This window comes from Rutidosis leptorrhynchoides, chromosome 8 (genome assembly GCF_046630445.1).
Source record: "Rutidosis leptorrhynchoides isolate AG116_Rl617_1_P2 chromosome 8, CSIRO_AGI_Rlap_v1, whole genome shotgun sequence".
Taxonomy (NCBI): Eukaryota; Viridiplantae; Streptophyta; class Magnoliopsida; order Asterales; family Asteraceae; genus Rutidosis; species Rutidosis leptorrhynchoides.
The window spans coordinates 113,340,908-113,412,996 of NC_092340.1; the positions used below are offsets into that span (position 1 = coordinate 113,340,908).

The window sequence follows — 72,089 nt, forward strand, 5'->3', positions numbered from 1 at the left end:
TCATCATCAAACCATAAACCCACAGTAATCGGGTTTACTTGCACAATACATACAACAAAACCCCCAATTTCATGAGAAATGGGGTTTATAACCCTAACTAGCTCAAACCCTAAACATGAACAAGAATCTTAAACAATTAAATTCGGAGTTAGAACTTACCAACACTACCAAAATGTAGCTATGAATGAGGTGAATAACTTTAACTCTTGAGACCCGACCCGAATCACTCTTCTTCTTCTCCAAACTAAGCTTTCTCTCTGTAAACCTTGTTTCTCTCTCTCTTGGGTTGGAGTGTAAGTGAGAATGGAAGGATGAAATGAAATGAGGATAAGATAAGGTTTTCTCCAGATTTGTAGCCTCAAAACCGGCCCCAAGACAAAATACCCAAAATGCCCCTTTCTACTTTTTAATTAAAAACGAGGGACATCCACCAGGTAGGAGCCGCGGTGCGGCCCTATAGAGGCGCGGCGCGCCTCTTATTGTAAAACTGAGACAACAATTTTTTCAGGTACTGAAATTGTCTAAGTCTGATTCTCATGCAAAATCTGAAAAAGCATAAGTGTTAGGCTCACTTTCAGTGGCACTTTCTGATACACACATTTACTGACACTTTCAGGGACATTTTTTGATGCACAAAATTCAGGATCTTACATTAGTTTTGATACATGAAACACATCATGTATTCCTGCGAGTTGTTGAGGTAGTTATAGTCGATAAGCTATGGGTCTAACACGTTCGATGATCTTATATGACCCTACATATCTCAGGCTTAGTTTTCCTCATTTGCCAAACATTTCACACCTTTCCAAGGAGACACCTTTAGCATGACCATGTCACCTACTTCATTCCAACAGATCAGTGATCTACACTTTCTCCTAAAAAGTGCTTCGAATGGTGCAACGTTGATGCTCGAGTGATAACTGTTGCTGTAAGAGAATTCAGCTAGTGGTAATAATCGATCTCATCCTTTACCAAAATCAATCAAACATTCCCGCAACATGTCTTCCAATGTTTGTATCATTTTTTCACTTTGTCCATCTGTTTGCAGATGATATGCGGTACTCATATCTAGTTGCGTTGCCAAAGCTTCTTTCAAAGATTTCAAAAATCTTGATGTAAATCAGATATCATAATCAGATATATTTAAGATAGGCACTCCATACCTTGACACTACTTCGTTTAAGTATACATGCGCAAGTTTCTCCATATTTTTGGTTTCTCTAATTAGTAAGGAATGAGCAGACTTGGTTAGGAGATCAACTATCACCTCAATGGTATCATAACCGTTCACAGTCTTTGGTAAATTCGTAATGAAATCCATGGTAATACGTTCCCACTTTCACTTGGGAATCTCCGGTTGTTGCAATAATCCTGATGGTCTTTGATGCTCGGATTTGACTTTAGAAGAAGTCAAACATGCTCAAACATAAGTAGCAATATCCGCCTTCATCCCAGGCCATCAATATAACATTTTCAAGTCATGATACATCTTGTTGGCACCTAGGTGAATGGAAAATATTGTCATATGTGGTTCATCAAGCACCAGCTTTCTTAATCCTCCAACTTTTGATACCCAAATTCGACTGGTAAAATATTGGGTTCCATCGCCTTTAACTTCGAATTGCTTATCCAATCCCTTGATAGATTCATCTCTCACATTCTCTTCTTTTAGTGCTTCGAGTTGTGCATCTCGCATTCATGAAGTGAGGTTCGTATGAACTACCATGTTTAGTGCTCATACTCGTAGTGGTTTAACCATTTCTTTTCAACTTACGGCTTCGGCAACTACATTCGCATTTCCGGGGTGATAACGGATTTCAAAGTCATAATCATTTAATAGCTCAACCCAATGTCGTTGCCTCATGCTGAGTTTCTTTTGGTTCAAGATATGGTGTAGGCTCTTGTGATCAGTGTATATCGTTCATTTCGTTACATACAAGTAGTGTCTCCACATTTTAAGTGCAAAGACAACAGATCTAAGTCCTTAAGTGTGTAGTTTTGCTCATAAATCTTCAATTGGCGTGATGCATATGCAATGACGTTTTGTCGTTGCATCAAAACACAACCAAATCCTTCGCTTGAGGCATCACAATACATGATGAAGTCATCATTCCCTTCAAGCAATGATAGAATAGGTGTGGAGGTTAACTTTTTCTTCAACGATTGAAAAGCAGTTTCTTGCTCATTGGACCACACGTGCTTCTTGCCTTTGTGAGTTAGTGTAGTCAATGGTCGAGCAATTCTTTAGAAGTCTTCAATAAATACTTGTGTCAGTGTTTTTTGCACTTCCCAATTCTTAACAGCAATATCTTCATCGGCTCCACTTGAATTCCTTGATTATGAACAAAGTGATCAAGAAATTTCACTTTCGATAGCCAAAACTCACACTTAGAGAATTTAGAATACAATTTCTCTTTCTCCATTAAATTCAGTAGCAACCTGAAATGTTGTCCATGCTCTTCTCTATTCTTCGAGTACAATAGGATGTCATCTATGAATACGATAACAAACGTGTTTAGGTAGGGTTTACATACTCTATTCATGAGATCCATGAACACGGCAGGTGCATTTCTTAAACCGAATGGCATCACTAGAAACTCGTAATGACCATAACAATTTCTAAACGCGATCTTTGAAATATCTTCTTTCTTTACCCTCAATTAATGATATCCAGACCTTAAGTCAATCTTTCAATACACAGAAGATCCTTGAAGTTGGTCGATCAATATGTCATCAATTCTTAGTAACGGGTATCTATTCTTGATTGTCAACTTGTTCAACTCTCTATAGTCAATACACATGCATAGAGATCCATCCTTCTTCTTCACAAAAAAAAATTAGAGCTCCCCACAGTGATGAGTTTGGTCGAATAAACCCTCTATCCAATAATTCTTGCAGTTGATTTGACAACTCCTTCAGTTCAGATGGTGTTAATCCATAAGGTGATTTATCAACAAGTGCAGCTCCATGTATTAAGTTGATTTTGAATTCCACAGATCAATGAGGTGGAAGACCATGAAGTTCTTCGGGAAAAATATTTGGGAAATCTTTAACAATCGGTACATCGGCAATTCGTTTCTCTCTGGGTTCAATCTTTTTCACATTGGCTAGGATATCATGATATCCTTTCTTCAAGTACTTTCGTGCCTTCATGCATGAAATCAGGTTCAACTTTGTGTCAGTTCTGTCTCCATAAACCATCATCGTTTCCCCATTATCTAAGGGTATTCGAATGGCTTTCTCGGCATACACGAGTTCTGATTTATTATTAGACAACCAGTACATCCCAACGACTACGTCAAAGCTTCCTAGTTCTATAGGCATAAGGTCCACAAAAATGGTTTTCCTTCTAAGTGCAACGTACAATATTTTATAGATCTTATCAGTTTTCATAAGGTTACCGTTTACTAGTTTTATACAATACTTAGTAGCTAAGGGTTTATGGGTCTTGTCAATCATGCAACTAAATTCTATAGACACAAAGCTTCTATTGGCACCAAAGTCAAATAGTACAGAAACAATATGATTATTGTGGAGAAACGTACCGGTGACTAATTCAGGGTCCTCACGAGCTTCATGAGCATTACTGTTGAAAGCTCTTCCTTGTGCTTTCTCATTAGTCTTCTTATTAGGACAATTGTTCCTAAAATTCCCCTTTTGTCCACATTCATAACAAACCCTGGACGTAGCAGCAACATGATTCTTTGTCCAACAGTTCTTTGTCTAGTGCCTCACCTTCTCGCACTTATCACACAGTACCGTACAATTTCCCGCATGATAACGCTCACACTTTTGACAATAAAGAAGCTTTCCCTTATAGCCTTTAGTAGATTCACCAGCAGAACCTTTAGTAACATCTTGCCTTTTGTATGGATGTTGATTTGAGTTTCCATCCCACTTTCTCTTCCCATCAGTGGTCTTTGCTTTAACAGTAGTACTCTTCTTCTCACGTTGAGTGATTTGATCCATGAGATTTCTTGCCATACGAATAGCCTCATGTATGGTCCTTGGGTTTGAAGAAGTGACATTTCCTTGAATGTCATCATATAATCCATAGATGTAGCGCTAAATCCTCTTCTACTTGGGAGTAACCATGGTAGGACACATGAGAGAAAGTTCTAGGAATTGGGTGTTGTAGCTTGTGATATCGGTACCCACCATTTTCAGATTCCAGAATTTAGTTTCCATCTTTTGGATTTCATTACGAGGACAGTATTCCTTGGTCATAAGACCTTTGAGTTCTTCTCATGAAGTGGCATATGCATCATCTATGTCTCGAGCTTGTCAAAATGTATTCCACCAAGTTAGAGCTCCTTCTAGCAGAGTACAAGTAGCATATTGTCACTTGATCAGCTACCACACAATTACTCATGCGAAAGACAGACTCCATCTTTTCAAACCAACGAGTGAGGCAAATGGGTCCTTTAGTCCTTTTGAAATTTAGTGGCTTTCACGCCATGAACTCCTTATATGTACAGTTGTTCCTGATACCCGAACCTCCAGGAGCAGCAACTAATGCCGCAGTGACTTGTTCACTAATCATCCTATTTAACTCAGCAACAGTGTAGGTAAGTGGTCTTTCGGACATTGTTCTTCAAAACAAATGGTTTAAAGGAAGTTAATATCATGGTATAAATAGTGATTGCAATATGACATAGTACTTAATCAACATAACTATTGAAAAAAATTAATGTAATAAGTTTCCGCCTATACTACAGAAAAGACATTTTAATATAAGAATATTAGTCGAAAATAATAGTAAATCATTGTCGTTTTTACACTCTAAATTAATGAAAAAAACCATTAATTAATAAACAAATCATAAGTTGACGTAAAGTTTTTAAAATGTAGAATTTTCTTCGTACTTCAATCTTCATCGGTCCAAACTTAAAAGTCAAAATAATGTTACACATTGATCTACAGGATTTAGTGTTTTAACAACTTGACCAATTTCCATAAAGATGATCAAAAATAAAAATATAAAATACTAAATGATGCGGGTGCGGTTAATTCGGTACCCGTACCTATTATTTTCATAACCGACCCACAAATTTCAGTTAATTCAAAAGTGTTAACCAAGTTATCCATTCAGTTTGGTTAATTCGATGTGGCTTTATTGGTTAATATGGTTACAGTTCGGTAAATGCGATTTTATGCGCACCCCTAGTATTATGCATTCAAGAGATAAATCAAGTTCATCATTAGAATATTATAACTAGAATGCATTGCCCGTGTGTAAGACTCGTTTATTTGTTGTATACATAAGTGTAGTTAATGTACTTGAAGTGGAGTTTTGGTTGTACATATTAAAACGAATGCAGAAAAATTGGTCTGGGCGTTTGGCGAGCCGCGCCATTGTTCTGTGATAGATTCCTTTTTAATTAGATATTTTGAGGGCTTTTTGGTAATTACACATGGGAGCCCGAATTAAAGGCTCTAGATCAGTTTTAGAGCCTCATTAACTCCATTTTCATCTACTTCACCTCTTCCAAATTAATTTAGTGAGAGAAAGGGTTTTCTAGAGTGAGAGAACTCAAATCAAGGAAGAAGAAGCCGATTTCGGGTCTAAGTGCGAGCTTTAAAGTTGTTCATCTATCCTCTAGCTACGTTTTGATTGTAGTGGTATGCTCTAATCTTGATTTCCTAATTTAATTTTTGTGAAAGGGTTAGTGTTAGGGTTAATGGTGAACTTAAAACCCACTTTGTTAGTAAATTGGGTGTTTTGGGTGAATTTGGGTCAGGTAGACCTAAAGATGATTAACTAGGGTTTTTCAAAGTATTAATTGATGTTTATGAGCTTAATTTAGTTATAAATTACTAGCACACCTAGAGATAAGTATATGGGCGTTGTGTGGGTTGGTGGATGACCCGAAATGGGTGTGTTGACCTTAATTTGGTCAAATGGGTCAAAATGGACGTAAGTTAGTTAATGTTGTTGTGCAATGCATAGACCTTGTGTTGAAATGCGTTTTAAACCTAACTTGGCTAATGATTGGGGTTTTGGGGATGTTAACCCAAATATTAGGGTTAAGGGTGTAAATGGGTCGAAATTGCACCATGGGTCAAGATAACACTAGAATGGAGTTTTAGTTGGTTGACCAACTTGAGTTTGTGATTGATATTATGTATAATGTAATAGGTACGTTACATTGAAGATTTTCGAGCTTGATTATCTCTCATCAAGACTTTGAGGTGAGTGGAAAATCTATATATGTATGTATAGGATTTATGTGCCGTATTAATGGTGTCACATAGCCGTTTTGTGACTGTAGTTATGAGACATAGCCGTTTTGTCCACGTTTTATATTTATGCACATAGCCGTGTTTGTGCATATAGTGGCGAGTAATAGCCGTGTTTTACTCCCACATTTGTATCCGAGTTATTGTGCACATAGCCGTGTTTGTGTACATGATTGTGAGTAATAGCCGTGTTTTACTCACACGTTGATCAAGTGATGCCATAGCCGTTTTTGGGAACACTTGGGGGTGATGCCATAGTCGTTTTTGGAACACCTCGGGGGTTAGCATACCATAGCCGTTTTTGGGAGCTAACGGTTGTTATGAACATCGATGACTTGTTTCGCGAAGTCATTCCCTTGCGAAGATATTGGTTAACCATGGTTTATAGTTGTTGACGTTAGCATTTAATTATTATTATGAATATTATGCTATTGATGTTGCTAGTTGTACGAACTGACGATACTAGCTTGTTTATTGAGATGTTATGCGTTTGTATGCGTTATATGATATCGTGGATGCGAGTAGGTAAGTTTTATATGCATGTATATATTTATTCTACTCACTAAGCGTTAGCTTACCCTCTCGTTGTTTACCATTTTATAGGTTCCGGTGTGAATAAGGGTAAGGGCATACGGTTGGATTAGAAATCCCGCTTGTTAGGGGACGCCTTTTGGATGTGTTAGCTTTTGGAGTTTGACCATGACTTGGGTAGTTTAATCCCAAACACCATGCTCATCGTGTCGTTTGGTACTTAAACTTTTTGGTGGTCGAAACTCACGTTATGTATTAAACTCGTAAAACGGCCAAAGTGGGCCCCGCTTTGTAAAACTTATTTTATGTTTGAATTGTGTTAGTTTTACATGTTTGAATATGTTGTTAAAAGCATTTTGTCTAATTATGTCGGGAAGTGGCCGATCTTTTTCGCGTTTCATGACTTTTGGAACAGACCAGTTTGGCGCGCCGCGCGGCCATATGGCGCGCCGCGCCATATGCTGTTCCAGCAATTTTTTTTATTTGTTATTTTTACGCGGGTTGTTCGTGGTTTGGTTTGGGGTGTTACACCGTGCGTTGCACATTGTTTTATAAAACCTTTTATTAATACACTTTGACACCCTAACGAGCAACAAAACCCGGTCAGAGGTAGTATTTTAGGTTATCGTCCCAAGAGAGCGTAGATGCGTTATAAGTTGTTTTATTCTTTAGTTTAATTCTTATTAAAGAATTAAAGATATATTTTTATGTCTTTTATGGGATAGATTTATCTCTTAGGAAAGAGATGATTTTTAAGATAAACAGAATAATAAAATAAAGCAGGAAATTTAAAATGCAAAATAAATAGATAAAAGTAAAAGTAATTACATGAACAACCAACTCATAAGGGAATCATATTAGGCAAGTTTCGTAACTCAGATTAACACAAAGCAGAATAACAATCATAGACCAATTATTATTCCTTAATAGGCTAAGCTAAGTGTCACATATCATTCAACAAGTAGGACTTAAAGCATATGCTAGATATGTGATGTGCATAACTAACATCTTAATTCTTCATGTTCAATTCAATTACATGATACATATTAATCTTGTGATGAGGATCAATATGCAAATAGACTGACAAATTATATAAGCTATTAAACACCAAGTAGATCAACTCAAGTTACTAGCTGAAAGTCAATTTCTACTAAGTTCTCATGCAATCATTAATTAAACAAATTCAAACAAAGGTTCTTCGATTAAGCCTAACAAAATCAAACTTTATTATATAAGCGTAATTCCAATTAAACAAGTTTATCACCATTAAGCTTTTTAACCTAGTTGCATGCAATTCAATTTAACAAGTTTGATGGACTACATCTAAACAAGTAGCATGAATCGAATAATAGATTGTCAGATTAAGTACTATTCAACCCTAAAATCATGTTATTTAATCATTAAGCATGGCAAACAAGTGTATTTAAGCAAAACAGATTCGAAATAGTTCAAATATTATTACAGAAACTCGACCATACAGATCTAGAAAAGAACCAAAAATTGTACGGATAAAGCACACGAAGCCGGCGGCTTCCTCCCAACCAAGCCGGCGGCTTGGGGTTGTGAGGTCGGCGGCTTCATCTGATTCCCATATGAAGTTCAGTTTTCTTCCACGTAACCACTATGAACATTTAGTTCATAGCAGAAGACGAACAGGAACAATAAGAATAAATAAAATAGATTAAATAATAAACTAAGGATAGAATCATACCTTAAAAAGGTAGATGCAAGAAACTTGAATTAAAAACTTGAATGATTCTTGTTTACAATGAATAAATCTAATCTAAGGGTTTAGAGAAAACCCTAAAAAGAAAAACGAACTAAACAGAATTATTGAATTTCTGAAACTGCATATGAAAACTGAGACCAGACTCTTCTATTTATAATGTTCAGAATCGGTGGCCAAGCCGGCGACTTCAATGGGAAGCCGGCGGCTTGCCTTAGGTCGGTGACTCCTTCTTCAAGTTTAACTTAATCCGCAAGCTCAAATCTTTAACCGTCATAACTAAGCCGGCGGCTTCAGGGAAGGCCGGCGACTTCAAAGATCCGTCAAATCCTGTTGATTTTGTTTCCATTTTTACTTGAACTTGGTCGACAAGTTGAGAAACCGTGTCCATTAAGCTGGCGGCTTCAGCATGAAGCCGGCGGCTTCCTTTGCTTTTTACTTGATCAACAAGTTCTTTCAATTTTACAGAGATTCTGGAACATTCTGGCGTATTCAGCTCCAAGCCGGCGGCTTCAGTGAATCCATGCCGGCGGCTTCCTTAGCCTTTCTGCAATTTTCTCTATTTTTGATCCTATTTGATACATAACTTTGATAAAATCATTAGAAATACATTTTTCCCATTTTTAATCATTTTAGCGTGTTTTGGGACTAAAATGACTCTAAAATAAGATAACTCCTCAAAATGTTATTAAAAACTGTATAATTTAGGAGTTATCAGTTACACATTGATCTACAAGATTTAGTGTTTTAACAACTTGACCAATTTCCATAAAGATGATCATAAATAAAAATATAAAACACTAAATGATGCGGGTGCGGTTAATTCGGTGCCCGTACCTATTATTTTCATAACCGACCCACAAAGTTCAGTTAATTCAAAAGTGTTAACCAAGTTATCCATTCAGTTTGGTTAATTCGATGTGGCTTTATTGGTTAATATGGTTACAGTTCGGTTAATGCGATTTTATGCGCACCCCTAGTATTATGCATTCAAGAGATAAATCAAGTTCATCATTAGTATATTATAACTAGAATGCATTGCCTATGCGTTGCACATTGTATATTACGATTATTGGATGTTATTTGAGTCAGTTGAACAAATGTATAGTTATGAGGGAATTAATGACGTGTTGCATTTCATTATTGAGGCTCGTGTTATCATACATGTGATCATATGTTTGTCCCATATAATAAACGAATCGTCTAATAAAATACATGATATATAAGAAATTTGAAATATCTTGAATATAAAAATACAATTATTATACAATATAATAATCACATTATAAACATTATAAAGGGAATCTTCGAATGAATCCATCCAACATAGAGCCAACCACGTGTCTTCATGGCTAGTCTACGTTTTACATTTTTTTTCAAATCGGTATTTCTTCAGTAGCTACAAAAACAAACATACATGCATTATATATATATATATATATATATATATATATATATATATATATATATATATATATATATATATATATATATATATATATATATATATATATATATATATAGCTATGTTTTTACATATTATAAAATCTTTTGTGTGAAACAACAATTTTATTGTTTGTCCTACTATGCACCCACGTTTATATATACCAATTAATTGTGAAAATGGTTTACTTCAGTTGTATTAAAATAATTAATGAGAGACTTTTGATGATTCCTATATTTAAGTATAAGTTGAAGATTTATTCATATAAACACATAAAATGATGTAAGTGATGAATGATAACAACTTAATGAGAAACTCAAAAGTTATAATTAATTATTACATATATATTCAAAAATATATATATATATATATATATATATATATATATATATATATATATATATATATATTAAATAATGTTTTAAATCATAAATAATATATAGATTACATATAATTACCTCATGATACGTAACTTGAATATCCATCTTTTAGTAATATGGTGTAATATTCCCATTATATGATTGCTATTGATAAGTGGATATGACATACAAATTTATGGACTACAAAAAAAATTACAATATACAACAACAACAACAACAACAACAACAACAACAACAACAATACCCAATCCCGCATATGCGGGGTATAGGGGAGGTGAGATGTAGACAATCCTTCCTCTACCCTAGAATAGAAGTGACGTCGTTTATCTAACCATGAGTCGAGAAAAAATTCTCCACCCACAGGAAGAAAAATTCATCCCTCTCTCTATTCCAAAGTAGAGAGATTGCTTTCGTGAGGACCTCTGGCCTAAATAAAGTTTAAAAAAAATCAAAATACAAAATAAATCAGAAATACCAAAAAAATAAAAAAAAATAAAAGATAAATAAATAAATAAATAAATAAATAAATAATAAAAATAAAATAAAATAAAATAAAATAAAATTTCATGGAAATGGTAGAATCAAATTTCCATGGGTTTTAAAGTCTGCCTGAAAATCAATTTAGGCTCTATGAGGCAGTCAAGTCGCCAATAAGTAGACGCTTGTAATTGCCTCAATTAATCGAGCCGAAAGGCATTGAATGCAGAAAACAAAAGGCATGTCAGGTGGAAGTTGTTGCGCAAGCAGAGAGCCAACCACCCGTAAAAAACCAAACACCACTCATGCACCTTTACGGTAAACATCTCCGAAACCACACAACTAAAAGAAAACCAACCAAGCTCAAGAGCAAAGAGGGTCGTCCTCAACCATAATGGTCCCAGGATGCCCCGAACGATGCGAGGATATACATAAACAAATAAACATACATAGATACACGAATATATAAATATACACATACATACATACATACATACATACATACATACATACATACATACATACATACATACATACATACATACATACATACATACATACATACATACATACATACGTGATTAATTCAATGTTATATATATATATATATATATATATACATATACATATTCGAATATATATTACATATATTTACCTCATGATACATATATAACTTTAATATCCATTTTTTAGTAATAATATGATGTGATCTTCTCATTGTATGATAGCTATTGAAAAGTGGAGATGACATACATATTTATAGGCTAGGAAAAAAATAAGTTACTTTAGTAAGAAGATGAAAGGTTCGTATATTTATTGTTCATTTTTTATTTATGATTTATTTATGATTTATTTTACTACTATTTATTTATTTATTTATCATTTAATTGATATTAAATAAATAATAATTAATACATATTATATGTAAGTTACTAATATTGATTTAATCTGGTTCATAAAAATAATATTAAATCTTAAATTCATTTTATATATATATATATATATATATATATATATATATATATATATATATATATATATATATATATATATATATATATATATATATATATATATATTATTTTATTTTATTTCATTTATTTAATCTAATTTAATAGTAATTCTATTTAATACATTAACATGATTAAATAAGCATATTTTTATGACTCTTGAAGTCAATTTTTAGTTATATATATATATATATATATATATATATATATATATATATATATATATATATATATATATTAATATGGGTTCTTTATATACTTTAATCTATCTTTCGATGTAGGTTATATACTCACAAAATACTAGATGTAGGTTATATGTTCAAAAAATACTAGTATATGCTATAAAATTATTGTTTAAGTGTCATTACCAACATATATAAGTTTTGACCTAATAAATTTTTGTCAAGCTTGTGTGGTGATAACTTGACATATACGTGACATTTTGGTGAAATTTTATTGGTGAAAAATAAAGTTAATGAAATTTTCTATAACTTTGTGTAATACTATAATCAATTGTAATGAAGGAAATAAGTAATTTTACTATAAAATTTAGATATTTAAAGTTAAAAATTTAACACTATATTTTAATAAAGTTATAAATTTTTATCATTTATTTTAAACAAATCAATTTTGTTCTTTATTTCTCTTATATATAGTCATTCATAAAATGTTATATAAAATTAATAAAATATCACCTAATTAGCCTTGTCGTTCAACTAGTAATCGGTCATACTTTATTTATATTAACACATATGTTGAAAGTTTATGACATACAATAGTATTTTTTTTTTTTTTTTTTTTGAAGCATATAATAAAATCGAAATAAAACTTAAAGTATATAATTAATTTGTAGCTTTAACACTTGAAATATTGATTCAACCAAGTGATATTTTTCAATTAAGTTTTTAGGCAATAATATGTAATTGCACTAATATACATGTCATCACAATAGACATTATCCTTAAAAAATTCTACAATAGTGAGAGTGATTTATGTTTAATTGTTTTGTTTATATGTATCATGACCTTTTTTTAACGAAAATACAAGAACTTTTACAAAGAGAAAAAACTTTCTCAAAAAAGATGAAACCCTTATAAACATACAAACGCGAATAACTACCGAGTTAAACAAACTATCAACCAAAACGAAAGCTTGCAACACTAAATAAAATCCAAACAAAGGCTAACACACGACAATCTAAGCTAAACCAACATAAGCAAATATAAGAGGGCAACCAACCATAAAACCAGCATAAAAATAGAACCATCTATATCAAACAAAAAAGCAAACAACATGAAACCTTCAAGCCCGACTTCAAATATACTTGACGAACGCTCTGAATTTTTCCTGCAAAATTGCATTAGAGGTGTGGACCAAGGTATCAAGATGGTGAAAACTGCCTATTCCTTCAAGCTGGAATATTGATGGACGTTTTCCAGCCAATAACACAATTATCAATTCGAGTTTAGGGCAAAAAATTTGACAGATTATCGAATGGTCATGCGCTTATTTTATTTAGAAAAATAGGAACACTAAGGCCTTTAAAGATAAAGATTGGTGTGCTCCATTAATACTAAATGAACTGCAAATTCGATGTTACGAGTGGATATCACATAGGCAAAAGAAATCGAAGATTGACTGGTACCAGTGGCTAACTGATCTTATGGCATATACAGTATATCTTAACATAGATGGATTGTGGTAGTTCAATTTTGTATATCTTAACCTTTTGTTGTAGCTCATATGATAGTGATCTGCCTCTCTTAGAGAGAGGTCAGGAGTTCGACTCCCGTGAGCTACAACATTGCACTAAATATTGCCCTTTTACTTTTGAATTCACCCAAGGGTGCCTTCCGCACATCGTGTTGCGGGGGCAGTGAGGGAAGGAGGTTTTGTTTGCCCTCTTAGATGTAGTTGTTGTTTTGTTCTATTTTTAATGGTAACTTGCTTGCTTTTCAAAACAAAATAATAATAATTAATAAATAAAATAATAATAATACTCCTAATAGATACTCCTAATACATTGAGTTACCTAAGCCGGTGTATGTCATGATGAAATGCAATAGCAAACACGAGATCTTCATCCAATGATACCACGCATCATGTTAATGAATCACTCAATCCATTTATTGGGAACTACTCCTTTAATAGAATCGCAAAAGTCGAAACATAGATTTTTATAGTATTATTTGCTACTTCTATTTTGCATTTTTAGTTGGTAGATAAATAAAACTTAAGAGGCCCAATGTAGATGTAAGGCCCGGTAATACTGCTTTAAAATCATGGAAACTGATAAATCCTTTTGGCCCGCTCAAAATATCACGTTCTTTCCTTTTTATTGCTGTTGTTGGAAGTTGGAACATAGGCTTTTGATAGAATATTGTTTACCATAATTTGTGGCACAAATATATTATATTCTTTAACAAAACAAACAAGACTACAAGAGTATAATAGTACCAATATTTCATGATGAGATTGGCCCAATTAAGAAAGTAATTAAAGATGTGCACCAAGCACGGTTTTGGAAACTTGAGGTACGAAGATTCTATTTGTACCGTTGGAACTTAGTAGCAATGTAGCATGAATCACAATCATTACGAAATTATAATAAAACTGTCAATTTATTTGTATTCAAGCATTCAAATGAAACTTGTCCTTTGATGAACCATCTTGTTAAGTTACGTGTAAAGCTCCCAACAAATATATCTAGGTACATTTTAGAATCATACTATCCATCCATATATATTGTTATCGCTCATGACTATATGGATCTCTTTATGCAGTGGAGAAACTTTTGAGTGATGATCGATACAATCTCAATTTTTTATTCATACACTACCAAATGTGCTCTAAAGCATTATAAGGTACAATACTATAATACACATATAGTTGTGTATGGTTAATAAAATCTGGTATACGCATCACCTACCATATATATTATAAATTTAAATCGTCATCGTAAACATCAATAGGGACCGTAGTTTTATGTTTTCTAATCATAGTTAGTTGCCAAGGCCGGCCTTTCTTAGAGCAGCGAGGAGTGGCCGTCTGTCCTAAAATCTGATAATCGGTGTTCCTCCGAAGTTACAATTGAAAATTTGCTTTTTCCCCATAATCTACTCTAAATCGACCCCAATATCATTTGTTTTTTGTTTAACCTCCCGAAAATAATAGTTTAAACTCCACCACTAATCATAATTTCGGATTGAAGTAGTTTGGTTACTCTAAAGTCAGGCATATATACCTTAATCCTTTTGTCGGTCGGGCTTACAAAATTGGCTTAGTAAATTAAAATCTCTTAGTGCATAAATTTGCTTTATGGGCGTACCTAGAAACATGTTCATTTTTACATGTTTTGTTTTCGTTGAATTTAACTAGTTTTCGGGTTAGCCGCGCGTTGCGGCGGCATAAATTTTTATCATTTAAAAAAATAATAATAATAAATAAATCTGCTCTAAGTATTGAAACTGCAACCACATGAAGCATAGTAGCACCATTAACCACCCAAACAACAATTCACTAATGTTAAATACTTTGAAGTAAGAGTATATATGCAGTAAAATTCGTATATTTTTGTTAAAAAAAAAAATTTTAAGACTCAGCCATGGATCAAACTTGAAACCCTTGTTGAAAATTGACGGAACAAACCATTCAACTATAACTGCATTTCAAACTCATCTTCCAACTATTAATATATAATTATTCAAAAGAATTTTTAAAAGGTAAAATTAAGTCAAAATCGTGTCACTGTTCATTATTTTCCTATTGAATATATAGATAATAATAATTTTCCTATTGAATATATAGATAATATAATATAATTTGTGGACATTCATTTAGATGTCGACCATGGTATTACTTTCGTCTATCAAAAATCAAATTGTAGGAATTTTCAAAAGGAATCCAAGGATTTAATGATTTATTGCCATCAAATCTTTCGACAGGGCCCGTTAACGCACCAACTTTTCTTAATAAGACAATCTTTATTGTCTTACTTTTTAATTTTAAGTAACGATTTAAAAATTAAATATTACGAGTCGTTCTAATTTAATAGTTCACAGACATAACACACGTTTAATAAATATCACATCACAGTTTTACCCTTTACATTTTATCTGTTTTTTTTAACATGCATAAATTAATAGTATAAGAGAACTTTACCTCATTATTATTGTTATCTATTTATGGAAAGAGACAATTAATCTAGTAAATCGCAATATAAAATAACAGAAATATTAATTTAACACGGAGGGAGTGATATTTATATTGATACTATTCTATTGAATGGCAACAAAACTCCAGCCATCTAGGTATAGTTTTCAATAGTGGCGATTTCAGGATCATAAAGAGTAGAGTTTTCAAGGTATTTCAAAACTTGTACAGAATTCGAATCTGAATAATTGATAAACCGTAATGTCTTTCGGTACCATTATTTAAATATACTAGTTAATTAAAAATCTGCACTATCTTAACACTTTAACTTACATTTAGTGGGTCGATCATATTCATTTTAATAAGTTTACTTTAGAAAAAATTTCTCTGTTGGTGCATTATTGATTATCTGCACAAGCAAAGTATGTACCTTTCTTGAGCTGATGAAATTGGAATATTGTATTTTTTTCGTGTAATAATTCCTAAAGTGTTGACAAACTATTTTCATTTTAATGATAATATATATCTTTCAAACTATGTATTGAAAAACCCAAATGTATTCAAATTCAAAATAAAATTTAAAGTTAAATCTTACTACACTAATTATACATGTTAAGGTATTAAAATTCGTAACTCTTATTAATCGATATTACGGTCAATATGAGAGAGATAAATCACATAGTATTATTTATTCTAAATTAATATTCAATTTCTTTAAATAAATAAAGATAAAAAGTTTATTTATATATATCTTTAATATATAAATATGATATAATGTGAAGAAAAAAAAAGAGTTAAACTTGTAAAGTAAATAAAAAACAATATAATAATTGTATAATAATAATATTTACTAAATTACATGTTTTTTTGTCTTTATTACTTATTAAATTGAAATAGAATGATTAATGTATATGAAAGTCCAATAAATCTAATTACTTAATTTTACAAATAAAAAAAACAACAATCTTTTTGTTGTTCATTACCAACAATTAAGATGAAGGTGGTGGTTGTGTGGGTTGATTGTAAGGGTAAGGAATTGGGGAAAGCAAAAACAGTGAGGGGGTTTGCAAAGTAGAAAAGCAAAGTTAAAGATGCTCAAAGTGACGTGGCCATGTATCACAAAAGAGATAGTCGGTGCTACATGCATCCCACGTGAATTTCCAAAACAAAGTTTTTTAAATCACTAACCAATCAATCAATTAATTACAATACTCAAATAATACTTAATTCGTTTACAAGAATGAGAAAATTAACATTAACATACTCTGTTTATTTTAAGTTTACAAATATTGTCTGCAATAACGCATCCCAGGTAGCCCACGTTTCGACCTCTAACCTTATATATTCAATAATTGTATCATGAATAACAGTCGGAATTATTTTATTTTATGAATAACATTTTTACTGTTTGAACAAAAACTACAATTACATTAGAGTGCTTCTCAATTGACAGACCTTCCTCCCAGACCTTCCTTCCAGAACTAGCTGTTACATCAGCACTTTTTTATCAGGACTAAACACTCATAATAGTAACATACTTCTTCAAATAGATTGAGACTAGTATATTAATTAATTATTGTGTGTTCAAATTTTGAAACACTATGTACAAGTCAAGAAACCATGTTCATCCGTCCAGAAATATTTTACAAAGAGACGAGCAGAGGAACGAGATGGACGGCGACACCCTGGGCTAGCCGCTGCCAACGGCACCTAGGAGGGCGGTTGGCTGGGCGTGGTGCAGGACAGCATCGTTGGAAGCTCTCTTACATAAAGAGTTTTTAGCTAACGTATTATCCGTGTCATTTAGTTAAAGGATGCAGCCTTACCATTACTCCGTACATAAACAACAATGAAGTAGATTTTTTTTTTTTTTTTTTTTTTTGAATTTTTACTGTTCTATTAAAAAACAGAAGTTTGTAAATGGCTCAATATTAATTACACATTTACGACCTTACCAAAAACTCATTTGCTTCCTTATTTAAATAAGTGAGCTTCTCAATTTCACAATAAGACTAGACCTATCGCGGCGTCAGTCCGTGGGCGTCAGTCCGTGGGCGTCAGTCCAGTTGGCATTAAACTAACGAAAACTGACGAGTTTATTGCAGCGTCAGTCCTTGAGGCGTCATTCACTCACTTGACCCAAAAAAATTTCCGTCAATTTTTTTTAACCAATCAAATGATTTTCCAATTTTAATTAATATATATTATTTATAATTAATTTATTTTTTCTACCCCATTTCCAATCAGATTTTACTACATCACCCTATCTAATATCTAACACAAAGAACTGACACACTCGGTTATAAAATGTCAGAAACTGACATTGCCAAATCACAGTCGGATCGCACTTTTTAGCCAAAAAGTGTCAAAACCGCCTGTGACGTCACAGTCACGGTTGGAAATGATCTAATCATCAACTTCTTGAATTCATTCAATAAATTCCGTGCAGTAATTTTCAACCCCCATCCGTTTGGTAAAATTTTTAGTTAATATCATTCCCTGATTCATATGCAAACGTTATTCTAAAGAATATGTCTCGGGTTCAATTACATTACATTACTCATACATAACTGTATAACGTTGTTTGTACCAACCCACACATCACTAGATTTACTAATCACTTTTCTGTGGTTATCTTTTTTCCTCTAAATAAAATAATAATAAATTAAAAAGAAAAGGTGCAACTCTTGCTGACGTCATTCAATCACCCAAAAAAGGTCCTAAACCAATCTTCCCCCATTTGGAGAGAAAGAGATAGCATCTAGATCTTGCAGACCTGAGAAGCTTCACAAATCCCCTTGATTATTCTCTCCCATTATCACACACAATTACACACACTCACACACACACACACATACAATTTGTTTATCTTAATCTTGATTCTTGATGAAACAAGAAAAGAAAACAGAAACAAACCCAGATAACATGAACTGGGTGATGAAACAAACTACACAAATAATACAATCCAAATCCACATTACACACAACAACACTATGAAACTCCTTTTTATCCTATCTTTTTTAACTTTACTTTCAGCCCATCCCACTAGAAGAATTCTCCACCAGCCACTTTTTCCGGTCAGTTCACAACCACCACCATCACCACCACCAGTCACCACCACCACCCCTGATGACCACCCTTTCTTCAATGAAAACCCAAGTGGTCAAACATCAGATCAAACCCAAACCCAATTACAACCACCACCATTTGTTGGAGCCGATACGGGTCCCAACAACAACAATAATAACAATAACAACCCGGTTTCGCACCCAATTGCATCACAACCACCAACAAAACCAGGTAAGAAAATAGCTGTTGCTATTTCAGTTGGGTTAGTTACTTTAGGCATGTTGTCAGCATTAGCATTTTATGTCTACAAACATAAGTCTAAACACCATGGTGAGTCACAAAAGCTTGTTAATGGACGGAATTCGCAACGGAATAACGACGATAACAGTCCACCGTCAAGTTTTCTTTACATTGGAACTGTTGAACCATCAAGATCTGTTACTGAAACAACCAATGGACCACAAAATGTTTCACCTTATCATAAATTGGGATCGATTAAAGCATCCGAACGGTATAGACCGAGCCCTGATCTTCAACCACTTCCACCGTTAAGTAAACCGCAACCACCAGCGATTATTTCGCCACCCGTGACATCATCTTCTTCAGATGATGATGAAGAAAGTAATGATTTTTATACACCTCATGGATCGAACGCAAGTACTGAAGATGGGTATTCGAATCCCAGATCAAAACAGAGTCGTTTGGTTAATAATAATGATCGTAGTTTGGTGACCCAACAAAGAAAAGAAGCTCGGTCGATTAGTCCTGTGGCCCATTCGAAAAGAACTTCACCAAGGTCAAGACTTTCGGTTTCGTCTTCTGCAGATATAAAACCTGATACCGCCCCTATGCAGCAACCACCAGCTCCACCACCACGGCCGCCCCTAGCTCCGGCGGCGATGGAATACTGTCAGCCATTGGCGATAACATATGGTCCCAGAAGGACTAAATTTGCAGCTGCACCACCACCTCCACCGGATATGACACGTTTGCATTCAGTAAATAATCAGTCACAACAAAAGCCAAAATTGGCTCCGCCACCACCACCACCTCCACCACCACCGCCTCCACCGCCACCGCCACCACCACCACCGCCAGTAATACAAACACCGAGAGTGATAAAAACTTCTCCGGTGAAAGCCATTTCAACACAACAAGTGGCAATATTGGAATCAAGAAGTCAAAGTCCTAAAATTAAGCCGTTGGAAGAAGTAAATGACAATGGTGTTGAAGGTGATGATGATGCAGATGGGTTGAAACCAAAGCTGAAGCCTTTACATTGGGACAAAGTACGAGCAACTTCCGATAGAGCAACCGTGTGGGACCAGCTAAAATCAAGCTCATTTCAGTAAGAATATATACATACACTCGAAAATCAATGTCTTTTGTCAAACATTACATGTTTTATACCTTTTTCTGTATCGTAGACTAAATGAAGACATGATGGAATCCCTTTTTGGATGTAATGCTGTCAATTCAGCAAAGAAAGAAGAGACACGGAAGCCAGTTCTACCTCCTGTTGAAAAGGAGAATCGAGTATTGGATCCGAAAAAGTCACAAAACATAGCGATTCTACTAAGAGCGTTAAATGTAACACGAGAGGAGGTATCTGAAGCACTTTTAGATGGTAAGTAAACTCGGTTGTATCTCATACGTGTAACCCAACAATATAGAAGTCAAGGTTGCGGAATTCGGAATTACTCCCCGAGTAATCAAACTCGGTCATAACTCGGCCAGAATTCGGGATTACTCAGAATATCAGTCAAAATTCGGCCAAAACTCGAGATACTTGGGGAGTAATCAGTCGGGACTTTAGAGGGAGTAATCGGCAAGTCGGAGTGTAATTGACGATTAATCGGATTGGACTTTTTATACATTTAAACAATAAATTTCAAAATTATGTGTAAATATATAGGAAAAACATAAACAAAAACATAAATTTTAACATAATTGTCTAAAATCATAAACATAATCGTTCATTTGTTCAAACTCTTCTAGTTTGAATTATAAAATGTCGACCAATCTTGACGTTGACCGACTTTGACCAACAAATTCGATTTTGACCGATTAACCGACGTTGACCGATTAATCAAACAGATTTTTGAAATCAGATCGGTGTGTTCTTATAAAGGAGTAATTGGAAGTAATCAGGGTTTTTTACAACAGTGGGGATTACTAGGAAAATCGGTCAAAGTCAAACTTGGTCAACATCCGATTACTTCTCGAGTACTCTGAGTTGCCAAGTACTTCTAATAAGCCGACCGATTACTACATGAGTAGCGAGACTTGCAACCTTGATAGAACTTTCACAAACTTCATGAGCACCAAACAGACTCTCACATATTGGCATGAACTTAACTTGAAGCCTTATAGACGTTTTACATAGTTTTGCATTTACTCTTCGAACTGTACATGTTTATCGTGTTTTCGGAAAACAGGAAATCCAGAAGGGTTAGGTGCTGAGCTGTTGGAAACACTGGTAAAGATGGCTCCAACCAAGGAAGAAGAAATTAAACTTAGAGATTATAAAGGTGACATGTCAAAACTAGGGTCAGCAGAAAGATTCCTAAAATCAATACTCGATATACCATTCGCGTTTAAACGAGTAGAAGCCATGCTCTACAGAGCAAATTTCGAGACCGAAATTAATTACCTCCGAACTTCATTCACAGCACTAGAGGTAACATTATTTGTTAAAATGCTCCATTATTACAACTTTAAATATTCTTGTAGCTTTTTCAGTCCTCATACTTTATACAAATTTGAATCAGAAAGCAAGTGAGGAATTAAAGAACAGCCGTTTGTTTCTTAAACTACTTGAAGCTGTTTTGAGAACGGGTAATCGTATGAACGTTGGTACAAATCGAGGTGAAGCTACAGCTTTTAAACTTGACACGCTTTTAAAACTAGTAGATATAAAGGGAACAGATGGAAAAACTACATTGCTTCACTTTGTAGTTCAAGAAATAATAAGATCCGAAGGCACAGATTCTGACACTAAAACCAACGGTTATGGTAATAGTACGACGCCTTTTAAAAAACACGGGCTGCAGGTTGTTAGTGGGCTGAGTCGAGAATTAAGTAATGTCAAGAAAGCAGCAGGTATGGACTCTGATGTTCTCAGTGGGTACGTTACAAAACTTGAAATCGGGCTTCACAAAATTATATTGGCGGGCCATGAGAAGCCCGATACACAAGGAAACTTTTTTGAGTCAATGAAAATGTTTCTTAAAGAAGCGGAAATAGAGATTGAGAAGATTAAGATCGATGAAAAAAAGGCGTTGGCGTCTGTAAGAGAAGTAACTGAGTATTTTCATGGTGATACTGCACGAGAAGGGGCCCAACCGTTTAGGATTTTTATGATTGTGAGGGATTTCTTGGGTGTTTTGGATCATGTTTGTAAAGAAGTTGGTCAAATGCAGGATAGTACGATGATGGGTTCAGGGAGATCGTTTAGGATTGCAGCCACTGCATCGTTGCCAGTCTTGAATAGATTCAATGTACATCAGAGTGTTAGTTCAGATGACGATAGTTCATACTCATCTCCATAAGATACACTTATGTCAAATCAAACACATCCGCATAAGACTCATAAACAGGTGTATCATTCTATTTTGAGTTTGGATAAAGAGAAGATCAGATGAGTAAAATGTTGGCGGGAAAAACACCTACAAATTCCTCGATCCAAATAGTCAACAAGAAGGTAAAGAACCCAAAAAAGGATTCATTCAACTACCAGAAAAAAGGCAATGGAGACGATGAAGGTTTGGTATCTCATGGATGTTGTAACGCGGTCGGTATAGCATACAAATTGTTAATTAAAATAGTCGTATTTTGTTTACATAAAAGGAGATAAATGTTACTTATCAAGGGGTTGTAAATTTAGTTGATCATTATTTTTCTTCACATGAAATGTTTTTCAATCCCTATTATTGCCGATGTATTATTTATTTCCAAATTGTGTCTCTACAATCCAAATTGACGTTCCAAAAGTCTAGAATCATAATAGCAACAACTTAAATCATGATCTATCAGCTTAAAACATACAATTTGTTACATAACTCTAGTTGTAATTTGTGGTGTAAAGATCCTGAAAGTTACTGCACACCAAGTGACTGATAAAATGCTACTGTGATATCAGGTATATAAGTAGTCAGAATTCTTAATTATCATGTTAAAAAAAGCTGACAAATTATGTGATACACATTATTATTATTATATAGATTCTAAAATCTAAAATTGATTGGAGCAAAAAAAAAAAAAAAAAAAGGAAGAAAAAAGGTAAGTAGAAGCTTACTTGCTACAGTAATTTTAATAGATGAATTGAAATGAATTTTTCGATTATGCCGCGTTGTTTGAAACTGAATGAATCCTTGCAATTTCATAACGAAGCTCACGCAATTTACGAAAATCTAGGGTTTTTCGATGGTTTAATGGGAGTGTTTCTCAGGGGTTTTGCATTGCATAAACCTTTTAAATTTACCATAGGTTTGCCTCAGTGTATCCTCACAACCAGTGTTGCAAAAATCGAAAAACTCGGCTCATTTTTTGAGGAGAAATCGGTTTGATCTCCCTGCCGAGAACTCGTTTTCAAATCGGCCAAAAAATCAGTCAACGACAAAAAATCGGTCAAATCTCGGAAAAATCGGTCAAATCTCGAAAAAAACTCGGTAAAATCTCAAAAAGTCAACGAAAGTCAACCACCGATAACTCCCCGAGTTGTCCCCGAGTTCTCTTTTTGGAGACCCTGCCGAGAACTCCCCGAGAACCGATTTCTGCAACCTTGCTCACAAGTTATGTGTGAGGCTTCGGATTTAGGTCATGGATTCGAGCTTAGTTATGACAATCTTATTAATTAATCTGTCTGAAAGATGAAAGTTTTTAGATTAATCTTAGGGGGTTTCTCCCGGATTCATTCAGGATTCAAACCCGGTCCCTCTGTCTTTCGAAATGGTTTAAGGACCAGGTTCCTGCAATGTGATTCGGGTTTCCTCCCGAAAGCGTGGAGCGTGACAAATGAAAGTATTCGATACCGACTACTTGCCTTACAAAAAAAAAAAAATTTAAATTTTATTTGTTTATTTCTATTATAATATTATTTATTATTATTATTATTATTATTATTATTATTAATTATTAATTTTTTATACGGTAAAACTATTTACAGGTCAAAATGTGAACCCATAGGCGAAATATGGATGCTACCTAGCGAATTCTAAATAGTCATGACGTAAACCCGTTAACCTGCTAATAATGCTTTCACGTGAACGTATCGTCTTGTTAAATAGCACTTGTAACATAAAACAGAGATTATGAATTCGATTTGGCGTGGAACTATTATGAGCATTTAACTTTTATGAAGAAAAAAGAGCTCATATTTAATAAGAAACTGCGTTTGATCAAAAGAGCTTAGAGCACTGGGAGTGGTGACTGAGGTCACTTGGCATGTCAGGCGTGACTTGCTGAGTCAGAAAAAGTGGGGAGTGGTGACCTATGTCAGTTAGTGTGTTAGTTAGTGTGTTAAAATAATATTTTATTATATTTAATAATTTATCTATTTGAAAAGAAAAAAACAAAAATGGAAATAAATGGGGTAAGGTCCGTGATAATGCTAAAAACGAACATATATTTCATAGCATTATCCTTCAAGAAAGACAAGCTTTTAGTTGCAATTGTTCTATTTCCAAGTGATTATCGTTTAAATAATAAAAGGTGAAGACAAAAGACAGATTCGATGATTTGAAGACGCAAATGACCAAAAGGCTAAAAAGTACAAAGTACAATCCAAGTGGTTCAACTTATTGATGAGAAACGTCTAAAAATTACAAGAGTACAAGCCGTGAAACGCAAAGTATAAGATATCTAAGCGTACGAAAGGACTTTCGAAAATCCGGAACCGACACCTGAACCGAGTATCAACGCGCGACGCAGCGGACCTAAAATTACAAGTCAACTATGCACAAAAATATAATATAATATATATATAATTATATAAAATTATATATATTATATTATATATATTAAATAAAACGTCGGCAAGCTAGGAAACAAAAGTATGTGAGCTGTCCCAGCCCTCCATGCGATCGCATGGCCAGAAGGCATATATCTCATGCGATCGCATGGCCTCAAAATGCTGGTCAGGTCTTGGAACGAAATTGGACGAGTTTTACACACACCTTCATCACTGATCTCTTACTCTCTCTCAATATATTTATATTTATATTTTATAATTATAATTTTAATATTAAGTTAATAATAATAATAAGGTTATAGTGTCGAATGTTTTAAGGTTTTGTAAGTCGAAACTCTATCCGTGTAACGTTGCGCTATTAATACTCATTGTAAGTTATGTTCAACCTTTTTACATTAATGTCTCGTAGCTAAGTTATTATTATGCTTATTTAAGCCGAAGTAATCGTGATGTTGGACTAAATATTCAAGATGGGGTTATTGGGCTTTGGACCATAATTGGGGTTTGGACAAAAGACCGACACTTGTGGAAATTGGACTATAGGCTATTAATGAGCTTTATATTAATTAAATGATATCTCGTTGATTTAATATAGAGATTTATAATTTGACGTATTTATATATAACCACATACGTTTGACTGGGTACGGTGGGCGGGATATCTATAAATACTGATAATTGTTCATTTGACCGGACACGGGAATGGATTAATAGTCAATGGACTCATTAAAACAGGAGTGGATTACATTCAAGGGTAATTGGTGTAATTGTTAATAAAGTATTAAAACCTCGGATTACACGCAGTCGATAACCTGGTGTATTCATTAAACAAAGTATTAAGACCTTGTTATAGTTTAAGTCCCCAATTAGTTGGAATACTTGACTTCGGGTATAAGGTTAATTTGGCGAAGACTCTCGCACTTTATAATTATGACCGATGGACTATTATGGACAAAACAAGATGGACATATCAAATAATCCAAGACAAAGGACAATTAACCCATGGTAATAAATTAAAATCAACACGTCAAACATCATGATTACGGAAGTTTAAATAAGCATAATTCTTTTATTTTATATCTCATCTTACTTTTATTTATTGTCATTTTATTTATCGTACTCTAAATTATCGTACTTTTATTTTATCGCACTTTTAATTATCGTCATTTAATTTACGCTTTAAATTAAATCTTATTTGTATTTAATATTTTACATTAGGTTTTAATTGTGATATTAGGACTTAAAATCGACAAACCGGTCATTAAATGGTAAAACCCCCTTTTATAATAATAATAATACTACTTATATATATATATATATATATATATATATATATATATATATATATATATATATATATATATATATATATATATATATATATTTATATACAAATATAGTTAATAAAAATATAGCGTTAAACTCAGCTAGCTCCCTGTGAAACGAACCGGACTTACTAAAAACTACACTACTCTACGATTAGGTACACTGCCTTTAAGTGTTGTAGCAAGGTTTAGGTATATCCATTCAATAAATAAATAAATAACTTGTGTAAATTGTATCGTATTTAATAGTATTTCGTAATAAAAATAATAGTATTTCGTATACACCTCTGCACATATCAAGTATTTTTGGCGTCAATGCCGGGGAATCACGCCGAAGCGAAACGCTATAAAAAAGATTTTTATTAAGTTTTAATCTATTTTTGTTAAAATATATTTTAAATTTTAAAAACAAAAATATATAAAAACATAATATATATATATATATATATATATATATATATATATATATATATATATATATATATATATATATATATATATATATATATATATATATATATATATATATATATTTAAGTGTTTAAATTTAAAAGTTTATATTTTTTTATTACTTTTGTTAAAAGTTTTAAAAACTAATAAGTAAATTTTTTTTAAAAAATATAAGTTTTATTTAAATTACATAATATTTTCTATAAATTTAAATCATAAAAAAAATAATTAAAAGAGTAAACGGGCCTGGTACTATAGCAGCCCAACAAAACTGGCCTGATATCCAAAGCCATGCAATCGCATGGCCAGACAACTAAGACCTCATGTGATTGCATGAGGTGAAAAGACAGGTCTGTTACCTTTGACTGTCGAATTAGGGTTACGATTAATAATTATTTTTATTAATTAATTAGTTAATTAGGGTTTATATTTAATAATAATTAGTTTTAGTTTATTTAATTTTGTATTTTTAAGTTTTAATTTAGTTTTATTAATTATAATTAATACTTTTATAAAATAATAATATAAAAATAATATTTTTGTAAAATTGTATTTTTAACAACTTAGTTTATTTTTGTATTTTGTATTTTTCTTTATTATCGTTTAATTCGTAAATTGTATTTTTATCGTTCGTAATTAGTTTTAAACTTAGTTTTTGCCGTAGTTATTTTATATTTCTAGATTTTTAGGCTTTGCCGTAAAATCCCTTAAGTGCTTTTTCTTTAGATTAAGATTTAGGCGTTTTAGAATTTTGCGACGTCGCTTATCGCTTTAATATTTAATAGATTTTAGTGCCTATTTAAGTAATTGCCATTTTTCGTATAGAATTCTTTTTAAGCTTTAATACCTTTAGACGCAAGTTTTAATTTTTAGTTTTTAGGCTTTTAAGTTTCGACGCTTTACGTTCTTATTTTTATTTTTTGACTTTTTGTTTTTCGGCCTCTTATTTTTCGACGCGCTTTTTCTTTCTCATTTCTACGCTCTAGTTTTTAGGACATAGAATTTTCAAAGTTTTCTTTAAATTTCGGCGAAAAATTATTTTAAGCGGTTAAATTGATAGACATCCAAAATTTTCTGGTTCGTAGTAATAGTTGGATTTGTTAGTGGCGAGTTGTGGGCTTCCGATTTAAAGGGTCCTGGCTACCTGCTGCATCTATTGGCTATTCGAAACGTGGGCAAAATCAGAAAAGTCTATTAATTTGATAACTTATATAATTTTTATCTTTATAACTAATAGGATATTCAGTGAATGCACCGAGCAAAACGTTCACCACCTTTCATACGTTCACCTCCTGTAACTCGATCAAGACATCTAGCCAATATTGTATCCGTTGATTTTTCTTTAGAATCATCATCTAGTCGACCAAGTACTCCAACTCAAATTTCCGATAATCCATTTTTTGAACCCGACCTCACAATTGAGAACCCGGAGGATATTCAAGGACAATTCAGAGATCCTGAACCACTAATCATTCCTCCTGAACCACAAATCATTCAACCAGAGGTTGTCGAGGAAGAAACCATTAAATCATAATCCTCTAGTGATTCAGATTCAACAAATTCAATCATGAAAAATCAGGAACCTCTAAGTATGGAAGATCGAATGAGAGTCACACGCACGGGCCAAGGTCATGCCATTACTCAACCAGACATTAATGCGCCAGATTATGAAATCAAGGGATAAATCCTACACATGGTAACTAATCAATACCAATTTAGTGGTATGCCAAAAGAAGATCCAAACGAACATCTTCGAACCTTTAATAGGATCTGTACTCTATTTAAAATCAGAGAAGTTGAGGATGAACAGATCTATCTCATGTTATTTTCCTGGACTTTAAAGGGAGAAGCGAAAGATTGGTTAGATTCGTTACCTGAAGGGGCGATTGACACATGGGATGTATTAGTTGAAAATTTTCTTAAAAGATTCTTTCCGGCATCTAAAGTCGTGAGACTTCAAGGAGAAATTGTTACGTTCGCGCAAAAGCCAAATGAAACTCTATATGAAGCGTGGACAAGATTCGAAAAATTTTTGAGAGAATGTCCTCAACACAGTTTAGACACTTATCAAATAGTGCAAATATTCTACCAAGGTGTCGACGTTGCTACAAGAAAAGACATCAACACAGCAGCTGGTGGTTCCATTATGAAGAAAACCGCAACTGAAGGTCACAAAATTATTGATAACACAGCCTTCCACTCACATGAGTGGCACCAAGAAAAAGATATTCTTCGTTCATCTAAAGCGGCTAGAGCCGATTCTAGCCATGACTTTGATTCCATTTCCGCAAAGTTAGACGCTTTTAAAAGAAGAATGGAAAAGATGACTAAAGATATTCATGCAATACGAATTAGTTGTGAGTAGTGTGAAGGACCACATTTGACAAAAGATTATCTCAGTATTGAACAAACAATGGAACAGAGAGAGAATGTTTCATACATGAACCAAAGGCCTGGAAATAATTATCAAAATAATTATCAATCGCCAAGACCAAACTACAATCAAAATCAGAATTATAATCGAAATGTTCCATACAACAACCAACAAGGTCCTAGCAATCAACAAGTATCTAATAATACTTACAACCAGCAAAGACCTATTTTTCCAAATAAACCACCACAAATCGATGATAAAAAGCCAAATTTAGAAGATATAATGTCGAAGCTAGTTGAATCTCAAACTCAATTTTTCACATCTCAGAAACAAACTAATGAACAAAATGCTCAAGCATTTAGAAATCAACAAGCTTCTATACAAAATCTGGAACAAGAAGTAAGCAACCTAGCAAGGTTAATAGGTGAAAGAAAATCGGGGAGTCTACCTAGCGATACAAATGCTAACCCCCGAAATGAAACAGCTAAAGCCATTACCACAAGAAGTGGTATTACACTTAAACCACCTAAAATACCTGTAATTTCTGATGACTCTAATCCTACTACACAGGCACCACCGCCTGAACAAGAGAAGGAAACAGAGCCGGTAGTTGAAAAGTTTAATGAAGATAACACAATTAAGGCAAAGCCTTATGTTAAACCATACCAACCACCGCTTCCTTACCTGAGTAAAATGAGAAAAGAAAGACTTGAAGTCGAGCAATTCAAATTCTTGGATATGTTTAAACTGGATATGTTTAAACAAATAAATGTCAATCTTCTTTTCATTGATGTGATTTCAGGAATGCCTAGGTATGCTAAATTCCTGAAAGATCTAATCACAAATAGAAGAAAAATGGAAGAACTCTCGGCTGTTACAATGAATGCTAATTGTTCTGCAGTGCTGTTGAATAAGATACCAGAAAAACTCTCTGATCCAGGAAGTTTCACAATTCTATATTTTCTGGGTAGTCTTAATTCAATAGAAGCATTGGCAGACTTAGGTGCTAGTATAAATTTAATGTCGTATTCACTATACGCTAAACTAGACCTTGGAGAATTGAAACCAACAAGAATAAGCATACAACTAGCCGATCGATCAGTAAAATATCCTAGAGGGATAATGAAAAACATGCTAGTTAAAGTTGGTACTTTAGTATTTCCAGTAGACTTTGTTATTTTGGACATGGAAGAAGATTCTCGAGTTCCTTTTATTTTAGGAAGATCGTTCTTAAACACGGCTAAAGCAATAATAGACGTGTTTGGTAAGAAACAGACCCTAAGTATAGAGGATGAGAGTGTTACCTTTTCTGTTGATAGAGCCATGCAACAACCGCAATCTGCAGATGATACATGTTATTATATTCAAACTGTAGATTCACATGCAGATTTGTTACAAGAATTTCCAGAATTACAAGGAACGGGAGAATGTTCTTTAAGAGAAAGAACTGAACCAATTGATGAAGCTGAAATATTAGCTACACTCATGGCTAATGAATACGAACCAACAACAGAAGAACTTCAAATGCTAAAAGAGGAAGACAGATATCGATATAAATCATCGATAGAAGAACCACCAATATTAGAGTTAAAGCCACTTCCAACCCATTTAGAATACGCTTATTTACATGGTGAATCTGAATTACCTGTAATAATCTCGTCTTCTCTTACTGAAAATGAAAAATCTCAACTCATTTCTGTGCTAAAAGATCATAAACCAGCTATTGCATGGAAGATTCATGACATTAAAGGTATAAGTCCTTCGTATTGCACACATAAAATCCTTATGGAAGAAGGTCATAAAACATATGTGTAACGCCAACGAAGACTAAATCCTAATATGTAAGATGTTGTTAAGAAAGAAATTATTAAACTGCTCGATGCATGTTTAATTTATCCAATCTCTGATAGTCCATGGGTAAGCCCAGTTCAATGTGTACCTAAGAAGGGTGGCATGACTGTCATCACAAATGAAAAAGATGAACTTATTCCTACTAGGACTGTAACAGGATGGCGTGTTTGTATTGATTATAGAAAATTAAATGACGTCACCAGAAAAGATCACTTTCCCTTGCCTTTCATTGATCAAATGTTGGAAAGGTTAGCTGGGAATAGTTACTATTATTTTCTTGACGGTTTCTCCAGATACTTTCAAATTCCAATCGCACCCGAGGACCAAGAAAAAACCACGTTCACGTGCCCTTATGGTACTTTTGCTTACAAACGCATGCCATTTGGACTTTGCAACGCCCCTGCAACTTTTCAAAGGTGCATGATGGTGATTTTTCATGACATGATAGAAGAATGCATGGAAGTTTTCATGGATGACTTTTCAGTCTTCGGTGATACTTTTGAATCATGTCTAGTTAATCTTGAACGAATGCTTATTAGATGCGAACAATCAAATCTAGTACTTAATTGGGAGAAATATCATTTCATGGTTAAAGAAGGCATCGTTCTTGGTCATAAAATTTCAAAGGAAGGAATTGAAGTGGATAGAGCTAAAGTGGATGTAATTGCTAAACTTCCACATCCCACCAATGTTAGAGGAGTTAGGAGTTTTCTAGGGCATGCCGATTTTTACCGACTGATAATGCTAAAAACGAACATATATTTCATAATATTATCCCTCAAAAAAGACAAGCTTTTAGTTGCAATTGTTCTATTTACAAGTGATATTCGTTTAAATAATAAAAGGTGAAGATAAAAGACAGATTCGACGAATTGAAGACGCAAACGACCAAAAAGCTCAAAAGTACAAAGTACAATCAAAGTGGTTCAAATTATTGATGATAAACGTCTCAAAATTACAAGAGTACAAGACGCGAAACGCAAAATACAAGATATTAAATTGTACGCAAGGACGTTCGAAAAACCAGAACCGGGACCAGAGTCAACTCTCAACGCTCGACGCAACGGACTAAAAATTACAAGTCAACTATGCACAAAAATATAATATCATATTTAAATAATTCTATAAATTATTTATATATTATATATTATATTAAAAACCATCGGAAAAAAAGAAAACAAGCTCATGTGAGCTGAAAAAAGAGGCCATGCGATCGCATGGCCTGGAGGTGCATTTTCCATGCGATCACATGGCAGTAGGTATCAGGCCACACTCCTATAAATTCACAGTTTTGGTTGATCAAAGATACATCTTTTTCTCTATCTCTCACTCAACGTATATATATACATACATACATATATATATATATATATATATATATATTATAATTTTAATTTTAATTTTAAATTCTAATAATAAGGGTATGTTAGCGAATGTTGTAAGGGTGTAAGTCGAAATTTTGTCCGTGTAACGCTACGCTATTATTAATCATTGTAAGTTATGTTCAACCTTTTTAAATTAATGTCTCGTAGCTAAGTTATTATTATGCTTATTTAATGCCGAAGTAATCGTGATGTTGGGCTAAATATTAAAATTGGGTAATTGGGCTTTGGACTATAATTGGGGTTTGGATAAAAGAACGACACTTGTGGAAATTAGACTATGGGCTATTAATGGGCTTTATATTAACTAAATGATACCTTGTTGATTTAATATATAGACTTATAATTTGACGTATTTATATATAACCACATACGCTTGACTGGGTACGGTGGACGGGATATCTATAAATACCAATAATTGTTCATTTTAACGGACAAGGAACTGGATTAATAGTTAATAGACTTGTTGAAACAGGGGTGGATTACATTCAAGGGTAATTGGTGTAATTGTTAACAAAGTAGTAAAACCTTGGACTACACGCAGTCGATAACCTGGTGTATTCATTAAACAAAGTATTAAGACCTTGTTACAATTCGAATCCCCAATTAGTTGGAATATTTGACTTCGGGAATAAGAATAATTTGACGAAGACTTCCGCATTTTATGATTATGACTGATGGACTATTATGGACAAATCCGTATGGACATATCAAATAATCCAGGACAAAGGACAATTAACCCATTGTACTAAACTAAAAACAACACGTCGAACATCATGATTACGGAAGTTTAAATAAGCATAATTCCTTTATTTCATATTTAATTTCCTTTATTTCATATTTAATTGCACTTTTAATTATCGTACTCTTTAATTATCGCAATTTTATTTTATCGCACTTTTAATTATCGCAATTTTATTTACCGTTATTTTATTTATCGCATTTTAATTATTGTCATTTACTTTACGCTTTAAATTAAGTTATATTTATTTTTAATATTTTACATTAGGTTTTAACTGCGACTTAAGTTTTAAAATCGACAAACCGGTCATTAAACGGTAAAAACCCCCTTTTATAATAATAATAATACTACTTATATATATTTTTGTATTTTACAATTACAAGTAAAAAAAATATAGCGTTAAACTTGGCGAGTTCCCTGTGGACGAACCGGACTTACTAAAAACTACACTACTGTACGATTAGGTACACTGCCTATAAGTGTTGTAGCAAGGTTTAGGTATATCCATTCTATAAATAAATAAATATCTTGTGTAAAATTGTATCGTATTTAATAGTATTTTGTAGTAAAAATTAAACTATTTTGTATACACCTCTACGCACATCAAGTATTTTTGGCGCCGCTGCCGAGGAAACTAAAACGACGGAAGCGAAACGCTATATATAAAAAAAAAGATTTTTTATTAAGTTCTTTGTATAAAAATATACGTTTTAAATTTTTAAAAAAATACAAAAATATAAAAAGAAAAATAAAATTTATATATTTTTAAGAGATTGTTAAATATATAAGTTTTATAAAGTTTCTTTATTTTTATTTTAGTTTGTAAAAATATAAGTTTTATATAAATATTTTTATATAAATATATAAAACAAAAAAATATATATGTAAAAAATCACTCGGTCCAGTACTGTTGCAGCCCAGAACCTGGCCCAAAACCCTACTCCATGCGACCACATGGATTTTTAATGCATAGACCATGCGATCACATGGCCTGATCTGATAGTCCTGATCCGAGCAATAATTACAGACTTTTTAATTATTATTATTATTTAATTAAAACCCTAATTAGTGTGATGACCCGGAAATTTCTGATCAAATTTAAACTTAATCTTTGTATGATTAACATTTCCGACACGATAAGCAAAGTCTGTAAAACTGAATCTCAAAATTTTTGAACTATTCAAATACCTTTCGGTTATTCTCAACGATTCGCGAACCATTATATGTAAATAGATATATATATATACTATAACTTGAAAATGTAACAAAGTTTTAATTGCATGATACCGTACATTAAACTTATTGGTTTATATATCTATTTGAATATATATGATTTCAAGTTATTTAGTAAACGATAATAACATTCGATTATTGATTCGATTGATATTTAGATAAGTTAACTAAAACGTTTAAGATGAACCAGTAAAACACTAATTTGCTACAGTGTTTTCAAATTGCCACATTACTCAAAATGCTACAGTGTTTTCGAAAATCACTATTTGCTACAGTGAAATTGACTTTGCTACAGTGAATTGCTACAGTAAAAAATTGACTTTGCAACAGTAACTTTGCTACAGTAAAACACTATTTTAAAATGTATTTTAACAAATAGCGAGACAATGATTTATAGAAGTAAATGACCAAAACACTCAAATGTATAAGTTATAATTTGAGTGATATAATTTAGGGATAATTTAAGTTATATTGTGACAAAGGTACGAGTCACAAAACGCAAAGTACACGATATAAAATAGTACGCAAGGACGTCTGAAAATCCGGAACCGGGACCCGAGTCAAGAAGAAACGCCCGACGCAACGGACCAAAAATATCTAGTCTACTATGCACAAGAATAAAATATAATATATAAATAATTATATTAATTATTTATATATTTATATTTATTTTATATTATGTCGACAAGCTAGGAGCCAAAACAATGTGAGCTGTCCCTGGTCCTCATGCGAGTCGCATGGCCAGAAGGCCATTTCCATGCGAGTCGCATGACTCCAGATTTCAGGCCACATCTATAAATTTCAGTGTTTTCGCTCGATTTAAATCACACATATACACAAATATATATATACTCCGTAATATTATTTATTATTTATTATTATTATTATTATTATTATTATTATTATTATTATTATTATTAATAAGATTATTATTAATCTTATTATTTTTTTTATTATTATTAGTGTTATTATTTTTGCGATACAAAAATAATAATGTACAAAAAATATTACGACGGAGTGCTGTCCAAGTAATTTTCAAAATGAGTTTTCGAGCAAGCTAGAGCTAAGGAAATTATGGGTTATTACCAAGGAGGTTATGGGTAATGTTCGGGGGTATTTTTTTTGTGAATCAAACCTCGTGTTTATCATCTCCGATGCGTCTACGTGCTTTCCTACAATATTGTATATCAATATTTAACTGTGAGTTTCATATGATCCCTTTTACTCTTTATATTTTTGGGACTGAGAATACATGCACTTTATTTTAAACGCAATGGATACAAGTACATACTAAATTCTACACTGAGTTTGAACCGAAAATCCCTTAGCTTTGGTAACTAGTAACTGCCGGTTATAAGAACTGGTGGGCGCGAGTAGTAGTATATGGATCCATAGGGCTTGATATCCCCGTCCGAGCTAGAGCACTAGCCTTTTAACGGACGTATGCTATTTGAGAAGCGTACACGTTGGTTTGCGTGTATTATTAAGATGATTATACAAAGGGTACAAATAATATAAGCATTAAAGTTTAGTTACCAGGGTGCTCAATTTTGTAGAACCGATTGATAAACGTTTCGGATGAAACAACTGAAATCTTGTGATCCACCTTTTATGTAAAACCTATTGATAAACGTTTTGAATAAAACAACTGAACTTTTGTAATCCACATTGATATACGGATTATGTGTAATATTAAAACTATGAACTCACCAACCTTTGTGTTGACACTTGAAGCATGTTTATTCTCAGGATTCTAGAAGTCTTCCGCTGTTTGCTTATACGTGATACAAGATATGTGCTTGGAGTCATACATGCTATATACAAGAAACTTGCATTCACCAAACCATTACCATGTATCTTATTTTGACTGTATTGTCAACAGATGTATTATTGTAAACCATTTAAATGGTGATTGTCTATACGTAGAAATCATCAGATGTTAAAAACCTGGAATTTATATATTCATTTATGAAATACCTTTTCAAACGAATACAATGTTACAAAATGTATCACATAGAGGTCAAATACCTCGCAATGGGACCAGATGTTGACGTGTTCGTCCATATGGATTTGGAGCGATCGTCACAGTTGGTATCAGAGCGTTGGTCTTAGCGAACCAGAATTAGCAATAGTGTGTCTAACCGGTTATTGTTAGGATACATTAGTGAGTCTGGACTTCGACCATGTCTGCATGATAAAAGTTGTTGCTTATAATTTTTTTTGTTAGAAATTACCTGCTTATCATTCCTTGTGTGGAAAATTACCTGCTTATCATTTGTAGTCTAGACACACCTTATTGCATGGATTGCATGACTAGTGTATAGACAAAATGAATATCTTAGCGTATCTGTTACTGTTACCTTTACTTGACAGTTTCCGAAAGTTTCTCCGTAATTTGCGGATCCTTTGTACTATATAAAGGTATTCTATGTAATTAGAATATCATCCGATATCCGAAAATCATTTCACATCGAAAATTCTTTATCTAACCGTATAAGATGAATTCTACAAGTAATTCGAGTTCTTCGGATTCCGATATGAATTTCCACCTGAGTTCCGAAAGTAGTGTAACCGGAATGAATCAACCAATCAGTCATCACCAATTCTGGATGAATTGGGGATGGGTTCGTAATCAACTTAATCAATGGAGACAAGAGGAAGGCGATCCTTTTCACCAACCGAATTCACCTCTTGGTGAGGAACCTGAGGCACTTACCGGCGAACCCGTACGAAACACTATCTTCACCCTCATTTCCAGGATATCTCGCAACGATTATATGATAACCAGAATTTTAAACTTTATTCATCCTCTCGTACCAACCGCCAATCATCCCGGAATAATAGAAGAAGTTAACGAGCTTCGCGCTCGAGTTGTGGCTTTGGAGAATATGATGCACAATTTGCAGGTATCACAGGCAGCACCGGTAGCACCACCAGTACCAGCAGCACAACCAACAACAGTACCATTACCACCAACAACAACATCCGCACCGGAAACCTCAACCTCACAATCTGTTCCACGAGTATCAACCTCATATGCACCGTAGGCACCGAAGAATACTAATAACCATAAACGATGAAGTATTGATTCATAACTTCATTGGAGAAATATCCTGCGACGATTATGTAATCTTTAATATAGAAGAGATTATTCGTTTCTAGTTCCAACCGAAAATCAAATGAGTTTAATAACTCATTAAATCTATATTACATCTGAAGGAAATATACATACATATATTTTCATAAAGATTGTAATTGAAAATCCTTTTGTACAAACTGTTAATGATGAGAATATTTTAACGGGTAGGTAATACCCTAGAAATATATAAATTCCACATTAATATGTTACACTATACATTCTTCAATTTTGATTCAACAATCATTAACTATACTGCTCAAACCTATAGATATACGTATCTGTTCATCGCAGAATAACCATTTTCATTCAATTTCATATTCTGATTTCGATAGATCAGAATCCAAGTCAAGATTAAACGAAAAACATCACTCTTAGATTCCTACATCTTTCAAAACCATGCTTCGAAAACCATGCTTTGAATTCAGAACAGTACTAGAACATCATATGATTACATTTTGCGTTCAAACCCATCGAAATTCTTGGAAACACTTCAACTAATGAACAAACGAGAAGACAAACCAACTACACGATATCTACGAGAAGAAAGATTTGTACTTATAATCATATATCTGGAAAGCTCTCGAAACCTAAGTAAAACTTTAGCACGTATCTGTGATAAATCCTTCGGCATTATCATTACTGAAAATAACCTTGCAATTCCTTTTTAAAAGTATCCAGTATTATCACCCATTCAACTAGTCAACGACGACCTTTCAGACTTATAACTTTGGCATATACGTTTTTGTTACTGGGGAACCTTTTATGTTCCACCATATTAGCAGTAAATGTACCAGCGACTCCGTCACTCTGCTATTTGAAACTCTCCGGAAATCACTATATATACATTGAAACCCTATCATGTACTCATCCACATCTTGTAACAATAGTTGCCATTCCAACTATCGGGAATTTGCAATCAGTATTTTGAAATCTTGCAGCACGTCTACGCCAACAGTTATATGTGTACATATAACGTCTACCTCCTCGAATTACATACTTCGAATGTGAAGTTTTTGAAAAACACCCCAAACTATGAAACTAGTTCTCTGAAATTGGAACAATGCTGATGAAGCAGCAAAAACTGTAAACGACCTTAACAGTCAAAAGTTTGATGATAAAGAATAATATGATGGTAAAGCTGAGAAAAAAAGAAGGTTTGAAACTGGAAAACGGATTGAGCAAAGTATGAAGGAGGGCTGTGGATAAATCACAAAGACTAAACCTGCCTTCAAAGAATACAAATGATTCAGTATCTGCTGAAGTCATTAACGAATACCTTGCTCCTGATACTAAACCCCTACGGACAATATTCTTCATCATCCTCTGATATTAGAAATTCTAAAATATCATCGTATCTTTCATTATAAATATCCTCCATATTTCTGGAGATAATTTCATAATCATTCGTATCGAAAATCAATTTTCTCCTTGCGATATCTGTGTTACATCATAAAAGAAACTATTTTAGTTTCTAAATTCTGAAACTTTCAAGTTTAAAATATGAATATTTTGGAAGTGGTGTTGGGAGCTGAAGCATGAGTTAGTATAATATAATGACACTTGATCAACGTGATTATATTACAGTAAGTCATGCTGAGTTTCTAATGGAACGTGATAAAGGTTCACAGATCCCACCCTCATCATGAACCATGTTACATAACTCATTCATTCTATATAATCTCTAAATATAACAAGAAAATATATTTCTTGATGATTCGGTCTTTTTCGAGGTATTCTGGTAATTTGACAAGTCAGATTGTACTATTACCATTTCTTTCTTAGAACATTATTTATGTTCATCTGAAACTTCATACCTACGAATTCTGGACCATTATTCGCTTGACTTGAGGTCGGGAAGAGAAAACAAAAACCTGGAACTTCGAAATATGAACAGGAGTATACATCACAGCAAACAAGAAAGATCATAAACCATGTATGTCTATGCGAATAGCAAGATAAAGACACGGGAGAATGAAAAACACTATAACCCCAAGGTAATGGTAGAAGTAAGTAATTTCCTCTGGTGGTAGATGAAAAAGAAGAATGACAGATATGAAAGTTAGGAGTATATCAAGAATCAGAACTGGATGAAGCATTTCACAATTTGTTAGAAGTATGAAATAAGGAAGAAGATTATAGAAGTGGTGAAAATAAATGCAACGGAAGTGGTCAATTTATAGCAAAATATCGGACGCAGCAATAGAGGCAGATTACGCATTTAATCAAAGAAAATCCTAATTTCCGCAAATTCTGAAGAATCAAATCTTATTTAGATTATGAAGATTTTCTATTCCTTAAAATCCGGAAATCAATTGTTACTACATCAAGAGATAAGACGCATCTCTATTCTCCATTTCACTTGATTACGATAACTTCTCTCATACGCTTCGAGTAATTGGATTGTTTTATCCATATTATTCAACGGTAATAAAATTTTATTTATCAACTCATATTCGTCATGAAAACATTTTTATTGTTAGCCATGACGACCTCACTCAAATTTCGGGACGAAATTTCTTTAACGGGTAGGTACTGTGATGACCCGGAAATTTCTGATCAAATTTAAACTTAATCTTTGTATGATTAACATTTCCGACACGATAAGCAAAGTCTGTAAAACTGAATCTCAAAATTTTTGAACTATTCAAATACCTTTCGGTTATTCTCAACGATTCGCGAACCATTATATGTAAATAGATATATATATATACTATAACTTGAAAATGTAACAAAGTTTTAATTGCATGATACCGTACATTAAACTTATTGGTTTATATATCTATTTGAATATATATGATTTCAAGTTATTTAGTAAACGATAATAACATTCGATTATTGATTCGATTGATATTTAGATAAGTTAACTAAAACGTTTAAGATGAACCAGTAAAACACTAATTTGCTACAGTGTTTTCAAATTGCCACATTACTCAAAATGCTACAGTGTTTTCGAAAATCACTATTTGCTACAGTGAAATTGACTTTGCTACAGTGAATTGCTACAGTAAAAATTGACTTTGCAACAGTAACTTTGCTACAGTAAAACACTATTTTAAAATGTATTTTAACAAATAGCGAGACAATGATTTATAGAAGTAAATGACCAAAACACTCAAATGTATAAGTTATAATTTGAGTGATATAATTTAGGGATAATTTAAGTTATATTGTGACAAAGGTACGAGTCACAAAACGCAAAGTACACGATATAAAATAGTACGCAAGGACGTCTGAAAATCCGGAACCGGGACCCGAGTCAAGAAGAAACGCCCGACGCAACGGACCAAAAATATCTAGTCTACTATGCACAAGAATAAAATATAATATATAAATAATTATATTAATTATTTATATATTTATATTTATTTTATATTATGTCGACAAGCTAGGAGCCAAAACAATGTGAGCTGTCCCTGGTCCTCATGCGAGTCGCATGGCCAGAAGGCCATTTCCATGCGAGTCGCATGACTCCAGATTTCAGGCCACATCTATAAATTTCAGTGTTTTCGCTCGATTTAAATCACACATATACACAAATATATATATACTCCGTAATATTATTTATTATTTATTATTATTATTATTATTATTATTATTATTATTATTATTAATAAGATTATTATTAATCTTATTATTTTTTTTATTATTATTAGTGTTATTATTTTTGCGATACAAAAATAATAATGTACAAAAAATATTACGACGGAGTGCTGTCCAAGTAATTTTCAAAATGAGTTTTCGAGCAAGCTAGAGCTAAGGAAATTATGGGTTATTACCAAGGAGGTTATGGGTAATGTTCGGGGGTATTTTTTTTGTGAATCAAACCTCGTGTTTATCATCTCCGATGCGTCTACGTGCTTTCCTACAATATTGTATATCAATATTTAACTGTGAGTTTCATATGATCCCTTTTACTCTTTATATTTTTGGGACTGAGAATACATGCACTTTATTTTAAACGCAATGGATACAAGTACATACTAAATTCTACACTGAGTTTGAACCGAAAATCCCTTAGCTTTGGTAACTAGTAACTGCCGGTTATAAGAACTGGTGGGCGCGAGTAGTAGTATATGGATCCATAGGGCTTGATATCCCCGTCCGAGCTAGAGCACTAGCCTTTTAACGGACGTATGCTATTTGAGAAGCGTACACGTTGGTTTGCGTGTATTATTAAGATGATTATACAAAGGGTACAAATAATATAAGCATTAAAGTTTAGTTACCAGGGTGCTCAATTTTGTAGAACCGATTGATAAACGTTTCGGATGAAACAACTGAAATCTTGTGATCCACCTTTTATGTAAAACCTATTGATAAACGTTTTGAATAAAACAACTGAACTTTTGTAATCCACATTGATATACGGATTATGTGTAATATTAAAACTATGAACTCACCAACCTTTGTGTTGACACTTGAAGCATGTTTATTCTCAGGATTCTAGAAGTCTTCCGCTGTTTGCTTATACGTGATACAAGATATGTGCTTGGAGTCATACATGCTATATACAAGAAACTTGCATTCACCAAACCATTACCATGTATCTTATTTTGACTGTATTGTCAACAGATGTATTATTGTAAACCATTTAAATGGTGATTGTCTATACGTAGAAATCATCAGATGTTAAAAACCTGGAATTTATATATTCATTTATGAAATACCTTTTCAAACGAATACAATGTTACAAAATGTATCACATAGAGGTCAAATACCTCGCAATGGGACCAGATGTTGACGTGTTCGTCCATATGGATTTGGAGCGATCGTCACAATTAGGGTTAGTGTTTTTAATTATTTAATTTTAGTTTTTAATTAATTTGTATTTTTAGTTTAATTAATTTTAATAAATATATAAAATTAATAGTTTTATAAAATAAATAATATAAAAATAATATTTTTATAAAAATTGTACTTTTTACAACTTTAAGTTTATTTTTATATTATATATCTTTTTAATCATTTTAGCGTAATTTTTGTATTTTTCGCTCGTAACTAGTTTTAAGATATAGTATTTGCCATAGTTATTTTTATTTCTAGATTTTTAGGCTTTGCCGTAAAATCTCTTAAGTGCTTTTTCTTTAGACTAAGATTTATGTGCTTTAGAATTTTGCGACGCCGTTTTTATATTTTAGTACCTTTTTAATTTATTGCCGTTTTAGGATATAGAATTTCTTTTAAGCTTTAATATCTTTAGACGTAAGTTTTAATTTTTAGTTTTTAGACTTTTAGTTTCGACGCGCTACTTTCTTATTTTTATTTTTCGTCGCCTATTATTTTTCGACCTTTTATTTTTCGACGTTTTTCGACGCGCTTTTTTTCTTTCTTATTTTTCGCCACTCTAGTTTTTAGGACATAGAATTTACTATTTCTTATCTAAAATTTCTTTAAACTTCAACGAAAAATTATTTTAAGCAGTTAAATTGATAGACATCCAAATTTTCTGTTTCGTAGTAATAGTTGGATTTGTTAGTGGCTGAGTTGTGAGCTTCCGATTTAAAGGGTTCTGGCTCCCTGCTGCATCTATTGGCTATTCGAAACTTGGGCAAAAGCAGAAAAGTCTATTATTTTGATAACTTATATAATTTTTTATATTTTATAACTAAAAGGATATTCAGTGAATGCACAGAGCAAAATGTTCACCACCTTTTGTACGTTCACCACCTGTAACCACATCAAGACATCTAGCCAATATTGTCGCCGTTGATTTTTTTTTAGAATCATCATCCAGTCGACCAAGTACTCCAATTCAAATTTTCGATAATCCATTTTTTGAACCCGACCTCATAATTGAGAATCCGGAGGATATTCAGGGACAATTCAGAGATCCTGAAACACTAATCTTTCCTTCGGAACCACCAATCATTCAAACAGAGATTGTTGAGGAACAACCCATTAAATCAGAATCCCTTAGTGATTCAGATTCAACAAATTCAATCATGGAAAATCTGGAACCTCTAAGTATGGAAGACCGAATGAGAGCTAAATGCACTGGCCAAGGTCACACAATTACTCAACCTAACATTAATGCGCCCGATTATGAAATAAAAGGTCAAATTCTACACATGGCAACTAATCAATGTCAATTTAGTGGTGCGCCGAAGGAAGATCCAAATGAACATCTTCGTACCTTTAATAGGATCTGTACACTATTTAAAATCCGAGAAGTTGAGGATGAACAGATATATCTCATGTTATTTCCCTGGACTTCAAAGGGAGAAGTCAAAGATTGGTTAGAATCGTTGCCTGAAGGGACGATTGATACATGGGATGTTTTAGTTGAAAAATTTCTTAAATAATTCTTTCCAGCATCTAAAGCCTTAAGACTTCAAGGAGAAATTGTTACGTTCATGCAAAAGCCAAATGAAACTTTATATGAAGGATGGACAAGATTTGGAAAGTTATTGAGAGGATGTTGATGTTAAAGCTAAGGGGTATAAAATACTATTAAATTTTACAAGGAAATACTATTAAATACGATACAATTTTACACAAGATATTTATTTATTTATAGAATGGATATACTTAAACCTTGCTACAACACTTATAGGCAGTGTACCTAATCGTACAGTAGTGTAGTTTTTAGTAAGTCCGGTTCGTTCCACAGGGAATCTTTTAAACAAGCTTAACGCTATATTAGTTTTAATTTATAAAAATACAAATATATATAAAGGTAATATTATTATTTTAAAGGGAGGTTTTTACCGTTTAATGACCGGTTTGTCGATTTTAAAACTTTAGTTGCAGTTAAAACCTAATGTAAAAATAAATACAACTTAATTTAAAGCGTAAAATAAATAATGATAATGAAATTGCGATAAATAAAAGTGCGATAAAATAAAATTGCGATAATTAAAAAGTACGATAATTAAAAGTGCAATTAAATACAATAACAATAAATAAAAGTGCGATAATTAGAAGTGCAATTAAATATAAAATAAAGGAAATTAAATATGAAATAAAAGAATTATGCTTATTTAAACTTCCGTAATCATGATGTTTGACGTGTTGATTTTAGTTTTATGCCCATGGGTTAATTGTCCTTTGTCCTGGATTATTTAATATGTCCGTCTGGTTTTTGTCCATAACAGTCCATCAGTCATAAATATAAAGTGCGAGTGTCCTCGTCAAATTATCCTTATACCCGAAGTTAAATATTCCAACTAATTGGGGACTTAAACTGTAACAAGGTTTTATTACTTTGTTTAATAATTACACCAAGATATCGACTGCGTGTAACCCAAGGTTTTAATACTTTGTTATCAATTATGCCAAGTGTCCTTGTACATAATTTCACCCCTGTTTTAATAATTCTAGTGGCTATTAATCCATTCCCGTGTCCGGTTAAATGAACGATTATTCGTACATATAAATATCTCGCCCATCGTGTCCGATTGAGTGTATATGGTTATTTATAGGGACGTTCAATTGTAAATCTTTATATTAAAATTAACAAACTATCATTTAGCTAAACAAATATAAAGCCCATTAATAGCTCATAGTCTAATTTCCACAAGTGTCGTTCTTTTGTCCAAACCCCAATTATGGTACAAAGCCCAATTACCCAATTTTAGTAATTAGCCCAACATCATGATTACTTCGTTTTAAATAGGCATAATAATAACTTAGCTACGAGACATTAAATTAAAAAGGTTGAACATAACTTACAATGATTAAAAATAGCGTAGCGTTACACGGACAGAATTTCGACTTACACCCTTACAACATTTGCTAACATACCCTTATTATTAGAATTAAAATTAAAATATAAATTATAAATATAAATATTACGTATAGATATAGAGAGGATGGATATATGATATTAAAACTCGTCGAATTGCGCTGGCTTTTATAGGGATTTTCAAAATTAGGGGCTCCGCGACTCGCGGCCCTTTCCTTCTTCAAACTCCGCAACTCGCGGAGTTCGATTTTACAGCTCACTCCATTTTGGAGCCTTTCTTGCCGACGGATTATTATATAAATATAATATATATATAATTTATATAATTAATTATATATTATATTATATTTATATACATAGTTAACTTGTAATTTTTAGTCCGTTGCGTCGAGCGTTGAGAGTTGACTCTAGTCCCGGTTCCGGATTTTCGAACGTCCTTGCGTACAATTTAATATCTTGTACTTTGCGTTTTGAATCTTGTACTCTTGTAATTTTGAGACGTTTCTCATCAATAATTGGAACCTTTTTTATTGTATTTTGTACTTTTGAGCTTTTTGGTCGTTTGCGTCTTCAATTCGTCGAATCTGTCTTTTGTCTTCACCTTTTATTATTTAAACGAATATTACTTGTAAATAGGACAACTTCAACTAAAAGCTTGTCTTTCTTGAGGAATAATGCTATGAAATATATGTTCGTTTTTAGCATTATCAAATATTCCCACACTTGAGCGTTGCTTGTCCTCAAGCAATATAGTCTTGAAATACTAGAATCACTTTTATTCTTCACACTTTGTATATCAGTGATTTCTTTACGGCGGTATAAACAATGGTAGTAACGGTGTGGTTTACAGTCTTACATGACTATAAAAATTTAGATCCATTAAAGAAATTGGATCTTTATGAAAACATTTGATCTTTTGAAAATTAAATCTAGCTTTTACCCTAGATAAGTTTTCCGGAATAACCCTTCACCGGTGTTTGCAAAATATTTTTGTGAGTTTGGTGGGTTTCAGATTTGAAAATTTTAGCTCAAAACTTGTAGTTTTGTGTTACCCACTTGCTATCCTTGTATTAGGAAAGCAACACGTCCAGTTTACTTGTCCCGTATATTACCTTTCGGTAAACTACTGTCTGGTTGTAAAGGAAAGCGTTGAACAAGCAACTGTTAAGGCAATGTCGCATGACATGCTTTTAATTATGGTCTATAACGTGTCGGACGCAATTACTATCCTTTGTAGGAGCAATAGTAAAGCTCACCCTTATAATTTTTCGGTCTGGCACAAGGTCCTGTCTTTAACCATACTATGCAACCACCGTTCTTACGGTTGACACCCAATTTGGTTCAGGTGACCTAATGAATTCCAGGTGAATTCCTAGGATTTTACGTTCAATGGTAATGAACGCATTGAAAATAGGTTTTCAGAAAAAAATCGGTTTGTAATTTTGATCAAAATATTTTCTCGTTCAAGCTCGAGTTTAGATATCATCGAATTCCATGAGTTTGAATTCTCAATCTTTAAGGTCAATCTCTAGGATTGAGTAATATCAGTCTTAAAAGCTGATTTTTGATCTTTAAAGGAGATTATCCTTTCTGGGGATCTGATTCATTTGTCTTATCCAGCTAATTTGCACGGTGCCCCCCCATTGTACGAGATAAATCCTTCTCATGGTTAGGATAAATCTGACCACTTGGCGACCCTGTTTTATGCTGAGGTCCGTGGATTTCCTGCTGATTTTAGTGATGACTTTTCTAGATTTTTCGTCAACCTACAGCTGGTCTGGACGACAACTTCATGACCTAAATCAAGAAGCGCGTGTCTTTTTCAGAAGACTTTACTTCCTTTTAATGATGGAATTGATTCATCGTGTAGATCCATCTTTCTTACAGTAAATCGGGTAAAACTGTTTAGTTTAGTCCAAAGCAAAAGTATTTTCAGTTATTTGTTACAGAAATTATGTGACATATGTTTAAAATAACTTGGTAAATTTTCCCACACTTGGCTTTTATTTTTCCTTTTTGTTCTCCTCTATTCCATTTTAAATGAATTCTAACATTTTAGTTTGTTTCTCAATTTATGTCCTTTCCAAGGTAACAATAATTTCGGTGTTAACACCTAGTTTTATCGTTCATAAATATGTATAAACATGATTTTGAGTTCATTTAATTGAAAATTTTGAAAATTTTTACTAGAAGTGGGTAGTTAGTATATAAGACTAGGGTTGTTCTTTATTATCAGAGAGCACTAGATTCTAATACAACTACTGCTTTACTAGTATTTTTAATGGTAACCAAGTGTTTAAGATAAAAATTTTTAAAAATCCGAAAGAATTTAACCCCTTCCCACACTTAAGATCTTGCAATGCCCTCATTTGCAAGAAATTAGTAACAATTTAAATTATTGAGGGTGATTAGCGCAGAAAAATGATTAAATTTTACCAAAGTTTCCAAACATATTGTTGTTTGTGTTGAATGATAAATGGTGCACATCATTTGTTCATTCTGTCTTGTTGTTATTTCACATATATTTTGCATCTTGTCGTCAAAATTAGTAGCTTTTGCTGAACTTAATGCCAGTCTTTGAAAATGTGTTGTTTTACCCTATTGTGTACATAAGATAAACTGCAAACATATATACATATTTTTGAAGTTTGGTATATTACCCCACATTCAAAAATTATTAAAATCTAATAATAAAAGTTAGAAAATTATAAAAACTATTACAATATCAACATAAGTATTAAATGTAGTAACATTACAAAAATAAAATAAAATAAAACTAAATAAACTAGGGTTGTTATTGATACCAGTAGGGGTTCCATGCATAACCGTATGTGTTATAGAATGCTTCGGCAGGGTTATAAGTAGGATACGGTGGTTGCATCTCTATAGACCAGGGAGGGAATACGGGCATTGGAGTAGGAATATAGTTTCTACCTATATGTTGGCAATGAGCTATGATTTGGTTTTGATGAACTTTCCAATCTTCAAATGCTCGATGTCTAGCATTTTCATACTCATGTGAAGCTATAAACCTTTGCATTTCTGTCATTTCATTTCCCCCACCCACATTACCTGGCTGTTGATTTCTCTCAACCTGTGGATGTCTACCATTATATCGTACTGCGGCGTTATTTCGCCTCTTCAAAACTTTAGCACCATGATATACATTTAAACCAATTGTATCGTGGGGTTCTAGTTCTTCGACTAATAATCCCCCCCCGACTTATATCCACATTGAGATACTCAGCAATTAGTGTAATAAATATACCACCTCCTATTATACTGTGCGGTCTCATCCCCCTAACCATAGCTGATAAATAATAATCCACACAATAAGGTATACTTACAGCGCTTTGTGGGTCTCGAATACACATGTGGTTAAAAAAATCCTGTTCATTTACCTTTTCCTTATTTTTACCTCGCTGTGTAATCGAATTGGCTAAAAACCTGTGAATTACTCTTAATTCAGCTCTATCTATATCCAAATAAGAGTAATTTCCCCCTTTAAATAGGTGATGGCTAGTCATTTGACTCCATACACCATGCGTATCAAAATTTTCATCAATTTTCCTACCATTTAGTATCAACTCTCGACAATCGGCAGATGCTAGCTCCTCAGGCGTATATATACGTAAGGCCTGAGCCATGTCTAGTAGAGACATATGGCGCATCGAACCTCCTAACAAAAATCTAATAAAACTTCGATCGATTAAACTAGCTACCCGATCATTTATTTCTATACTACACAATAATTCTTCACACCATACTTTATATACAGGTCTACGCATGTTGAATAAACGTACCCAATCGTTAAAAGTAGAATTACCATACCTCTGAGTAAGTAATTCCCTAATTGGCTCGGCCAATTCTACAGCTTCTAACGGTTCCCATTCTATTACCCTAGGTACTTCAACAGCTTTAGAATGAATAGTATGCAAGCCCCTTTGGTATTTTGGATAATCTATCCAACGTCTGTCTAATCTCAAGTTCGGGTGCAAATTCTCCACGTGCATATCTGAAAATGTCATAACTGGATGAGGTATATCTTGTTTGTAATAATTATCCACCTCCTGTTGTTCCGCATTCTCAGGAGGAGCATTGCGAGCTTGGGATGAAGATTCACCCCTTTCAGTCTGCAAAACACATCTAACACAATTTTTGTGCATCCAAATATGCATTAGTGTCAGCAAAATCATCAATCAAAATAATTACAATGACATAATCAATTTATATCAAACTTATGCTCATTTTCATATTTTTATCAAATCTACACTTTTTCAAATAAGCATATACGAAAATGTTCGCCAAGTTCATAAGCTTTCAACTCAAATAACATGTCAAAATAATCATTATTAGCAATTAAACAAGTTTCAAATGGCATTATCTCTCAAAAATCAAGTTCATGAATTTTAGACTTGAAAAAGTCCACTTTAATTCTCAAAAATCATGTTTAGGCTCAAAGTTTGGATCATTTAACTACCTAAACATGTTACACTACTTAATTTAGCAACAATTCATGACAAAAATCGGCCATAACCTGTTTATATCAAAAAGCCCCAAATTTGCTCAAGAACACAAACCCTAGATTACTCAAAATTTGAAGTTTAAGGCTTCTAATCATGTTAAATAGCATCAATCTAGGTTATACAAGCATAATACATAAACAATTTAAGTATAATTACACTAAAAAGCATCAAAATCGAATTGGGTATAAAATTGCTCAAGAACACTAATTTTCGGATTAAATGGTGTTTAGGTGTAGAAATTTACCGTTTTTCTTGAGTAATTCCTTGATAGCATCCTTCTCAACATGATTTTAGTAAAAATGTGATGATTTTTGGTGAAAAATTTCGATTTTTGTGTGTATTTTTCGGGTTTTTTCGCAGTAAAATGGAGTGTGGTGTGTGCAACTGATCTGTTTCAGCGTTTTTTTTTTTTTTTTTTTGTATTTTGATTTCTCCGCGAGTCGCGGTGTTTAGCCAATGCAAACTCCGCGACTCGCGGCGTTTGGTTTTTTTTATATATATCTTTAACTTATAAAACAATTAAGTAATTAATTTTAAAATTTTGTTTCCCTTGTTATTTAGGACGAGGTCGTTTCGGAACGATGTCCTAGTCCGTCCCTCGACAAAATTTTAAAATTTGTCTTTTTGTAGTGCGGTTTTAAAAGCAAAGATTTTTGGGTTTTTTTTTAATGTTTTTGGCATACTTTAATTCAATAAGATTAAAAATAATGATAATAAAAGTTCTCGTCCCTCCCTCGGGTAAAGCAATTTCTGTTCAAAGACCTAGTCTTCAACTTACGACGAATTTTAAAAATCATATTTTTAACTTAGCGACATAAAGTAAATTTTTGTTTTTAAATTCACACAACTTAAATTTAAAAATGCATAAAATTAAAAATTCACACCAAACTTAATTTAAAATGCATAATATTAAAAATTCACACCAAACTTATATTATATTTTTGTTTTTATAAATACAAACTTATATTAAAAATATTAATTTTTCAAATATTGACAAACTTAAATATATTGATTTTACAAAGTTCACAATATTAATTTAAGATTTATATATTAATTTTAAAAACATGGTAAAAATAAAATTAAAAATCTTTTTGGCTTTAATCCCACTTTAATCAATCAAATATTATCAAAAATATGCGCCCCTCTTTTCGGTAAAGTAATTTCGGTTCCATGACCTAATTTAACTCATGACGAATTTTTGAAATATTTTGGGTTGATTGATTAAAGATATTTATACCTTAAGAATAAACGTTAAATTTCGCAGTGATGTAATAAATTTTTGTATGATATCAATAATTTCGGTCGCCAAACCTAATTTTATTCAATACCAATTTAATACTTTATAGCGAACAAATTAGCGTTTATTATCAAAAGGTTAAAAATAAAAATAAAAATAAAAACTGTACAGACTTACCTGTGAGATAATATTCTTAGTGATATGATCTAGCCCACTCATAAGATAGTCGGTTTAATTGGTTTTCCATAGCTACATAGGCGTAACCTCGAGCATTCAGTGTTTTTTCTTCTAAACATATGAACGGTTCATCTCTGCATAAAGTAACAAATTCGGTGTTTGAATAAGTTTGATTATTTGAACATTTACCTCCATGTGACCATTTTCCGCATTTGTGACATTTTTCAAGGTGTCGTGCTCTTCTTTTCGCTGCGGATTTTGATTTTCCTTTACCAAATTGTGACTTATTATCTTCGCATCTGGATTCTTTTCTTACTCCGTCCAATTTACCTCTGATTAATGATACTATTTCACTTGGAAGTGTGTCATTATTACGTTTAGTGATCAAAGCGTGTAGCATTAGACCATTGTTTAGTTCACATGAAGTCTTCATTTCGTAAAAACCTAAAAAAATATAAAAATTCAGAATGGGGGGGAGAAGACTAGTTCTTTAGGGTCTGCTAGGGAAAGACCATTCGGGTTCCATTTTCGAGAACTACACGAAAACAGAAAATCTAACTCTAACAGAAATACATAAAATCCTTTAAAGAATTGATTCTCCCCACACTTAGTTAGCTGTGGTATCGAAATTGTGATTAACTTCATTGTCAACTTCCATCAGACCATCTATGTAATGTTTAACTCTGTGACCATTAACCTTAAATTCAATCCCATTTGAATTTATTAATTCTATCATTCCGTATGGGAAAACTCTTTTGACTATGAATGGTCCAGACCATCTTGATTTCAATTTTCCAGGAAATAGCTTGAATCGTGAATTGAAAAGAACTCTGTCACCTTCTTTAAATTCTTTTGAACTTCTGATTCTTTTATCATGCCATTTCTTCGTTCTTTCCTTATAGATTAACGAATTTTCGTATGCTTCATGTCTTAATTCTTCTAATTCGTTTAATTTACTTAACCGTAGACGTCCAGCTTCATGTAAATCAAGATTACATGTCTTCAAAGCCCAAAATGCTTTGTGTTCAATTTCTACTGGAAGATGACATGCTTTTCCGTAAACGAGTTTAAAAGGTGTGGTTCCAATTGGATTTTTGTAGGCTGTTCTAAAAGCCCAGAGTGCATCCTCCAATTTAATGGACCATTCCTTTGGATTTGATCCTACGGTTTTCTCTAGAATACGTTTTAAAGCTCGGTTGGTATTTTCAACTTGTCCACTCGTTTGTGGATGATAAGCGGTGGAGATTTTATGAGTTACTCCATATCTTTTGAGAACTTTCTCAAGTTGATTATTACATAAATGAGTACCCCGATCACTTATTAAAGCTTTCGGTGTTCCAAACCTTGCAAAAAGACGTTTTAAAAAGTTGATTACAACTCGTGCATCGTTAGTTGGGAGAGCTTGTGCTTCCGCCCATTTAGATACATAATCAATGGCTACGAGAATATAGATATTATTATGAGATTTTGGAAATGGACCATAAAGTCAATAACCCAAATGTCAAATACTTCACATACTTGAATGACATTTTGTGGCATTTCATCACGTTGACTTATTTTTCCGGCCCTTTGACAAGCATCACAGGATTTGCAAAGAAGGTGTGCGTCTTTGTAAATTGTAGGCCAATAGAATACAGCATCATAGACTTTTCTTGCTGTGAGTTGAGGCCCATAATGCCCTCCTGTTGGTCCTGTGTGACAATGGTTTAATATTTTACTAGCTTCATCTTCGAATACACATCGGCGTATTATTCCATCTGGACAACTTTTAAACAGATGTGGATCTTCCCAGAAATAGTGTTTTATATCACTAAAGAATTTCTTTCGTTTTTGGTACGATAATCCTTTTTCAAGGAATCCACAAACTAAGTAGTTTGCATAGTCTGCAAACCATGGAATTTCATTATAATCTATCTTCAATAGATATTCATCAGGAAAGTTGTCTTGTATGGCCGATTCATTTAGAACTTCTAATTCGGGATTTTCAAGAAGAGAAAGATGATCAGCGGCGAGATTTTCTGCTCCTCTTTTATCTCGGATTTCAATATCGAACTCTTGTAAGAGTAAGATCCAACGGATTAATCTTGGTTTGGCATCTTGTTTCGAAAATAGGTATCTAAGAGCAGAATGGTCGGTATAGACCACCGTTTTTGCTAGAACGAGATATGAACAAAATTTGTCAAAAGCAAAGACAATAGCAAGGAGTTCTTTTTCAGTAGTTGTGTAATTTGTTTGTGCTCCTTGTAACGTCTTACTAGCATAATATATAGGATTAAAATCGTTTTTCAATCCTTTGTCCTAAAACGGCTCCCATTGCAAAATCACTTGCATCGCACATTAGTTCAAACGGTAGATTCCAATTTGGTGTTATCATGATCGGCGCATTAGTGATTTTCTCTTTAAGAATATTAAAAGATTTGGTACATTCATCTGAAAAGATGAATGGAGCATCTTTTTCTAGGAGTTTATTCATAGGAGTGGCAATTTTAGAAAAATCTTTTATGAAACGTCGGTAAAAACCGGCATGTCCTAGAAAACTCCTAACTCCTCTAACATTGGTGGGATGTGGAAGTTTAGCAATTACATCTACTTTAGCTCTATCCACTTCAATTCCTTCCTTTGAAATTTTATGTCCAAGAACGATGCCTTCTTTAACCATGAAATGGCATTTCTCCCAATTAAGTACTAGATTTGATTGTTCGCATCTAATAAACATTCGTTCAAGATTAACTAGACATGATTCAAATGTATCACCGAAGACTGAAAAGTCATCCATGAAAACTTCCATGCATTCTTCTATCATGTCGTGAAAAATCGCCATCATGCACATTTGAAAGGTTGCAGGGGCGTTGCAAAGTCCAAATGGCATGCGTTTGTAAGCAAAAGTACCATAAGGGCACGTGAATATGGTTTTTTCTTGGTCTTCGGGTGCTATTGGAATTTAAAAATATCCGGAAAAACCATCTAGAAAACAATAGTAACTATTTCCGGCTAATCTTTCCAACATTTGATCAATGAAAGGTAAGGGAAAGTGATCTTTTCTGGTAGCATCATTTAATTTTCTATAATCAATACACACACGCCATCTTGTTACAGTCCTAGTAGGAATAAGCTCATTTTTCTCATTTGTAATGACAGTCATGCCACCCTTCTTAGGTACGCATTGAACTGGGCTTACCCAAGGACTATCAGAAATTAGATAAATTAAACCTGCATCTAACAGTTTAATAATTTCTTTTTTAACAACATCTTGCATATTAGGATTTAGTCTTCGTTGGCGTTGCACATACGTTTTATGACCTTCTTCCATAAAGATTTTATGTGTGCAATACGAAGGACTTATTCCTTTGATATCATGAATCTTCCATGCAATAGCTGGTTTATGAGCTTTCAACACAGAAATGAGTTGTGATTTCTCATTTTCAGTAAGAGAAGACGATATTATTATAGGTAATTCAGATTCACCATGTAAATAAGCGTATTCCAAATGGTTTGGAAGTGGCTTTAACTCTAATTTCGGAGGTTCTTCTATCGATGATTTATATCGATATCTGTCTTCTTCTTTTAGCATTTGAATTTCTTCTGTTGTTGGTTCATATCCATTAGCTATTAGTGTAGCTAACATTTCAGTTTCATCAATTTGTTCAGTTCCTTCTCCTAAAGAACATTCTCCTGTTCCTTGTAATTCTGGAAATTCTTCTAATAATTCTGCATGTGAATCTATAGTTTAAATATAATAACATGTATCATCTGCAGATTGCGGTTGTTGCATTGCTCTATCAACTGAAAAGGTAACACTCTCATCCTCTATGCTTAGGGTAAGTTTCTTACCGAACACGTCTATCATTGCTTTAGCCGTGTTTAAGAATGGTCTTCCTAATATGAGAGGAACTTGAGAATCTTCTTCCATGTCCAAAACAACAAAATCTACTGGAAATACTAAAGTACCAACTTTAACTAGCATGTTATCCATTATCCCTCTAGGATATTTTATTGATCTATCGGCTAGTTGTATACTTATTCTTGTTGGTTTCAATTCTCCAAGGTCTAGTTTAGCGTATAATGAATACGACATTAAATTTATACTAGCACCTAAGTCTGCTAATGCTTCTATTGAACTAAGACTACCCAGAAAACATGGAATTGTGAAACTTCATGGATCAGATAGTTTTTCTGGTATCTTATTCAACAGCACTCCTGAACAATTAGCATTCATAGTAACAGCCGAGAGTTCTTCCATTTTCTTTCTATTTGAGATTAGATCTTTCAGAAATTTAGCATATCTAGGCATTCCTGAAATCACATCAATGAAAGAAAGATTTACATTTATCTGTTTAAACATATCCAAGAATTTAGATTGCTCGACTTCAAGTTTCTCTTTTTTCATTTTACTCGGGTAAGGAAGTGGTGGTTGGTATGGTTTAACATAAGGTTTAGCCTTAACTATGTTATCTTCATTAACCTTTTCAACTACCGGTTCTTTTTCCTTATCTTGATCAGGTTGTGGTTCTTGTGGATTAGGAATAGTTTCATCAGAAGTTCCAGGTATTGCAGATGGTTTAAGTGTTGTACCACTTCTTGTGGTAATGGCTTTAGCTGTTTCATTCCGGGGGTTTGCATTTGTATCACTAGGTAAACTTCCCGGTTTTCTTTCTCCTATTAACCTTGCTAGGTTACTTACTTCTTGTTCCAAATTTTGAATAGAAGTTTGTTGATTTCTAAATGCTTGAGCATTTTGTTCATTAGTTTGTTTTTGAGATGTGAAAAACTGCGTTTGAGTTTCAACTAGCTTCGTCATCATATCTTCTAAATTTGACTTTTTATCATCGGTTTGTGGTGGTTTGTTTTGAAAATTAGGTCTTTGCTGGTTGTAAGTATTGTTGGATACTTGTTGATTGCTAGGACCTTGTTGGTTGTTGTATGGAACATTTCGATTATAATTCTGGTTTTGATTGTAAATCAGTCTTGGCGGTTGATAATTATTCTGATAATTATTTCCAGGCCTTTGGTTTATGTATGAAATATTCTCTCTTTGTTCCATTGTTAATTCAATACTGAGACAATCTTTTGTCAAATGTGGTCCTCCACACTGCTCACAACTAATTCGTATTGAGTGTATATCCTTAGTCATCTTTTCCATTCGTCTCTCGACAGCATCTATCTTTGCTGAAATGGAATCTAAGTCATGGCTAGAATCGGCTGTAGCTGCTTTAGATGATCTAACGATATCTTTTTCTTGGTGCCACTCATGTGAGTGGGAAGCAGTGTTATCAATAATTTTATAAGCATCAGTTTCGGTTTTCTTCATAATGGAACTACCAGCTGCTATATCTATGTCTTTTCTTGTAGTGATGTCGCATACTTGGTAGAATATTTGTACTATTTGACAGGTGTATAAACCATGTTGCGGACATCCTCTTAATAACTTTCCAAATCTTGTCCATGCCTCATATAGAGTTTCATTTGGTTTTTGTGTGAACGTAACAATTTATCCTTGAAGTCTTACGGCTTTAGATGCCGGAAAGAATTGTTTAAGAAAATTTTCAACTAAAACATCCCATGTATCAATCGCCCCTTCAGGTAACGATTCCAACCAATCTTTGGCTTCTCCCTTTAAAGTTCAGGGAAATAACATGAGATATATCTGTTCATCTTCAACTTCTCGGATTTTAAATAGTGTGCAGATCCTATTAAAGGTACGAAGATGTTCATTTGGATCTTCCTTCGGTGCACCACTAAATTGGCATTGATTAGTTACCATATGTAGAATTTGTCCTTTGATTTCATAATCTGGTGCATTAATGTCTGGATGAGTAATTGCATGACCTTGGCCAGTGCGTTTAGCTCTCATTCGGTCTTCCATGCTTAAAGGTTCCAGATTCTCCATAATTGAATTTGTTGAATCTGAATCAATAGAGGATTCTGATTTAATGGTTCGTTCCTCAACAATCTCTGTTTGAATAATTGGTGGTTCCGGAGGAAAAATTAATGGTTCAGGATCTATGAATTGTCCCTGAATATTCTCCGGATTCTCAATTGTGAGGTCGGGTTCAAAAAATGGATTATCGAAAATTTGAATTGGAGTACTTGGTCGACTGGATGACGATTCTAAAGAAAAATTAACGGCGATAATATTAGCTAGATGTCTTGATCTAGTTACAGGTGGTGAACGTACAAAAGGTGGTGAACGTCTTGCTCGGTGCATTTACTGAATATCCTATTAATTTTTAAAAGGAAAGAAAAATTATATAAGTTATCCAATTAATAGACTTTTTTGATTTTGCCCACGTTTCGAATAGCCAAAAGATGCAGCAGAGGGGCAGGATTCGTTTGGTCTCAATATAATTGAGGACTGTTTGGCTCCAATAACCCGGTCCACGTACAAATTCAACTATTACTACGAACCAGAAAATTTTTATGCCTATCAATTTAACCACTTAAAATAAATTTTCGTAATTTTAAGAAATTTAGATAAGAAGTAGAATAAAAAATCTATGTCCTAAAACTAGAATGGCGAGAAATAAGAAAGAAAAAGAGCGCGTCGAAAAAGGTCGAAAAAGAAAAGATCGAAAAATAAAAGGCGTCGAAAAATAAGAAAGAAAAAGAGTGACTATAAAACTTAAAAACACTCGACTAACCCAACCTTATTACTATCACTAACTTAAAATTATAATCGCAAATTGAGATTACTAATTGGAGTGATAATTGATACATAGGTAAAAGGCGTCGAGAAATAAGAAAATAGCGCGTCTAAACTTAAAAAGGAACTAAAAACTAAAAGTTGCGTCTAAAAAAATATTAAAGCTTACAAGTAAAACTATATTCCAAATGGAAATAACTTAAAAAGGTACTAAAACTTAAAAAGGCGTCGCAAAATTCTAAAGCACCTAAATCTTAGTCTAAAGAAAAAGCACTTAAGGGATTTTACGGCAAAGCCTAAAAATCTAGAAATAAAAATAACTATGGCAAAAACTATATTTAAAACTAAATACGAATGAAAAAATATAAAAATTACGCTAAAACAAATAAAAAGGGATAAAATATAAAAATAAACTAAAAGTTATAAAAAGTACAATTTTTATAAATATATTATTTTTATATTATTTATTTTATAAAACTATTAATTTTTATATATTAATAAAACTAAATAAACTAAATATATAAATTAAATTTAAAAAACTAAACTAAATAATAAATTAACAAAACCTAATTAGGGTTTAATTAAAAATTAATAATAATAATTACTCCGTAATGATGCTGTTATGGTTTCTGTGTAACCCGTGTCAGACGGCTCCGCGAGTCGCGGTGCCACCTGGAAATAAACGCCGCGAGTCGCGGTGGATGAAAATTCAACTCAGGTGCAGGTTTTGTTCGACAGGTTTTTTTTATTTATATATATATTTTTTATTTTTCTGTTTTTAGTATTTATATAAAATATTTATATTAATTAAATAAAAACTTATGTTTTTTTTTTCGGTTTTTTAAAATTTTTTATATGTTTTAAATAAACACAAAATATTTAAAAAAAACTTATATTTTTATAAAATAAAAATAAAGAAACTTAATAAAACTTAAATATTTAACAAACTCTTAAAAATATTTATATTTTTGTTTTCTTTTTATATTTTTGAATATATTAAAACGTATTTTTACAAAAGTGTATTTTTGTATAAAAGTAAACTAAAAATAAAAATCCTTTTTTTTTATATTTATTATTGTGCTTCCGGTTTTTAAGCTAGATTTTCCCCGGCAGCGGCGCCAAAAATACTTGATGTTAAAGCTAAGGGGTATAAAATACTATTAAATTTTACAAGGAAATACTATTACATACGATACAATTTTACACAAGATATTTATTTATTTAAAGAATAGATATACTTAAACCTTGCTACAACACTTATAGGCAGTGTACCTAATCGTACAGTAGTGTAGTTTTTAGTAAGTCCGGTTCGTTCCACAGGGAATCTTTTAAACAAGCTTAACGCTATATTAGTTTTAATTTATAAAAATACAAATATATATAAAAGTAATATTATTATTTTAAAGGGAGGTTTTTACCGTTTAATGACCGGTTTGTCGATTTTAAAACTTTAGTTGCAGTTAAAACCTAATGTAAAAATAAATACAACTTAATTTAAAGCGTAAAATAAATAATGATAATGAAATTGCGATAAATAAAAGTGCGATAAAATAAAATTGCGATAATTAAAAAGTACGATAATTAAAAGTGCAATTAAATACAATAACAATAAATAAAAGTGCGATAATTAGAAGTGCAATTAAATATAAAATAAAGGAAATTAAATATGAAATAAAAGAATTATGCTTATTTAAACTTCCGTAATCATGATGTTTGACGTGTTGATTTTAGTTTTATGCCCATGGGTTAATTGTCCTTTGTCCTGGATTATTTAATATGTCCGTCTGGTTTTTGTCCATAACAGTCCATCAGTCATAAATATAAAGTGCGAGTGTCCTCGTCAAATTATCCTTATACCCGAAGTTAAATATTCCAACTAATTGGGGACTTAAACTGTAACAAGGTTTTATTACTTTGTTTAATAATTACACCAGGATATCGACTGCGTGTAACCCAAGGTTTTAATACTTTGTTATCAATTATGCCAAGTGTCCTTGTACATAATTTCACCCCTGTTTTAATAATTCTAGTGGCTATTAATCCATTCCCGTGTCCGGTTAAATGAACGATTATTCGTACATATAAATATCCCGCCCACCGTGTCCGATTGAGTGTATATGGTTATTTATAGGGACGTCCAATTGTAAATCTTTATATTAAAATTTACAAACTATCATTTAGTTAAACAAATATAAAGCCCATTAATAGCCCATAGTCTAATTTCCACAAGTGTCGTTCTTTTGTCCAAACCCCAATTATGGTACAAAGCCCAATTACTCAATTTTAGTAATTAACCCAACATCATGATTACTTCGTTTTAAATAAGCATAATAATAACTTAGCTACGAGACATTAAATTAAAAAGGTTGAACATAACTTACAAAGATTAAAAATAGCGTAGCGTTACACGGACAGAATTTTGACTTACACCCTTACAACATTTGCTAACATACCCTTATTATTAGAATTAAAATTAAAATTAAAATTAAAATATAAATTATAAATATAAATATTACGTATAGATATAGAGAGGATGGATATATGATATTAAAACTCGTCGAATTGCGCTGGCTTTTATAGGGATTTTCAAAATTAGGGGCTCCGCGACTCGCGGCCCTTTCCTTCTTCAAACTCCGCAACTCGCGGAGTTCGATTTTACAGCTCACTCCATTTTGGAGCCTTTCTTGCCAACGGATTATTATATAAATATAATATATATATAATTTATATATATAATTATATATTATATTATATTTATATACATAGTTAACTTGTAATTTTTAGTCCGTTGCGTCGAGCGTTGAGAGTTGACTCTATTCCCGGTTCCGGATTTTCGAACGTCCTTGCGTACAATTTAATATCTTGTACTTTGCGTTTTGAATCTTATACTCTTGTAATTTTGAGACGTTTCTCATCAATAATTGGAACCTTTTTTATTGTATTTTGTACTTTTGAGCTTTTTGGTCATTTGCGTCTTCAATTCGTCGAATCTGTCTTTTGTCTTCACCTTTTATTATTTAAACGAATATTACTTGTAAATAGGACAACTTCAACTAAAAGCTTGTCTTTCTTGAGGAATAATGCTATGAAATATATGTTCGTTTTTAGCATTATCAGATGTCCACAACATGGTTTAGACACATGTCAAATAGTACAAATATTCTACCAAGGATGCAACATCACTACAAGAAAAGACATAGATATAGCAGCTGGTGGTTCCATTATGAAGAAATCATCAACTGACGTTTACAAAATTATTGATAACACTGCTTTTCACTCACATGAGTGGCACCAAGAAAAAGATATCATTAGATCATCTAAAGCAGCTAGAGCCGATTCTAGCCATGACTTCGATTCCATTTCCGCAAAGATAGATGCTGTCGAGAGACGAATGGAAAAGATGACTAAAGATATTCACTCAATACGAATTAGTTGTGAGCAGCGTGGAGGACCACATTTGACAAAAGATTGTCTCAGTATTGAACTAACAATGGAACAAAGAAAGAATGTTTCATATCTAAACCAAAGGCCTGGAAATAATTATCAGAATAATTATCAACCGCCAAGACCAATCTACAATCAAAATCAAAATTATAACCGAAATGTTCCATACAACAACCTACAAGGTCCTAGTAATCAACAAGTATCCAATAATACTTACAACCAGCAAAGACCTATTTTTTAAAATAAACCACCACAACCCGATGATAAAAAGCCAAATTTAGAAGATATGATGTCGAAGCTAGTTGAATCTCAAACTCAATTTTTTACATCTCAGAAACAAACCAATGAACAAAATGCTCAAGCATTTAGAAATCAACAAGCTTCTATTCAAAATCTGGAACAAGAAGTGAGCAACCTAGCAAGGTTAATAGGTGAAAGAAAACCGGGAAGTCTACCTAGTGATACAAATGCTAACCCCCGGAATGAAACAGCTAAATCCATTACCACAAGAAGTGGTATTACACTTAAACCACCTGAAATACCTGTAATTTCTGAAGACACTATTCCTACTTCACAAGAACCACAACCTGAGCAAGATAAGGAAACAGAACCGGTAGTTGAAAAGGTTAATGAAGATAACACAGTTAAGGCTAAACCTTATGTTAAACCATACCAACCACCACTTCCTTACCCGAGTAAAATGAGAAAAGAAAGACTTGAAGCCGAGCAATCCAAATTCTTGGATATGTTTAAACAAATAAATGTTAATCTTCCTTTCATTGATGTAATATCAGGAATGCCTAGATATGCCAAATTCTTGAAAGATCTAATCACAAATAGAAAGAAAATGGAAGAACTCTTGGTTGTTACTATGAATGCTAATTGTTCTGCAGTGCTGTTGAATAAGATACCAGAAAAATTATCTGATCCAGGAAGTTTCACAATTCCATGTTTTCTGGGTAGTCTTAGTTCAATAGAAACATTGGCAGACTTAGGTGCTAGTATAAATTTAATGTCGTATTCACTATACGCTAAACTAGACCTTGGAGAATTGAAACCAATACGAATAAGCATACAACTAGCCGATCGATCAGTAAAATATCCTAGAGGGATAATGGATAATATGCTAGTTAAAGTTGGTACTTTAGTATTTCCAGTAGATTTTGTTATTCTGGACATGGAAGAAGATTCTCGAGTTCCTCTCATATTAGGAAGACCATTCTTAAACACAGCTAAAGCAATAATAGATGTGTTCGGAAAGAAATTGACTCTAAGTATAGAGGACGAGAGTGTTACCTTTTCTGTTGATAGAGCCATGCAACAACAGCAATCTGCAGATGATACATGTTATTATATTCAAACTATAGATTTACATGCAGAATTATTAGAAGAATTTCCAGAATTACAAGGAACAAGAGAATGTTCTTTAGGAGAAGGAACTGAACCAATTAATGAAACTGAAAATGTTAGCTACACTTATGGCTAATGGATATGAACCAACAACAGAAGAAATTCAAATGCTAAAAGAAGAAGACAGATATCGATATAAATCATCGATAGAAGAACCACCGACATTAGAGTTAAAGCCACTTCCAAACCATTTGGAATACGCTTATTTACATGGTGAATCTGAATTACCTGTAATAATATCGTCTTCTCTTACTGAAAATAAAAAATCACAACTCATTTCTGTGCTAAAAGCTCATAAACCAGCTATTGCATGGAAAATTCATGATATTAAAGGAATAAGTCCTTCGTATTGCACACATAAAATCCTTATGGAAGAAGGTCATAAAACGTATGTGCAACGCCAACGAAGACTAAATCCGAATATGCAAGATGTTGTTAAGAAAGAAATTATTAAATTGCTTGATGCAGGTTTAATTTATCCGATCTCTGATAGTCCATGGGTAAGCCCAGTTCAATGCGTACCTAAGAAGGGTGACATGACTGTCATCACAAATGAGAAAAATGAGCTTATTCCTACTAGGACTGTAACAGGATGGCGTGTTTGTATTGATTATAGAAAATTAAATGACGCCACCAGAAAAGATCACTTTCCCTTACCTTTCATTGATCAAATGTTAGAAAGATTAGCCGGAAATTGTTACTATTATTTTCTTGATGGTTTTTCTGGATACTTTCAAATTCCAATAGTACCTGAGGACCAAGAGAAAACCACGTTCATGTGCCCTTATGGTACTTTTGCTTACAAACGCATGCCATTTGGACTTTGCAACGGCCCTGCAACCTTTCAAAGGTGTATGATGGCGATTTTTCACGACATGATAGAAGAATGCATGGAAGTTTTCATGGATGACTTTTCAGTCTTCGGTGATACAATTGAATCATGTCTAGTTAATCTTGAACGAATGCTTATTAGATGCGAACAATCAAATCTAGTTCTTAATTGGGAGAAATGCCATTTCATGGTTAAAGAAGGCATCGTTCTTGGTCATAAAATTTCAAAGGAAGGAATTGAAGTGGATAGAGCTAAAGTAGATGTAATTGCTAAAATTCCACATCCCACCAATGTTAGAGGAGTTAGGAGTTTTCTAGGGCATGCCGGTTTTTACCGACGTTTCATAAAAGATTTTTCTAAAATTGCCACTCCTATGAATAAACTCCTAGAAAAAGATGCTCCATTCATCTTTTCAGATGAATGCATCAAATCTTTTAATATTCTTAAAGAAAAACTCACTAATGCGCCGATCAGTATAACTCCAAATTGGAATCTACCGTTTGAACTAATGTGCGATGCAAGTGATTTTGCAATGGGAGCAGTTTTAGGACAAATGATTGAAAAACGATTTCAACCTATTTATTATGCTAGTAAGACATTACAAGGAGCACAAACAAATTACACAACTACTGAAAAAGAATTCCTTGCTATTGTCTTTGCTTTTTGACAAATTTCGTTCATATCTCGTTCTAGCAAAAACGGTGGTCTATACTGACCATTCTGCTCTTAGATACCTATTTTCGAAACAAGATGCCAAACCAAGATTAATCCGTTGTATCTTACTCTTACAGGAGTTCGATATTGAAATCCGAGATAAAAAGGGAGCAGAAAATCTCGCCGCTGATCATCTTTCTCGTCTTGAAAATCCTGAATTAGAAGTTTTAAATGAATTGGCCATACAAGACAACTTTCCTGATGAATATCTATTGAAGATAGATTATAAAGAAATTCCATGGTTTGTAGACTATGCAAACTACTTAGTATGTGGATTCCTTGAAAAAGGATTATCGTACCAAAAACGAAAGAAATTCTTCAGTGATATAAAACACTATTTCTGAGAAGATCCACATTTGTTTAAAAGTTGTCCTGATGGAATAATACGCCGATGTGCATTCGGAGATGAAGCCAGTCAAATCTTAAACTATTATCACACAGGACCAACAGGAGGGCATTATGGGCCTCAACTCACAGCAAGAACAGTTTACGATGCCGGATTTTATTGGCCTACAATTTTCAAAGACGCACACCTTCTTTGCAAATCCTGTGATGCTTGTCTAAGGGCCGGAAAAATAAGTCAACGTGATGAAATGCCACAAAATGTCATTGAAGTATGTGAAGTATTTGACATTTGGGGTATTGACTTTATGGGTCCATTTCCAAAATCTCATAATAATCTCTACATTCTCGTTGCCATTGATTATGTATCTAAATGAGCGGAAGCACAAGCTCTCCCAACTAACGATGCACGAGTTGTAGTCAACTTTTTAAAACGTCTTTTTGCAAGGTTTGGAACACCGAAAGCTTTAATAAGTGATCGGGGTACTCATTTTTGTAACAATCAACTTGAGAAAGTTCTCAAAAGATATGGAGTAACTCATAAAATCTCCACCGCTTATCATCCACAAACAAGTGGACAAGTTAAAAATACCAACCGAGCTTTAAAACGTATTCCAGAGAAAACCGTAGGATCAAATCCGAAGGAATGGTCCATGAAATTGGAGGATGCACTCTGGGCTTTTAGAACAGCCTACAAAACTCCAATTGGAACCACACCTTTTAGACTCGTTTACAGAAAAGCATGTCATCTTCCAGTAGAAATTGAACACAAAGCATTTTGGGTTTTGAAGACATGTAATCTTGATTTACATGAAGCCGGACGTCTACGATTAAGTCAGCTAAATGAATTAGAAGAATTAAGACATGAAGCATATGAAACTTCATTAATCTATAAGGAAAGAACGAAGAAATGACATGATAAAAGAATCAGAAGTTCAAAAGAATTTAAAGAAGGAGACAGAGTTCTTCTTTTCAATTCAAGATTCAAGCTATTTCCTGGAAAATTGAAATCAAGATGGTCTGGATCATTTATAGTCAAAAGAGTTTTCCCATACGGAACAATAGAGTTAATAAATTTAAATGGGATTGAATTTAAAGTTAATGGTCACAGAGTCAAACATTACATACATGGTTCGATGGAAGTTGACAACGAAGTTAATCATAATTTCGACACCACAGCTAACTAAGTGTGGGAAGGTTCGAATCTTTTTAGGGTAATATATATTTCTGTTAGAGTTAGATATTCTGTTTTCGTGTAGTTTCCGAGAATGGAATCCGAATGGTCTTTCCCTAGCAGACCCTAAAGAACTAGTCTTCTCTCCCCATTCTGAATTTTTATTTTTTTTAGGTTTTACGAGATGAAGAATTCCTTTGATCTGAACCATGGTCTAATGCTACACGCTTTGATCACTAAACATAATAATGACACACTGCCGAGTGACCTTGTATCAGTAATAAGAGCCAAATTGGACGGAGTAAGAAAAGAACTCAGGAACGATCATAATAAGTTACATTTTGGTAAAGGAAAATCAAAATCCGCAGCGAAAAGAAGAGCACGACACCTTGAAAGATGTCACAAATGCGGAAAATGGTCACACGAAGGAAAATGCTCGACGGATCAGACATATTCCAATACCGAGTTCGTTACTTTATGCAAAGAAGGACCGTTCATATGTTTCAAAGAAAAATCATTGAATGCTCGAGGTTATGCCTATGTAGCTATGGAAAACCAATTAGTCCGACTATCTTATGAGTGGGCTAAAGCAGGTCACTGAGAATTCTTTCTCACAGGTAAGTTTGTACAGTTTTTTATTTTTTTATTGCTTTTAACCTTTTGATAATAAACGCTAAATCGTTCGCTATAAAGTATTAAATTGGTATTCAATAAAATTAGGTATGCGTAACCGAAATTATTGATATCATACAAAAATTTCTTACATCACTGCGAAATTTCCGTTTATTCTTAAGGTATAAATATCTTTAATCAATCAATCCAAAATATTTCAGAAATTCGTCAGGAGTAAAACTAGGTAATATAGCCAAAATTACTTTACCGAAAAGAGGGGCGTATATTTTTGATAATATTTGATTGATTAAAGTGGGATAAAAAGACCAAAAAGATTTTTAATTTTATTTTTACTTTGTTTTTAAAATTAATATTAAATTATTATTGTAAACTTTTTAAATCAATATATTTAAGTTTGTAAAGATTTGAAAAATTAATATTTTTAATATAAAGTTTGTATGTATAAAAATTTTAATAATATGAATTTTTAATTTTATGCATTTTAAATTTAAGTTTAGTGTGAATTTAAAAACAAAAATTTACTTTATTTCACTAAGTTAAAAAAATTGATTTTTAAAATTCGTCGTGAGTTAAAAACTAGGTCGTTGAACTGAAATTGCTCTACCCAAGGGAGGGACGAGAACTTTTATTATCATTATTTTTAATCTTATTGAATTAAAGTATGCCAAAAATATTTAAAAAACCCAAAAATCTTTGCTTTTAAAACAACGCTTTGAATTCACAAATTTTAAAATTTTGTCGAGGGACGGACTAGGAAAACGATCTGAAACACCCTCACTCCTAAAAAGAAACAAATTTTTAAAATTTTATTAATTTATGTTTTAAAAGTTATAAGGTTTTTATAAAAAAAAGGGGGGGGGGGACCTCATGCGATCGCATGAGATTTACCCTGTAACCTCATGAGATCGCATGAGGCTGGAATTCAGGCCAGGATCAAAAGCTCCAGCGAGCTGTGTTCTGTCTCCATATTTTACACACACACACATATTATCACCAAAAATCACCATTTTTCACCCAAATTTCATCAAATTTCTCGCTACAATCCACTCTAATCATGAATTTGATAAGAAGTTTATCAAGAAGGGTAACAATTTTACCCCTAAACCTCTTTAAATTTGATTTTTAGTGTTCTTGAGCTATATTTTACCTAATTTGATTTTGTTAATTTCTAGTGTAATTAGAGTTAAATTGTTAGTATATTATGCATGTATAACCTAGATTGATGCTATTTAACATGATTTGAAGCAAAAAACTTCAAAATTTTTAGAAATCTAGGGTTTGTGTTCTTGAGCAATTTGGGGCTTTTTGATATAAACAGGTTATGGCCGATTTTTATCATGAATTATTGCTAAATTAAGTAATGTAACATGTTTAGGTAGCTAAATGATCCAAACTTTGATCCTAAACATGATTTTTGAGAATTAAAGTGGACTTTTTAAATATAAAATTCATGAACTTGATTAAATTGATGTAAATGCCATTTAAAACTTGTTTAATTGCTAGTAATGGTTATTTTAACATGATATTTGAGTTGAATGCTTATGAACTTTGTAAACATTTTCATATATGCTTATTTGAAAAAGTGTAGAATTGTAAAAATTGTGAAAATGAGTATAAGTTTAATTTTGATTTAACATGTTATTGTAATTGTGTTAATTTGTTATTTTGCTAACACTAATGAATATTTGGATGCATAAATTTTGTGTTTAATGTGTTTTGTAGAGAATTACTAATACTGATGGTGCATCATCATCATCTAGACAACCTGCTCCAGAACCTGAACTAGAAATGCAATACGAGCCAGAACCCGAACAAGAACCACAATAGGAACAACAACATCAACCTGATCAACACGTACCTTATTATGATCCGCTACAATTTGTTGATGCCTTTATAGTATTTCCGATGCATCCGCCAGTAGAACACCCAACGATTCCTGAACACACGTTGCATCCTAATCTGAGATTCGATAGGAGCTGGAGAGATTACCCAACATATCAAAGTAACAAATTCAAACTGATACCGAAAAATGTAGAAGTGCCAAGGGTAATTGATTGGGAGCCTTTGGAAAGGGTCCAACTTGCTAACTCAGTTAGAGAACATCTGATCCAAAGGTATGGCAACTCTTCTTTTCACGATTGGGAACGTTTATTCACCATTCGTAGACCTGTATATAAGGAATGGTGTATTGAGCTTTTGAGTACTATAGCGTTAAATGCAGATGTAGATAGATTAGATGATAAAAGTTTTCTTAGATTTATACTTGACCGTAGGATGTACAGGATGTCCATGCTGAACATGGCCAGGGCTTTGCAGATATATACTCCTGGTGAATTACTACTACCCGATTGTATGAATTTGATTTATTGTGGTGAAAGGGTAGATAGGAATTTTGACGCGAACGCCATCTGGAGGCGTATGTCAGATTATAATGTTTTTACGCTGGGAGGAAAACACTCCTACTTACATATTAACAAAGTCGAGCTTCGTATAATTCATAGATTTTTGGCTAACTCGATTACACAGAGAGGTCACAACAAGGAGAAAATGACCTTACATGATTTATTTTACCTAAAGTGTATTTGAGACCCAAGAGGCTTTGTTAATATCCCTTACTGTGTTGGTTTTTATTTGTCTAAGATGGTATAAGGAATACAGGAAGGAGGAATAATAGGAGGAGGTATTTTTGTTACTCTCATTGGAGAGTATTTGGGTGTAGATAGGGACCAAGGGGGTCTACTTTTGGAATGTAGGGAACAGGTAGAGTCTTTAGGATTGAAGGTCTATCAGGGTGCTAAGGTATTAAAGAGCAGACGAAACCAGGCAGTACCCTATGAAGGTCGTCATCCACAGGTAGTGAGAGGTTCAGATGAGGAAATGGAGGAAGCGGATGACATTAGGGATGTCATTAGGGAGGCTATGACTGACGTCTACCAGCGTGTAGATGAGGTAGATATGACAAACGGGGAGAGATTTAGTCGGATGGAGCAGTGACAATCCCGGAATGATTACGAACATTCCAGGCAATGACAGCATGATAGATGGGACTATCATCAGCGTCAGATCATGAGCCAGCTGTCACCTCAGGATCACTACGTACCGACCCGGCATGCTTACTATCCTCCACACCAGCCCGAAATGAGACCACCATATACTCTCTACGACCCTAACCAGGCCTACCAGTACACCTATCACCAACCATGGAACCCGGACGACGACATGAACTGGAACCCCTATCCAGATTGATATAGTTCTTGTTGGTGATTTCTATGATTTCTATCTTTTTATTATTTCTATTTATTTATGTTTAAACACATTATATTTTGATACTTTTATTGTAATGTTTAATATTTTTATTATGTTGTACTAATATTTCATATTTGATTTGAAAGTGGGATTTTAAGTCCCATTTCAAATTACCATGCATGTTTATATTTGTATATATGTATATTGTCAATTTTATACAACAGGGTAAAACAGCGCATTTTCAAAGACTGACATTAAGTTCAGCAAAAGCTACTAGTTTTGACGACAAAACGAAAAACAAATGTGATGTAACAACAAGACGGAATGAACAAATGATGTGCACCATTTATCATTCAACAAACAAACGCCAATATGTTTCGAAACTTTGGTAAAATTTAATCATTTTTCTACGCTAATCACCCTCAATAATTTAAATTGTTACTGATTTCTTACAAACGAGGGCATTGCAAGATCTTAAGTATGGGAAGGGGTTAAATTCTTTCGGATTTTTAAAATTTTAACTTATACACTTGGTTATCATTAAAAGTACTAGTAATGCAGTAGTTGTATTAGAATCTAGTGCTCTCTGATAATAAAGAACAGCCCTAGTCTTATATACTGACTACCTAATTCTAGTAAAATTTTTCAAAATTTTCAATTAAATGAACTTAAAATCATGTTTATACATATTTATGAACGATAAAACTAGGTGTTAATACCGAAATTATTGTTACCTCGGAAAGGACATAAATTGAGAAACAACCCAAAATGTTAGAATTCATTTAAAATGGAATAGAGGACAATAAAAAAGAAAAGAAAGGAAAATAAAAGCCAAGTGTGGGAAAAATTTAAAAAGTTATTTTGAACATATATCACATATTTGTGTACAAATAATTGAAGATACTTTTGTTTTGGACAAAATTAACCGTTTTACCCAAAAAATTGTAATATATTTGAAAGAAAGATGGATCTACACGATGAATCAATTCCATCATTAAAAGGAAGTAAAGTCTTCCGAAAAAGAAACGCGCTTCTTGATTTAGGTCAGGAAGTTGTCGTCCAGACCAGTTGTAAAGTCTACGAAAAATCTTGAAAAGTTTTCTTGAAAATCAGCTGGAAATCCACGGACCTCAGCATCAAACAGGGTCGCCAAGTGGTCAGACTTATCCTAACCATGAGAGGATCTGTCTCGTAAAATGGGGAGGACGCCGTGCAAATTAGCTTGATAAGACTAATGAATCAGACCCCCAAAAAGGATAATCTCCTTAAAGATCAAAAATCAGCTTTTAAGACTGATATTACTCAATCCTAGAGATTGACTTTTAAAGATTAAGAATTCAAACTCATGGAATTCGATGATATCTAAACTCGAGCTTGAATCTCCGCGAGTCGCGGTGAATGAAAATTCAGATCAGGTGCAGTATTAAATTCGACGTTTTACTTTTTTGTTTTTTAATTTCTGTTTTATATTTTCTGTTTTAATAAAAATATTTATATAATAAAAACTTATATTAAAAAACTAAAATAAAAATAGAAATACTTTATAATTTTATAAATAAAAAATCTTAAAAATAGATTTATATATATATATTTTTTTTCGGTTTTTGATTTTATGTTTTAATAAAAACAAAATATTTAAATAAAACTTATATTTTTTTTTAAAAAAAATAAAGAAACTTTATAAAACTTAATTATTTAACAAACTCTTAAAAATATTTAAATTTTTGTTTTTCTTTTTATATTTTTTGAATAATTAAAACGTATTTTTACAAAAACGTATTTTTATAAAAGTAAACTAAAAATAATTTTTTTTTTTATATTTAGCATTGCGCTTCCGGCTTTTAAGCTAGGTTTTAATTTCTCCGGCAGCGGCGCCAAAAATACTTGATGTTTAAAGCTAAGGGGTATAAAATACTATTAAATTTTACAAGGAAGTACTATTAAATGCGATACAATTTTACACAAGATATTTATTTATTTATAGAATGGATATACTTAAACCTTGCTACAACACTTATAGGCAGTGTACCTAATCGTACAGTAGTGTAGTTTTTAGTAAGTCCGGTTCGTTCCACAGGGAAAAAAAATCTTTAAACAAAGCTTAACGCTATATTAGTTTAATTTATAAAAATACAAATATATATATATAAGTAATATTATTATTATAAGGGGGGTTTTTACCGTTTAATGACCGGTTTGTCGATTTTTAAAACTTTAGTCGCAGTTAAAACAAAATGTAAAATATTAAATAAATAAAAGACTTAATTTAAAGCGTAAAGTAAATAACGATAATGAAATTTCGATAAATAAAAGTGCGATAAAATAAACTTGCGATAATTAAAAAGTACGATAATTAAAAGTGCAATTAAATACAATAACAATAAATAAAAGTGCGATAATTAGAAGTGCAATTAAATATAAAATAAAGGAAATTAAATATGAAATAAAAGAATTATGCTTATTTAAACTTCCGTAATCATGATGTTTGACGTGTTAATTTTAGTTTTATGCCCATGGGTTAATTGTCCTTTGTCC

At 32.8% G+C, this 72,089-nt stretch overlaps 2 protein-coding genes and 1 non-coding gene across 3 annotated transcripts; 1 reads left to right on the plus strand and 2 right to left on the minus strand.

The window, feature by feature from the left end:
- Positions 1 to 2,997: 2,997 nt before the first annotated feature.
- LOC139863750 (uncharacterized) lies at positions 2,998 to 3,984 on the minus strand. Its single transcript, XM_071852356.1, has 2 exons — positions 3,791 to 3,984; positions 2,998 to 3,679 (listed from the first exon to the last, which is right to left on the minus strand). The coding sequence occupies exons 1-2, from the start codon at positions 3,982 to 3,984 to the stop codon at positions 2,998 to 3,000; spliced, it is 876 nt and encodes a 291-aa protein (XP_071708457.1).
- A 14,705-nt stretch (positions 3,985 to 18,689) lies between these two features.
- LOC139865042 (formin-like protein 6) lies at positions 18,690 to 22,962 on the plus strand. Its single transcript, XM_071853596.1, has 4 exons — positions 18,690 to 20,377; positions 20,457 to 20,656; positions 21,468 to 21,709; positions 21,801 to 22,962. Exons 1-4 carry the CDS (start codon positions 18,954 to 18,956, stop codon positions 22,578 to 22,580), a joined length of 2,646 nt encoding a protein of 881 aa, XP_071709697.1. The 5' UTR covers positions 18,690 to 18,953; the 3' UTR covers positions 22,581 to 22,962.
- A 5,763-nt stretch (positions 22,963 to 28,725) lies between these two features.
- On the minus strand, positions 28,726 to 28,832 carry LOC139865331 (small nucleolar RNA R71). Its single transcript, XR_011764858.1, has one exon. It is a non-coding gene; the product is annotated as a small nucleolar RNA R71 (small nucleolar RNA).
- Positions 28,833 to 72,089: the final 43,257 nt, after the last annotated feature.

Excerpts from the sequence above, each read along its gene's own strand:
- LOC139863750 (XM_071852356.1), bottom strand. The coding sequence starts at position 3,984 with ATGGCAAGAAATCTCATGGATCAAATCACTCAACGTGAGAAGAAGAGT. Across the intron at positions 3,680-3,790 it reads AAGCTTCTTTATTGTCAAAA|GGTTTGTTATGAATGTGGAC; the intron begins GTGTGAGCGTTA and ends TGCTACGTCCAG.
- LOC139865042 (XM_071853596.1), top strand. The coding sequence starts at position 18,954 with ATGAAACTCCTTTTTATCCTATCTTTTTTAACTTTACTTTCAGCCCAT. Across the intron at positions 20,378-20,456 it reads CTAAAATCAAGCTCATTTCA|ACTAAATGAAGACATGATGG; the intron begins GTAAGAATATAT and ends TCTGTATCGTAG. Across the intron at positions 21,710-21,800 it reads CTTCATTCACAGCACTAGAG|AAAGCAAGTGAGGAATTAAA; the intron begins GTAACATTATTT and ends AATTTGAATCAG.